A 71026-nucleotide genomic window follows, 5' to 3' on the forward strand; every position below is an offset into this window, starting at 1 on the left:
GTGTATTTACATTACCCCTTGTGTACTTACAGTGATGCATATCACCACATCCCCCCTTTTTTGTGTTACATATTTTCTATACAGTGTTTAAGAAAATTGAACAAAAACAGGTAGATAAGTGATGCTATGCACAAGTTATGATGACAGTGATCATTAAACAATAAGTCCAAATCATATGCATGAGTCCAAAATTCATGAATTATTATGGTCGAGTGTCTTTCTTGTTTGGTTGGTGAGGTGGTGATGTTGATGGTGGCAGTGCGTAAGGAACCAAGAAGTGGTCAAATCACTTTGTTGTCTGATTTGGAGTCTTTCTTTCTTTCGATGCTTGTGGTAGCAATGCATGCAATCTGTGTCATCCTGCCATGTTATGTCATTGTACTTGTAATGAACTCCAATTGGCTTTATTGGTTGGCCAATTGGAGGCTGAGCTCCCTCAATGATAGCTCATTGAGGGGGCCCATATAATCACCTGTGTAGGCTTTGTGAGCAGTCTTAAGTTGACTGGGCTGCTAGCAGCACTGTTTGTAGCTGCTCCTGTAATATCGTTATTGTAAATAAATATTGGTGTGGTGTCGGAACTCCTGCCTCCCGTGGATTACTACAGCACTGAGCTGAGCAGTGACAGTGTCCCTCATTTGCAGAGTGATACCATGTTGTACCAGTCGTAGTTCCAGTGGTGTTGTGTTTGTCGTGCTTGTTGTCAACGCTGTTGCCTTTGGTACGCTTCTTGTTATTGTCTTTGATGTGGTTGTTGTGTTGGTTGGTTTTGTTGTTGTGTTTGCTGCGCTCAAAGACCACACTCTGTGATAATACGAGTCCTTCACACAGTTACTCATGTCAGCGTGCTTTGTGGCATCGTCTGTTTCCTTGAGCATGCCGTCACTGACACCGTGGCGCTCCCCGTCTGGAGTCATGTCCGGCTTACTTGTATCAGCTTTGGCTTGTCAATGCTCCCCGTCTGGAGCCCTTTCTGGTTCACCTGAATCAGCTTTGGTTACTTGCCGCTCCCCATCTGGAGTCATTGCAGGTTCACTTGAGTCAGCTGAGGTTTCTTGATTCTCCCCGTCCCTAGTCAAAACGGTCAGGAATTAATTTGCTTGTGGAGAGGCTTGAGCGGATGAGGATTGAATTAACGTAGTGTCACCGGAGTCGCCAGTAGTCTCACTGTGATTGTCGAGTGCCTCTGTACATCCTAGCTGAGGTCTGTCACGTTGCACATCTTGTATGGGAAGTGGGATGCCGTCATCACTTGTCGCACATACAGTGGGTAGAGCCTCGGTGTCTTCTTGTCATTCACTTGAGCTGGGTAGACTGTCAGAGTCTTCTTGGTCACTTGAGCATGATAGACTTGCATCGTCTGCTGCTGGTTGCTCAGAGGAGGTTGCTAGATCTTTATGGTCTTGTTCATGCAAGGACTGCGCTTTGGAGTCTTGCGTTACTTCTATCGTGGAGGCTGTCCATGAGCTCGCTGTGGAGGTTTGTGTCACTCCCTCTGTGGAGTCTTGCAGCGTTCCCTGTGTGGAATCGTGCATTGGTCTCGCAGTGGAGTCTTTCATCGCTTTCTGTGTGGAGGCCGGGGCCCTTCGTGGTGAGTGGACCACTCTCTGTGTGGCAGCAGGCCACTCTCTGTGTGGAGTCGGGGACTCTTCGCGGTGCGTGGACCATTCTCTGTGTGGAGTCAGGGACTCTTCGCAGTGCGTAGACCACTCTCTGTGTGGCAGCAGGCCACTCTCTGTGGACTTGTACCAATCTCTGTCTCGTGGTGTCAGGCCGCAGTATAATCCTGCACTCATGAGTCGGGATGTCATATATGCTGGGCTAAAAATTCCCCAATCAGAAGAACTCATTGTCGGGGTCTTCAATGTACAACACGTCTAGTTGCGGTTCGGATTTGGTACTGGGGTAGCCACCTTCCAAGGTGAAATCTTTGTCTGAGTCATTGTCTTCCAAGACCATATCATCACGTTTTGTGTCAGAGCTGGCATTGGGCTTGCAATGTCCAAATAAGAATTCAAGCTCTGAATCATAGTCTTCAAGGACTGTATCATCTCTTTGGGCGGTGCTAACTGCTTGTTGCAGGGTTCTGCGGAGGTTACTTCCAGCTACTGGTCGAATTTCAGGCATTGTGCTGTTGTTCCCGGTGAAAGAATCGGGTTTTACGGCTTTAAAACTTTTTTTGTGTTTTGGGACATTTCCCCTTTAAGTGGGCGTGGTCCGGGGCCTCTGATGTCATGACGCGTGTGACGTAGGTTGTAGGAAGCGATTGCGCATGGACATATCGCTGTTCCTTTACTTGGGGCCTTTTTCGCATTTGCGCATACGCGGCTTCTCGCGAATGCGCAAACGGACCTTCCCGTTCTGTGCGCTTTTCGCGCAACTGCGCATGTGCAGCTCCTTTTCCAAGATGGCCGCCAATCAAAACTGCAGATTTCTTCAATGGAAATCCCACCTTCGCCTCATGGTGGGTTTTGGCTCCACTTTTACTGTTTTTTCTTGTATGTTCCTCGCAGAATTCTTGGAATTTGTCCAGGACTGCCTGGAAATCGCTCTTGTTTTGCCCCTTTGAGTATTTGACAGTCTGGAAGATTTCAGCTGCTTCTGGACCTGCGATGGTGAGTAGAAGCTTTATTCTCTGCACCCGCCATGCCATCTAAGTCGGATGCTACCAGGTAGATCTCGAATCTCTGCCTGAACGCACGCCAGTTTTCACTGAGATTGTCATGGTACCTGTGCTGCTGTGGAACCGGAATCTTGAACGTCATCTTGCCTGGGTGTTGTTGCTGGTTGTCACTGTTTGCTGAGCTGTAACTATATGGATTTAAACAGGTCACTCCTGGGTACCATGTTTAGTTATGCTCTTGACGTAGCAGAAGCTGCTTCCCTGATGTGCACTCTGACAAAGGAAGGTTCAGACTTGGAGATAGCTTTAACACATTTATTAAACTGTTAACGATTCTCCTACTTGAATTCGACTCTCCTGTTAATCCTCCTATAGCTGTTTCAAATCAACCTTGTGTACTCACTGAGTGTCTCCACTGGAAAGAGGAAGATCATGTGTGCTGTGTCCTTACATATGGGTTGGTGTAATGCCCCCCCTGTGGTAGCGTCACCTCTGTGTGTGTCTTGAATGCCCATTGGTCGTGTCCTATCTTACTGACCTATTGGTTGAATGTTTGTGTGTCATGTCTCTGGTGCTCCCTCTAGTGTCTAGCTAGTCTACGTGTATTTACATTAACCCCTTGTGTATTTACAGTGATGCATATCACCACAACAATGATGTCCGGGAGGGGGGGTCAGGAGGATGAGGTTGTAGTGGCGATGGACGCCGAGAAGGCTTTCACTCGGGTGGAGTGGCCGTATTGGTTTGAGGTGTTGGGGAGGTTTGGGTTCAGGCAGGGATTTGGGTCCGGTTGCTGTACAAGGCCCAGGTGGCGAGTGTGCGGATGAATCAAATGAGTTTGGAGTACTTTGGGTTGCAGCGTGGGATGAGCAGGGGTGTCCACTTTCCTGTTGCTTTTCGCCTTGGTGATAGAGCCACTGGTAATGATGCTTAGGGCATCGTGGGATTGGATAGGGAATGAGCAGGGGAGTGTGGAGTGAGGGGGGGGGGGGTGGAGCAGAGGGTTTTGCTGTAAGCAATTGATCTGCTGTTATGTATTTCGGACCTGTTGGGCTGCGTTGGGGGGGATTTTGGGGGAATTTAGCCGGTTTTCGGGGTACAAATTGAATAAGGGAAAGAGTGAGGTGTTCCAGATCGATGCTAGGGGGCAGGAGAGGAGGTTAGGGGAGCTGCCATTTAGGGTGGTGAAGATGAGCTCCACTTTAAAAAAAATAAATTTAGAGTACCCATTTTTTTCCCAATTAAGGGCAATTTAGACGTGGTGAATCCACGTGCCCTGCACATCTTTGGGTTATGGGGGCGAGATCCACACAGACATGGGGAGAATGTGCAAACTCCACACGGACAGTGACCTAGGGCCGGGATTGAACACGGGTCCTTGGCGCCATGAGGCAGCAGGGCTAACCATTGCGCCGCCCCATGTGTAAGAGACTCGAGAGGGGGGCTGAATGGGCCTCCTCCTGTTCCTGTGTACCAGGCTTGAGAGGGGCTGAATTGCTCCTCCTGTGCCTGTGTAACAGGTTCGAGAGGGGCTGAATGAGCCACCTCCTGTTCCTGTGTACCAGGCTTGAGAGGGGGGCTGAATGGGCCTGTTGCCTTTCTTTTCTATACTCTTTTCTCTGTCCTTTCTGTGGCTATGTTCAAATTAGGGTTTGCCTTCTTTCTATGTTATCTATGTCCGAATGCTTAGAGTCGCCAGGTATCGAATGATACCACCACAAGTTTCAACCAGATATCGATCAAAGAGCGAAACACCGGTTAGTTAGTTCAATGGGCCTCCTAATGTTCAATGTGTACTGTTCCAGCGACGATCATGATGCCGATCATCAGGGTCGTCTTCATCTTGTGACTCCCTCATTTTTTTTTAAAACAACCATTTGCGGAGACATCTGAAAAAAATTCTGTGTCACAGTGCGAGCACTCTTGCAGCCTGTGGTCGATGGTCTGAGTGGGCGGACAGTTTCTCCGCCCTCTGCAAACTTGTTTTTCCAACCAAGTGTTTCTGACATGTAAATAGTATGTAGGTGATAGCAACCGAAGGGTTGCCAGAAAAGGCAAAAGTTGTGGCATAAAGCATTCTTTAAACCACAGGACTAGAAAAGAACAGAAAAAGAGTTTAGAAAACAATTATGGTGGTGTGTATGATCCGCGGCAGGGCAAGAATGGGTGGGATCCCCGGGTAGGGCGGTGATCAGTGCCGTTGCTCCACTACCCGAGCTTGGCTGACCAAATGTATGGGGGGTCCTCAGGCAGGGCGGGTTAAGTGCCGTTACTCCACTACCTGAGTGACCTTCCAAGAGCGGCAAGAATTTGTAAATATATGGGCTCCAGACAAACTTGTTTCTCTAACTGCAATGTGGCGTCAGGAGAGTAACTATGACTGCATCAAGAAAGCGTACGTGAGGACGACACACAAAATCATACAAGAGAGAACAAACAATATTTAAACACAAGGGTTTTGGTTTCCTGGATAATTGGGGCTCATTCTGGGGTAGGTGGGACCTCTACAAACAGGATGGTCTTCACCTGAAACAGAGGGGTACCAATATCCTGGGGGGGGAGATTTGCTAGTGCTCTTCAGGGGGGGGGGGGGGTTTAAACTAATTCAGCAGGGGGATGGGAACCTAAATTGTAGTCCCAGTGTACAGGATGTTGAGAGTAGTGAGGTCAGGGATAGGGTTAAAAGTTCGAAAGAGGGCACCGGCAAGCAGGACGCTGGTTTGAAGTGTGTCTACTTCAACGCCAGGAGCATCCGGAATAAGGTGGGTGAGCTTGCAGCATGGGTTGGTACCTGGGATCTCGATGTTGTGGTGATTTCGGAGACATGGGTAGAGCAGGGACAGGAATGGTTGTTGCAGGTTCCAGGATTTAGATGTTACTGTAAGAACAGAGAAGATGGTAAAAGAGTGGGGGTGGGGGTGTGGCATTGTTAATCAAGGAAAGTATTACGGCGGTAGAAAGGACGTTTGAGGACTCGTCTACTGGGGTAGTATGGGCCGAGGTTAGGAACAGGAGAGGAGAGGTCACCCTGTTGGGAGTTGTCTATAGACTTCCGAATAGTTCCAGAGATGTAGAGGGAAGGATTGCAAAGATGATTCTCGACAGGAGCGAGAGTAACAGGGTAGTTGTTATGGGGGACTTTAACTTTCCAAATATTGACTGGAAATACTATAGTTTGAGTACTATAGATGGGTCAGTTTTTGTGCAGTGTGTGCAGGAGGGTTTTCTGACACAGTATGTAGACAGGCCAACAAGGGGCGAGGCCACATTGGATTTGGTACTGGGTAATGAACCCGGCCAGGTGTTAGATTTAGATGTAGGTGAGCACTTTGGTGATAGTGATCACAATTCGGTTATGTTTACTTTAGCAATGGGCAGGGATAGGTATATACCGCAAGGCAAGAATTATAGCTGGGGGAAAGGCAATTATGATGCTATTTGGCAAGATTTAGGATGTATAGGATGGGGAAGGAAACTGCAGGGGATGGGTACAATCCATGTGTCGCCATGTGGAGCTTTTTCAAGGAACAGCTACTGCGTGTCCTTGATAAGTATGTACCTGTCAGGCAGGGAGGAAGTTGTCGAGCAAGGGAACCGTGGTTTACTAAGGAAGTTGAAGCACTTGTCAAGAGGAAGAAGAGGGCTTATGTTAGGATGAGAAATGAAGGCTCAGTTAGGGCACTTGAGAGTTACAAGTTAGCCAGGAAGGACCTAAAGGGAGAGTTAAGAAGAGTGAGGAGAGGACACGAAAAGTCGTTGGCGGATAGGATTAAGGAAAACCCTAAGGCTTTCTATAGGTATATCAGGAACAAAAGAATGACTAGAGTAAGATTAGGGCCAATCAAGGATAGTAGTGGAAAGTTGTGTGTGGAATCAGAGGAGATAAGGGAAGCGTTAAATTCATATTTTTCGTCAGTGTTTACACTGGAGAAAGACAATGTTGTCAAGGAGAATACTCAGGTTCAGTCGACCAGGCTACATGGAATTGAGGTTCACAAGGAGGAGGTGTTAGCAATTTTGGAAAGTGTAAAAATAGATAAGACCCCTGGGCCAGATTGGATTTATCCTAGGATTCTCTGGGAAGCCAGGGAGGAGATTGCAGAGCCTTTGTCCTTGATCTTTATGTCGTCTTTGTCGACAGGAATAGTGCCGGAAGACTGGAGGATAGCAAAAGTTGTCCCCTTGTTCAAGAAGGGGAGTAGAGACAACCCTGGTAATTATAGACCTGTGAGCCTTACTTCGGTTGTGGGTAAAATGTTGGAAAAGGTTATAAGAGATAGGGTTTATAATCATCTTGAAAAGAACAAGTTGATTCGCGATTGTCAACACGGTTTTGTGAAGGGTAGGTCATGTCTCACAAACCTTATTGAGTTTTTTGAGACGGTGACCAAACAGGTGGATCAGGGTAAAGCGGTTGATGTGGTGTATATGGATTTCAGTAAGGCATTTGATAAGGTTCCCCACGGTAGGCTATTGCAGAAAATAAGGAAGTATGGGATTGAAGGTGATTTAGCGGTTTGGATCAGTAATTGGCTAGCTGAAAGAAGACAGAGGTGGTGGTTGATGGCAAATGTTCATCCTGGAGTTCAGTTACTAGTGGTGTACCGCAAGGATCTGTTTGGGGCCACTGCTGTTTGTCATTTTTATAAATGACCTGGAAGAGGGTGTAGAAGGATGGGTTAGTAAATTTGCAGATGACACAAAGGTCGGTGGAGTTGTGGATAGTGCTGAAGGATGTTATAGGATACAGAGGGACATAGATAAGCTGCAGAGCTGGGCTGAGAGGTGGCAGATGGAGTTTAATGCGGAAAAGTGTGAGGTGGTTCACTTTGGAAGGAGTAACAGGAATGCAGAGTACTGGGCTAATGGCAAGATTCTTGGTAGTGTAGATGAACAGAGAGATCTCGGCATCCAGGTACATAAATCTCTGAAAGTTGCCACCCAGATTAATAGGGCTGTTAAGAAGGCATATGGTGTGCTAGCCTTTATCAGTAGGGGATTGAGTTTCGGAGCCACAAGGTCATGCTGCAGCTGTACATAACTCTGGTGCGGCCGCTCCTGGAGTACTGCGTGCAGTTCTGGTCACCACATTATAGGAAGGATGTGGAAGCTTTGGAAAGGGTTCAGAGGAGATTTACTAGGATGTTGCCTGGTATGGAGGGAAGGTCTTACGAGGAAAGGCTCAGGGACTTGAGGTTGTTTTCGTTAGAGAGGAGAAGGCTGAGAGGTGACTTAATAGAGACATATAAGATAGTCAGAGGGTTAGATAGGGTGGACAGTGAGAGTCTTTTTCCTCGGATGGTGATGACCAACACGAGGGGACATAGCTTTAAATTGAGGGGTGGTAGATATAGGACAGATGTCAGAGGCAGTTTCTTTACTCAGAGTAGTAGGGGTGTGGAACGCCCTGCCTGCAACAGTAGTAGACTCGCCAACTTTAAGGGCATTTAAGTGGTCACTGGATAGACATATGGATGAAAATGGAATAGTGTAGGTCAGATAGGCTTCAGATGGTTTCACAGGTCGGCGCAACATCGAGGGCCGAAGGGCCCGTACTGCGCTGTAATGTTCTCTGTTCTATGTTCTATAAACATAAAAACGGGCAGGTTCCATCAGAGTACAGGACACCGTAAATCTCAATCGGTTCCTGACTCTCATCGTGTGGACACCTCAAGGTTCCATTTCAAAAAGATTTGCAAAGGCGTTACCATGGTGGGAGTCAGACTTGGAGTTATCACCATCTCCCGGGGGCCAAGCTCATTCATGAAGTTTGCGTGCTAACGCGGCATGTGCCAATGTGGGGTCTATTTCATCATTCCTTGTCAACGACAGGAATTATCACGGTGCCTGTGTTTCATGTTCTGCAGGGAGGTTGCAAGGGGGCTGTCGCTATCGTTGGGTGACGGGTCAGGTTCCGGTGTGGGCAAATAAATTGTCTCAAAGAGGCTGAGCGTATCCTGGTCGGGGTCCCTGGGCCTGTAGTGATTGGGGCCTGGTTCGTGGGAGCTTTGTTGGGGTCTCTCAGGGGCTTCAGTTGTGCTGTCGCTGTCTCTGTCGCTCGCAGCCGAATCAAACGTCGGGGTGAAATTTGATTCTGAGGCCGTGGTCAAGGTTGTGTCTGTGGACGTGCTGCTGCTGCTGGGGGAGGGGGAACTTGGGTTGTCAGTGGGCGGGTCCTCATTGTCTGCCATCGCCAATGAGAGGTGGTGCGAGTGGCGGCACTGCGTTCCATAAACCAGTGTTCTTGATGCACGATCAATTGCACGGAGACGAGAGTTGAATACAACTGAGGCTTTATTACACTAAGATGTGTGGCCTCCTACAGCAGCTAGTGAAATGGCTGCTGTACAGGGAGCACACATATTTATACTCCGCCTACTGCCGGAGCCAGCAGGCAGGGACTACCCCCGTACCTGTAGTACAGGGGCCTTACCACACCTCTCCTAATATATACAACAGTGGTGATTACCACATTCACCCCCTGTTAAAATTGAGTCTGGCGGGGGTGGCGGAGAACTATATACAGAACAAGTTTAATATACAGAGGCAAAAAAATTTTTTGAAGTCCAGTACAAGGTGCTTTAACAGTCCCAAACCAATGACAGGTTTAGCCGGTCCGGGGCCTTGATCTGACATTGGGAGCGACGCAGTGGTGGTGGCGATTCCGGTGGTGGTCTGATCCTCGGTGACTCCGGGAGCGTGCCGAAATCCTCTTCATCCTCGGGCGTGGGCAGGGGCAGATGGATGGTCCTGGGGGGGGTTGCGGCTGGGTGCGCCGGGGGAGGGGAGGGTGGCGCCGGGCCGGAGGGATGTGTGTGTGTGGAACCTGCTGGTGCCAGGTCCCTGAGGGAGACAGTATCCTGGCGGCCGTCGGGGTACGCCACGTAGGTGTACTGGGGGTTAGCGAGGAGTAACTGCACCCTTTCAACCAATGGGTCTGCCTTGTGGAGTCGCACGTGCTTACGGAGGAGTACGGGTCCTGGAGCTGCGAGCCAAGTCGGGAGCGACACCTCGGATGTGGACTTCCTGGGGAAGGCAAAGAGACGTTCATGGGGTGTGTCGTTAGTCGCAGTGCACAGGAACGACCGAATGGAGTGCAGTGCATCGGGGAGGACCTCCTGCCAGCGGGAGGCCGGGAGATTTCTGGACTGCAGGGCCAGCTGGACAGCCCTCCCGACCGTCCCGTTCTCCCTCTCCACCTGCCCGTTTCCCCGGGGGTTATAGCTGGTCGTCCTGCTGGAGGCGATACCTCTGCTGAACAGGAACTGACGCAGCTCATCGCTCATGAATGAGGATCCCTGTCACTGTGGATGTAGGCGGGGAAGTCGAACAGTGCGAAGATGGTATTGAGGGCGTTGATGACGTTGGCAGACGTCATGTCGTGGCACAGGATGGAAAAGGGGAATCTGGAGTACTCATCGACCACACTGAGGAAATACGCGTTACGGTAGGTGGAGGGGAGGCGTCCTTTGAAGTCCACGCTGAGGCGTTCAAAGGGGCGGGAGGCCTTCACCAGGCGCGCGGTCCGGCTAGTAGAAGTGCGGTTTGCACTCCGCACAGACCTGGCAGTCCCTGGTGATTGTCCTGACTTCCTCGACGGAGTAGGGCAGATTACGGGCCTTGATAAAGTGTTACAACTGTATAACTCCCGGGTGACAAAGATTGTCGTGCAGGGTACGGAGTCTGTCTACTTGTGCGCTGGCACATGTACCTCGGGATAGGGCATCTGGGGGCTCGTTGAGCTTACCGGGGGCAATACAAAATCTCGTAATTGTAAGTGGAGAGCTCGATCCTCCGCCTCAAGATTTTATCGTTCTTGATCTTGCCCCATTGTGTGTTGTTAAACATGAAGGCTACCGACCGTTGGTCAGTGAGGAGAGTGAATCTCCTGCCGGCCTTGTAATGCCTCCAATGCGACACAGCTTCAACGATAGTTTGGGCCTCTCTTTCAACGGAGTAATGCCGAAATTCGGAGGCATGAAGGGTGCGGGTAAAGAATGCCACGGGCCGGCCTGCCTGATTGAGGGTGGCAGCTAGAGCGACGTCTGATGCATCGCTCTCCACTTAAAAGAGCAACGTCTCGTCGACTGCGTGCATCGCAGCCTTGGCGATGTCGGCCTGTTGAACCTCGGCTGTCAGGGGAAAAAGGGTGCACTGGATGAGTGGGTGGGCCTTGTCCGCATAGTTTGGGACCCACTGGGCGTAGTAAGAAAAGAAACCCAGGCAACTCTTGAGGGCCTTGGGGCAGTGGGGAAGGGGGAGCTCCGTGAGGGGATGCATGCGGTCGGGATCGGGTCCCAGAACTCCATTCTGGACCACATAGCTGAGGATGGCTAAGTGGTTCGTGCTGAATACGCACTTCTCCTTGTTGTAGGTGAGGTTTAGGAGAGAGGCGGTGTGGAGAAATTTGGCAAGATTGACATTGTGGTCCTGCTGATCGTGGCCGCAGATGGTGTCATTATCTAGGTACGGGAAAGTGGCCACAGCCCGTACCGGTCAAGGTGGCCATCTGGCTCGAAGGCAGTGTATGGGCGGTCCACCTTACAGATGGGGAGCTAGTGATCAGCAGATTTCAGGTCCACAGTTGAGAAGACCCGGTACTGTGCAATCTGATTGACCATATCAGATATGCGTGGAAGGGGGTACGCATCGAGCTGCTTGTACCGATTGATGGTCTGGCTGTAGTCCACGCCTATCCTGTGTTTCTCCCCAGTTTTCACCACTACCACTTGGGCTCTCCAGGGGCTGTTGCTGGTCTCGATGATGCCTTCCCAAAGCAGCCGCTGGACTTCGGACCTGTTGAAGGTCCTGTCCTGGGCGCTGTACCGTCTGCTCCTGGTGGCGACGGGTTTGCAATCCAGAGTTAAGTTTGCAAATAGGGAAGGTGGGTCGACCTTTAGGACCGCGAGGCTGCACACAGTAAGCGGTAGTAGGGGCCGGCCAAAATTCTGTGTTAGGCTCTGGAGGTTACACTGGAAGTCCAGGCCACGTAGCAGGGCAGCACAGAGGTTGGGGAGGATGTAGAGGCGGAAGCCGCTGAATTCTACGCCCTGGACCGTGAGCTTGGCTATACAGTAACCCCGGATCGCCACAGAGTGGGACCGGGAGGCCAGAGAGATTCTCTGACTGGCGGCGTGTATCGCGAGGGAGCAGAGCCTTCCCGTATCTGGATGGATGAAGCTTTCGGTGTTCCTGGAGTCCAGCAGACAAGAGGTCTCGTGCCCATCGATCTTCACACTTGTCGAGGTGGTGGCTAGATTGTGCGGGCGAGACTGGTCAATCATGACTTGGCGAGTCGTGGCTGGTCGTCGCTGGTGTCGAACGATGAGGTGTCTCAGGACCACGGGTCCTGGTACGATTGTGGTGCCCATGTCCCGTATGGGAGACAAGATGGCGGCGCCTGATGATCTTGGGGTGGACAAGATGGCGGCGCCCATAGGCCGCACGTATTGGGGGTTGAAAGTCAGAGAGATCCACAGGTCACTGAAAGGGGCAACACAGGTGGAGAAGGTAGTCAAGAAGGCATACGGCATGCTTGCCTTCATTGGCCGGGGCATTGAGTATAAGAATTGGAAAGTCATGTTGCAGCTGTATAGAACCTTAGTTAGGCCACACTTGGTGTATAGGTTGAGGGGCGACCTGATAGAGGTCTACAAAATTATGAGGGGCATAGACAGAGTGGATCGTCAGAGGCTTTTCCCCAGGGAAGAGGGGTCAATTACTCGGGGCCATAGGTTTAAGGTGCGAGGGGCAAGGTTTAGAGTAGATGTACGAGGCAAGTTTTTTACACAGAGGGTAGTGGGTGTCTGATAGTGACATTTAAGGGGCATCTTGACAAATACATGAATAGGATGGGAATAGAGAGACACGGACCCAGGAAGTGTAGAAGATTGTAGTTTAGTCGGGCAGCATGGTCGGCACGGGCTTGGAGGGCCGAAGGGCCTGTTCCTGTGCTGTACTTTTCTTTGTTCTTTTTGTTCTTTGTTCTAGCCCCCCTGACTCCTTGCTTCAGTTCCTTCCCACTTTCCTTATATTCCACACAGCCTTTGTCTGTTCTGAGCCTCCTAGCCCTGACAAATGCCTCCTTTTTCCTTTTGACAATGCCCACAATATCTCTCGTTATCCAAGATTCCCAAAATTTTCCGTATTTATCCTTGTTCCGCACAGGAACATGCCGGTCCTGAATTCCTTTCAACTGACATTTGAAAGCCTCCCACATGTCAGATGTTGATTTACCCTCAAAACATCCGACCCCAATCCAGGTTCTTCAGTTCCCGCCTAATATTATTATTCAGTGTCCGATTCATGGACTCCGCAATGCTGCTGGACTGCGGGTGATAGGCATTGTGGAACTTTTGCTTCATACCAAATGTCGTCATCACATTTTTCATGACCCTTCCCGTAAAGTGGGAACCTTGGTCCGGCTCAATACTACGGGGGGGGGGGTCCCCAACTCGTACAAATTTGCCCTGTTAAGATCTTCGCCGTGGACTTGGCTGTGTTTGTTCTCGAGGGGAATGCTTCGACCCATTTTGTAAATGTGTCTATCATCACTAACACATACTTATATCCATTTCTGCAGCGGGGAGAGGGGACCAATATAATCCAATTGAAGGTTTGTCCCATTTATAGGGCGGGTGTGTCGTAGCTGGGCTTTTTTCACACACCTATCAGGGTGCGAAAATTAAACAGTTTTTGACGTAATGGGACGCGTCAGTTTTCAAATCAGGCCATTAGCAGAGCGGTCTGAGGTGGGCAAGGGTGGATTCAATCCCTTGGTCTCCATGTCCATCATGGAACTTACAAATTATCTCATTCCTGTCCTGGGTGGGGACTACGTAAACTCCATCTTTTAAAACGATTCCTTCATGGGCCGTCAAAGAATTCCGAAACTTTTTGTAGGAAGCTGGGAAGTTTCCTTTTAAAATTTCATTTAATGCCTCGTCTTCCTTTTGTACCTGGGGTAGGTCTTGGATGTTGGTCTGTGAGACCTGAACTGCATGTACTGGGGACTCTCAGGGCGGGAGGGTGGGGTTGCCAAAAGTGGCCATGTCATGAGCCTCCCTTCGCAAGGGCGTCTGCTTTCACGTTACTGGGTGGGGAGGAACGATGGTGACTTCTTACTTTAACGATGCCATATTTCCTGCCTTTAGCTGTCTGAAGGATATGTTGGAGCAGTGGGGCTGAGGGTAGAGGTTTTCCGTCAGCGGAAATGAATCCTCTTGATTCCCACAGGGGTTGGAATTCTGTTAGGCTGTTGCAGATGTACAAACTGTCTGAATATATGACTGCAGGGGTCGGGAATGAATCGGAGTGCTGGACAATGTAAGCAATGGCTGCTAACTCGGCTGCCGGCAAACCTAAGTGTCCAGGCAACTTTAAAGCTATCTCTTCTAAAGCGCGTCCCTGCGCGTCCTCTATATAAATACCAGGACACGATTGCCATCGCTTTATGAACCTTAGTCAAACTTTTCTTGTGGATCTCGGTCAGGCTGTCCCACCAAGTCTGTCTAATGCTGCCAGGACTTGTCTCTTCATTGGCGCAAAATTCCGACCATAGGGACCATCCTTTCCCCTTTAGGTATCTCCCAATTTCCTCTTCCGATACGGGACACTGTTCTCATCTAATAGTCACTGCTCCCTCGGGCCCTTGTGGATGCATGAGCCGTTCCATTGCCTTCGTGGCCATCCCTACAAATACTTCTGGCTCCCGGAAATTTGGGACAAGGGGAAATAAAACGGTGGTGCATACACGGGTATGGCTCAAGCTATTTTCTGATTTACGCAACTCCCAAAAGTTTCATGCAACAAAATCTATCGAGTTTACCTTATATACCTTTGTTAGTATGCATGCAAATTACACACTTCCGAATACTAGAGGTTTGATTGATACTGCTTTCGCTTGTGGTTTCTTTTACTTTGCCAAATTGGATCCTAATTCAAATGCTTTTGTGGGTTCTATCAGAATGACACGGTCACTTCTGGGTCGAATCCCACCAGAGTCGCCAATAACTGTTGCCTTTCTTTTCTATACTCTTTTCTCTGTCCTTTCTGTGACTCTGTTCCAATTATGCGAATCAGTGAATTTGTCCTTCTTTCTATGTTATCTATATCCGAATGCTTAGAGTCGCCAGGTATCAGATTATACCACCACAAGTTTCAACCAGATATCGATCAAAGGGCCAAACACCAGTTAGTTAGCTCAAGGACAAGGGTACTTTATTAACACTCAATTAATCATGCAACATAAACACTACTAGTTAACTACGAAAGGGAAAATGTTGGAAAATCTCAGCAAGTCTGGCAGCATCTGTAGGGAGAGAAAAGAGCTAACGTTTCGTGTCCGATGATTCTTTGTCAAAGCTACTAGACAGAGAAAGTGGGAAATATTTATACTGTGGAGTGAGAATGAAAGATGAGTCATAGCCACAGAAACCCAGGGAAACCGGGTGCTAATGGCCACAGATACCAAGGGGAAAGAGTGCTAATGGCAGTCCCCAGAGACGACAAAAGATGTGAAAGGTTACTAATTATAGTTAACTACTAGTTTACTACACCTCTTGACTAAGACAACCTGTACTTAACTTCGGGCACCCGGCTTAGGTCAGAGCAACAGTGGCCGCTGTTCGATTCTGATCTTCTCAGGTCCAGAGGAGCAACTGCTGTTCAGCTGGGCTCATCCGTCTGGCAGTGAGCGTTGAACTTGGACTTGCTTCTGGTGTTGCTGCACTTGGAAATGGCCGTGGCCGGAGTGCCAGGTCCAAACGTGGGCGAGCACATGGCGGACTCTCTTCTTATGCTTGGGGGATTTTGCGCTCTTTTGGGCGGTCCTTTGATTTGGGCCTTTCTAATTGGGTGATCCCTGATCACTCTGTTCGATTCCTTAACCAATAAGTGGGCGGGGATCTGGATGACTGAGCGTGTCTCAAGTGGTCACTGACCCCATTGATTGTGTTTCCCTTGAACAGATAGTGGCGCCGGAATGTCTGGGAATGTCCCGGTTGCTAGAGTACCAGTCCTTTGTCTGGCGGAGATGGGCCATCAAATGCTAATCGGCCCATCAAAATGCTAATTGGACGGAGTTTCGATACCGTCTGGACTTCTTGCTTGCAAATATACATTTCAGGCTCTGAGCCTGCTTGAGTCTTGGCTTGTCCATTTTACACGCAAGGCTTTGCGGGTTTCTCTGTACCTCGTTGGAAGTGGCCATCCCAGATGGCAACAGGCCTCCTCCTGTGTAACAGGCTTGAGAGGGGCTGAATGGCTCCTCTTGTTCCTGTGTAACAGGTTTGAGAGGGGCTGAATGAGCCACCTCCTGTTCCTGTGTAACAGGCTTGAGAGGGGCTGAATGGGCCTCCTGCTGTTCCTGTGTAACAGGCTCGAGAGGGTCTGAATGTGCCTCCTCCTGTTCATGTGTTACAGCCTCGAGAAGGGCTGAATGGGCCTCCTCCTGATCATGTGTTATAGCCTCAAGAAGGGCTGAATGGGCCTCCTCCTGTTCATGTGTAATAGGCTTGAGAGGGTCTGAATAGGCTTCCTGCTGTTCCTGTGTAACAGGCTCGAGAGGGTCTGAATGTGCCTCCTCCTGTTGCTGTGTAACAGGTTCAAGAGGGGCTGAATGGGCCTCTGCCTGTCCATGCATAACAGGCTCAAGAGGGTCGAGAGGGGCTTTATGGACTTCTCCTTTTCCTGGTAACAGGCTCGAGAGGGATTGAGTGGGCCTTCTGTTATTGTGCTACAGACTCGAGAGGGGCTGAATGTGCTTCTTCCTGTTCTTATGTAACAGGCTCGAGAGGGGTTGAATGTGCTTCTTCCTGTTCTTATGTAACAGGCTCGAGAGGTGGTGAATGGGTCTCCTGTTCCTGTGCAAGAGGCATCAGAGGGGCTGAAGAGGCCTCCTCCTGTTTCTGTGTAACAAGTAGTTTAAAGGATGGTTCTTGTCCGGAACAGGACCATTCTGTCCGCCATGACTGAACTGGCTTTCCGAATACATTTAATCCCATTACATCCACCTTCTCTTGTGACCTCAGCATATTCCTCCTCTCCAGATAATCGCCTAATTTCCCCGTCGAATCGCTCAATTGAACTGGCCTCATCTGGACTCAGTCGGCTCATCCGCACCCTAACTGTTCTCCTTGTGAAAAGGTTTCTCCGTGTCTCCCCATTGCACTTTTCACCGATCCCCTTAAATCTGTGAGTGTGTGTGAGTTAAACTCAATCCCCCTGTTAATGAAAGCCAACACACCATATGCCTTCTTAACAACTCTATCAACCTGGGTGGCAACTTTGAGGGATCTATGTACGTGGACCCCAAGATTCCTCTGTTCCTCCACACTTCCAAGAATCCTGCCTTTAATCCTGTGTTCAGCATTCAAATTCGACCTTCCAAAATGAATCACTTCACATTTATCAAGGTTGAACTCCATCTGCAACTTCTCAGCCCAGCTCTGCATCCTGCCAATGTCCTGTTATAACCTGCAACAACCCTCAACACTATCTACAACTCCCCAACCTTTGTGTCATCGGCAAACTTACTAACTCGCCCTTCCACTTCCTCATCCAAGTCATTTATAAAAATCACAAAGAGCAGAGGTCCCAGAACAGATCCTTGCGGGACACCACTGGTCACCGACCACCAGGCGGAATACTTTCCATTCACTACCACTCGCTGTCTTCTTTCGGCCAGCCAATTCTGTATCCAGACAGCCAAATATCCCTACATCCCATGCCCCCTAACTTTCTGAATGAGCCTACCATGGGGAACCTTATCAAATGCCTTACTGAAATCTATATACACCACATCCACTGCCCGACCTTTATCAATGTGTCTTGTCACATCCCCAAAGAATTCAATGAGGCTTGTGAGGCATGACCTGCCCATCACAAAGCCATGCTGGCTATCTTTAATCAAACTATGTTTTTCTAAATAATCATAAATCCTATCTCCCAGAATCCTTTCCAATGTTTTGTTTAATCATTTAGATGATGTGGGCGTCACTGGCGGGCTTCCTAGACTTCATCGCACCATCTCTAATTGCCCTTTGAGAAGGTGGTGGGTGAGCCTCCATCTTGAAACCGCTGCAGTCTCTGTTTGGGGTTGTTAGGGAGGGAGTCACAGCGCTGTGAGGGAGGGAGTTCCAGGATTCTGATCCAGTGACAGTCAAGGAACGGCCGATATATTGACCAGTCGGGATAGTTTATGGGGCTCGGAGAGGAACTGATAGGTGGTGGGCGTTCCCCACGTGTCTTCTGCCCCCCCCCCCCCCACCCCACCGCTGTCCTTCTAGATGGTAGAGGAGGTGCGGGTTAGGAAGGTGCTCTAGAAGGAGCCTTGGCGCGTTCCTGCAGTACATCTTGCAGACGATGCACACGGCTGCTACTGTGTGTCGGTGGTGGAGAAATAGAAATAGAGAAATACAGCACAGAACAGGCCCTTCGGCCCACGATGTTGTGCCGAACTTTTGTCCTAGGTTAATCATAGAATTTTGGACACTAAGGGCAATTTATCATGGCCAATCCATCCAACCTGCATATCTTTGGACTGTGGGAGGAAACCGGAGCACCCGGAGGAAACCCACGCACACACGGGGAGGATGTGCAGACTCCACACAGACAGTGAACCAAGTCGAAATCGAATCTGGGACCCTGGAGCTGTGAAGCAATTGTGCTATCCCCAATGCTACCTTGCTGAGAGAGTGAATGTTTGTGGTTAGCACGGCGATCGAGCGGGGCTGCTTTGTTCTGGATGGCGTCGAGCCTCTTGAGTGTTTTTGGGAGCCGCAGCCAGCCAGGCAAGTGGGAGAGTTTCCCATCACACTCCTGACTTGTGCCTTGTAGATGGTAGACAGGCTTTGGGGAGTCACAAAGTGTGTTACCCTCCGCAGGATTGCCAGCCCTTGACCTGCTCTGGTAGCCACAGTCATGGCTGGTCCCAATTTAGTTTCTGGTCAATGTTACCCCCAGGATGTTGATAGTGGGGGATTCAGCAATGGTAATGCCATTGAATGTCAAAGCGGGAGATGGTTCGATTATCTCTTGTTGGAAGTGGTTACAGGCTGCTTGAGGTCAGCCGAGACCAAAACTGTTGGCTAACCTCACAGGAATTGACCTTCCATTGGTCATCATCCGCCCCCGGTGGTGTTATCTCAGTTGGTGGTGAACTATCTCCCTGTATCACAGTTCAGGGAAGGTCACTGATAAGAGGCGGTTGCTTTGCAACCAGACAGGTAGGCATGGACATGCAGGGGGTGGGTGGAGGAACGTCAGTGGCTGACTCGGCAAAGCATCAGTGGATGGAAAGTTACCAGGCTTCAACAGGCTCTTTATAAGGCGGTTCCGTACAGCTAGTGAGCGTGGTCAGGCGTAGATACAAACAACCTGAGCTCCGAGCTCATCCCAAAGCCAACCTCCTCCTCCAAGCAGAACTCCAGATTCTCCAGTGGCTCCAAGAGAGAGGACTGTCAACCATGTGGTGAGCAGATCAAACTAACAGGGATGATATTTACTCTGTATCTAACCCTGTGCTGTACCTGTCCTGGGAGTGTTTGATGGGGACAGTGTAGAGGGAGCTTTACTCTGTTTCTAACCCAAGCTGTACCTGTCCTGGGAGTGTTTGATGGGGACAGTGCAGAGGGAGATTTACTCTGTATCTAACCCCGTGCTGTACCTGTCCTGGGAGTGTTTGATGGGGACAGTGTAGAGGGAGCTTTACTCTGTTTCTAACCCAAGCTGTACCTGTCCTGGGAGTGTTTGATGGGGACAGTGCAGAGGGAGATTTACTCTGTATCTCACCCCATGCTGTACCTGTCCTGGGAGTGTTTGATGGGAAGTATTTGGTTCATATTTGGAAGGAAGACAATGTGGAGAGTAGACGTTGCGTAACTGCTGTCTCACGGCGCCGAGGACGCGGGTTCGATCCCGGCTCTGGGTCACTGTCCGTCTGGCGTTTGCACATTCTCCCTGTGTCTGTGTGGGTCTCACCCCCACAACCCAAAGATGTGCAGGGTAGGTAAATTGGCCAGGCTAAATTGCCCCCAATTGGAAAAAAATTTAATTGGGCACTCTAAATTTATAAAAAAAAGACATTGTGTAACTGTTGTGATTGAGAGATTGTGTATCTTTGAGTGATAGATCTGTTTTGTCCTTTATCTCTGCAGCGGTGTGATACTTCGCTCAATGTTGCTCTGCTGGCTGCTCGCCGCATCAATGCAGGACCACCATGAACGTAAGTCTGTGTTTGCAATCGAGAACTCCTCGTTGGCTACCTCTGAGACAGAGGGGAAATATGTTTGAGAGTCGGTAATGAGAGAGCTCCACAATGTAGGACGATCACTATTGAGAGAGCGCCTCACTGTCCGAGGGTCAATACTGAGGGAGTGCCACAGTGTCAGAGGGTCAGTACTGAGGGAGTGCCGCACTGTCAGAGGGTCAGTACTGAGAGAGCGCCGCACTGTCAGAGGGTCAGTACTGAGGGAGTGCCACAGTGTCAGAGAGTCAGTATCGAGGGAGTGCCACACTGTCAGAGGGTCAGTACTGAGGGAGTGCCACAGTGTCAGAGAGTCAGTATCGAGGGAGTGCCACACTGTCAGAGAATCAGTACCGAGGCAGTGCCGCACTGTCAGAGGGTCAGTACTGAGGGTGCGCCGCACTGTCAGAGGGTCAGTATTGAGGGAGTGCCGCACTGTCAGAGGGTCAGTACCGAGGGAGTGCCACACTGTCAGAGGGTCAGTACTGAGGGAGTGCCGCACTGTCAGAGGGTCAGTTCTGAGGGAGTGCTGCACTGTCCGAGGGTCAGTACTGCGGGAGTGCAGGGCAGCATGGTGGCCTAGTGGTTAGCACAACCGCCTCACGGCGCTGAGGTCCCAGGTTCGATCCCGGCTCTGGGTCACTGTCCGTGTGGAGTTTGCACATTCTCCCCGTGTCTGCGTGGGTTTCGCCCCCACAACCCAAAAATGTGCAGAGTAGGTGGATTGGCCACGCTAAATTGCCCCTTAACAGAAAAAATAATTGGGTAATCTAAATTTATTTTAAAAAAGTACTGAGGGAGTGCCGCACTGTCAGAGGGTCAGTACTGAGGGAGTGCTGCACTGTCAGAGGGTCAGTACTGAGGGAGTGCTGCACTGTCAGAGGGTCAGTACTGAGGGAGTGCTGCACTGTCAGAGGGTCAGTACTGAGGGAGTGCTGCACTGTCAGAGGGTCAGTACTGAGGGAGTGCCGCACTGTCAGAGGGTCAGTACTGAGGGAGTGCTGCACTGTCAGAGGGTCAGTACTGAGGGAGTACTGCACTGTCAGAGGGTCAGTACTGAGGGAGTGCTGCACTGTCAGACGGTCAGTACTGAGGGAGTGCTGCACTGTCGGAGGGTCAGTACTGAGGGAGTGCCGCACTGTCCGAGGGTCAGTACTGAGGGAGTGCCGCACTTTTGGAGGAAACATAGTTGGATATAAAAGCTTGCACACTCTGTTTTACTATATTTCTCTTTGTCCATCTCTTCTAGCCGAACATCCTGTGGTTGAGAAGACACATAACGATACAGGCAAGTCTATTAATTACGAATGTCAGTCATTTCTCTGAACAGAGTTCCCTGTGGCTAACCTTTGAGTGACTTGGGGAGAGGGTCTGTGCTGACGGAGCGCTGCATATCAGAGAGTCAGTACTGAGGGAGCGCTGCACTGTTGGAGGTTCAGTACTGAGGCAGTGCTCCATTGTCGGAGTCAGTACTGAGGGGGACTGTGGGAGGGTCAGGACTAAGGGAAAACCGCACTGTTGTAGGGTCAGTCCTGAGGGAGCACTGCACTGTGGGCGGGTCAGTACTGAGGGAGCACTGCACTGTGGGAGGGTCAGTACTGAGGGAGCACTGCACTGTGGGAGGGTCAGTACTGAGGGAGCACTGCACTGTGGGAGGGTCAGTCCTGAGGGAGCACTGCACTGTGGGAGGGTCAGTACTGAGGGAGCGCTGCACCGTGGCAGGGCCAGGACTGAGGGAGCGCTGCACTGTGGGAGGGTCAGTGCTGAGGGAGCGCTGCACTGTGGGAGGGTCAGTACTGAGGGAGTGCTGCACTGTGGGAGGGTCAGTACTGAGGGAGCACTGCACTGTGGGAGGGTCAGTACTGAGGGAGCACTGCACTGTGGGAGGGTCAGTACTGAGGAAACGCTGCACTGTGGGAGGGTCAGTACAGAGGGAGCGCCACACTGGCGGAGGGTCGGTACAGAAGGAGCGCCACACTGCCGGATGGTCAGTACATAGGGAGTGTCGGACAGAGAGTCAGTATTAAGAGCTTAATGCACTGTAGCAGGGTCAGTACAGAGGGAGCGCCACACTGCCGTATGGTCAGTACATAGGGAGTGTCGGACAGAGAGTCAGTATTAAGAGCGTGCCACACTGTAGGAGGGTCAGTACTGACACAGCGCTGCACTCGGATGGTCGGCACTGAGGGAGCACCGCAGTGTCGGATAGTCAGTCCTGAGAGAGTGTCACACAGCCAGAGTCAGCACTGAGAGTGTTCCGCACTGTTGGAGGGTCATGACAGATGGAGTGCTGCACTGTCAGAGGGTCAGTACTGAGGGAGTGCTGCACTGTCAGAGGATCAGTACTGAGAGCGTGCCGCACTGTGGGAGGGTCAGTACTGAGGGAGCGCCGCACTGTCAGAGGGTCAGTACTGAGGGAGTGTCGCACAGTCAGAGAGTCAGTACTGAGTGTGTGCTGTACTGTAGGAGGGTCAGTACTGAGGGAGTGTCGCACTGTCACAGGGTCAGTACTGAGGGAGCGTCGCACTGTTGGAGGCTCAGTACTGAGGGAGAGTCGTAAGTTGAAGGGTCAGTACTGAAGGATGGCCGCATTGTCGGAGAATCTATAATGCAGGAGAGCCATGATGTCAGTACTGAGGGAGTTCGTACTGTCGGAGGTTCAGCACTTAGGTAATGCCATACTGCCAGGCGGTCAGTACTGAGGGAGTGACGGACTGTCAGAGGGTCCGTACTGATGGACTGCGGCACTGTTGGAGGTTCAGCACTGAGGGAGCGCCGCACTGTCGGAGGGTCAGTACTGAGGGAGCACTGCACTGTTGGAGGTTCAGTACTGAGGGAGACCCGCGCTGTTAGAAGGTCAATGCTGAACAGATGAGCAGGATATTGTTGACCAAGGGCAGCACGGTAGCATTGTGGATAGCACAATCGCTTCACAGCTCCAGGGTCCCAGGTTCGATTCCAGCTTGGGTCACTGTCTGTGTGGAGTCTGCACATCCTCCCCGTGTGTGCGTGGGTTTCCTCCGGGTGCTCCGGTTTCCTCCCACAGTCCAAAGATGTGCAGGTTGGGTGGATTGGCCATGATAAATTGCCCTTAGTGTCCCTTAATGCTGGGTGGGGTTACTGGGTTATGGGGATAGGGTGGAGGTGTTAACCTTGGGTAGGGTGCTCTTTCCAGGAGCCGGTGCAGACTCGATGGGCCGAATGGCCTCCTTCTGTACTGTAAATACTGTGAAATCTATGACCCTGGAATACATTCTAATTTTATCTTCCTTTAATCATTGTTCCAACCAGTGGATCACCATGTCGAGGATGCTTCTCACAAAGATGGTGAGTGTTTTTACAATCGTTGTCACCCTCAGCCATGTGGAGAGCTATGAAGTGAAAGTAATGAACAGTGGTATTTTGGTGAGGGTCAGTACTGAGAGTGTGACGCACTTCGGAGGGTCAGTACTGAGGGAGCGCTGCACTGTCAGAGGGTCAGTACTGAGGGAGTGCCGAACTGTCAGAGGGTCAGTACTGAGGGAGCGCCGCACTGTCAGAGGGTCAATACTGAGTGTGTGCTGCACTGTCAGAGGGTCAGTACTGAGGGAGTGCTTCACTGTCAGAGGATCAGTACTGAGGGAGTGCCGCACTGTCAGAGGGTCAGGACTGAGGGAGTGCTGCACTGTCAGAGGGTCAGTACTGGGGGAGTGCCGCACTGTCAGAGGGTCAGTACTGAAGGGCTGCCGCACTGTCAGAGGGTCAGTACTGAAGGAGTGCCGCACTGTCGGAGGGTCCGTACTGAGGGAGTGTCGGACTGTCAGAGGGACAGTACTGAAGGACTGCCGCACTGTCAGATGATCAGTACTGAGGGAGTGCTGGACTGTCGGAGTGTCAGTACTGAGGGAGTGCTGCACTGTCAGAGGTTCAGTACTGAAGGAGTGCCGCACTGTCGGAGGGTCAGTACTGTTGGAGTGCCGGATTGTCAGAGGGTCAGTACTGAGGGAGTGCTGCACTGTCAGAGGGTCAGTACTGAGGGAGTGCTGCACTGTCAGAGGTTAAGTACTGTTGGAGTGCCGGACAGTCAGAGGGTCAGTACTGAGGGAGTGCTGCACTGTCAGAGGTTCAGTACTGAAGGAGTGCCGCACTGTCGGAGGGTCAGTACTGTTGGAGTGCCAGACTGTCAGAGGGTCAGTACTGAGGGAGCGCCGCACTGTCAGAGGGTCAGTACCGAGGGAGTGCCGCACTGTCGTAGTGTCAGTACTGAAGGAGTGCCGCACTGACGGAGGGTTAGTACTGAAGGAATGCCGCACTGTCGGAGGGTCCGCACTGAAGGAGTGCTGCACTGCCAGACAATCAGTACTGAGAGAGCGCTGTACTGTCAGAGGGTCAGTACTGAGAGAGCACTGTACTGTCAGAGGGTCAGTACTGAGGGTGCGTTGCACTGCCGGAAGATCATTACTGAGGGAATGCTGCATAGTTGGAAGGTCAGTACTGAGAGAGCGTTGCACTGTCGGAGGGTCAGTACTGATCTGGATGAAGGTATAGGCGGTCTGATTAGCAAGTTAGCAGATGATACTAAGATTGGTGGAGTTGCAGATAGCGAGGGGACTGTCAGAGAATACAGCAAAATATAGATATATTGCAGAGTTGGGCAGAGAAATGGCAAATGGAGTTCAATCCAGGCAAATGCGAGGTGATGCATTCTGGAAGATCCAATTCAAGAGCAGGCTATACAGTCAATGGAAGAGTCCTGGCGAAAATTGATGTACAGAGAGATCTCGGAGTTCAGGTCCATTGTGTCCTGAAGGTGGCAACGCAGGTTGATAGAGTGGTCAAGAAGGCATACAGCATGCTTGCCTTCCTCGGACGGGGTATTGAGTACAAGAGTCAGCAGGTCATGTTACAGTTGTATCGGACTTTGGTTTGGCCACGTTTGGAATACTACGTGCAGTTCTGGTCGCCACATTACCAGAAGGATGTGGATGCCTTGGAGAGGGTGCAGAGGAGGTTCACCAGGATGTTGCCTGGTATGGAGGGTGCTAGCTATGAATAAAGGTTGAGTAGATCAGGAATATTTTTTGTTGCAAAGACGGAGGTTGAGGGGGGACCTGATTGAGGTCCACAAAATTATGAGAGGTATGGACAGGGTGGATAGCAACAAGCTTTTTCCAAGAGTGGGGGTGTCAATTACATGGGGTCATGATTTCAAGGTGAGAGGGGGAAAGTTTAAGGGAGATGTGCGTGGGAAGTTTTTTACGCAGAGGGTGGCGGGTGCCTGGAACGCTTTGCCAGCGGAGGTGGTAGAGGCGGGTACAATAGCATCATTTAAGATGCATCTAGACAGATACATGAACGGGCGGGGAACAGAGGGAAGTAGATCCTTGTAAAATAGGCGACAGGTTTAGATAAAGGATCTGGATCGGCGCAGGATGGGGGGGCCGAAGGGCCTGTTCCTGTGCTGTAATTTTTTTAATTCTTTGTTCTTTGTACTCTCCGATTTGTGACTGTCAGAGGGCCAGTACTGAGGGACTGCTGCATTGTTGGATGGTCAGTACTAAGGGTCAGTACTTACACTCCAATTTGCAACGCCTTCTCAGTACTGGCCTTCCAACTGTGTGGTATGCCCAGTTCGGAGATTCAGCACTGAGGGAGCGCCGTACTGTGAGAGGGTCAGTACTGAGGGAGCGCTGCACTGTCAGGGTATCAGTACTGAGGGAGTGCCGCACTGTCAGAGGAATAGCATTGAGGGAACGCCACACTATCAGAGGGTCAGTACTGAGGGAGAGCTGCACTGTCAGAGGGTCAGTACTGAGGGAGAGCTGCACTGTCAGAGGGTCAGTACTGAGGGAGAGCTGCACTGTCAGGGAGTCAGTACTGAGGGAATGCCACACTGTCAGAGGGTCAGTACTGAGGGAGTGCTGCACTGTCAGAGGTTCAGTACTGAAGGAGTGCCGCACTGTCGGAGGGTCAGTACTGTTGGAGTGCCGGATTGTCAGAGGGTCAGTACTGAGGGAGTGCTGCACTGTCAGAGGGTCAGTACTGAGGGAGTGCTGCACTGTCAGAGGTTAAGTACTGTTGGAGTGCCGGACAGTCAGAGGGTCAGTACTGAGGGAGTGCTGCACTGTCAGAGGTTCAGTACTGAAGGAGTGCCGCACTGTCGGAGGGTCAGTACTGTTGGAGTGCCAGACTGTCAGAGGGTCAGTACTGAGGGAGCGCCGCACTGTCAGAGGGTCAGTACCGAGGGAGTGCCGCACTGTCGTAGTGTCAGTACTGAAGGAGTGCCGCACTGACGGAGGGTTAGTACTGAAGGAATGCCGCACTGTCGGAGGGTCCGCACTGAAGGAGTGCTGCACTGCCAGACAATCAGTACTGAGAGAGCGCTGTACTGTCAGAGGGTCAGTACTGAGGGAGCACCGCACTGAGGGTCAGTACTGAAGGAGTGCCGCACTGTCAGAGGGTCAGTACTGAGGGAGCGCCGCACTGTCAGAGGGTCAGTACTGAAGGAGTGCTGCACTGTCAGAGGGTCAGTACTGAGGGAGTGCTGCACTGTCAGAGGGTCAGTACTGAGGGAGTGCTGCACTGTCAGAGGGTCAGTACTGAGGGAGTGCTGCACTGTCAGAGGGTCAGTACTGAGGGAGCGCTGCACTGTCAGAGGGTCAGTACTGAGAGAGAGCTGCACTGTCAGAGGGTCAGTACTGAGAGAGCTGCACTGTCAGAGGGTCAGTACTGAGGGAGTGCCGCACTGTCACAGGGTCAGTACGGAGGGAGTGCCGCACTGTCGGAGGGTCAGTACTGAGGGAGCGCCACACTGTCAGAGGGTCAGTACTGAGGGAGTGCCAAAGTGTCAGAGGGTCAGTACTGACGGAATGCCGCATTGTCAGAGGGTCAGTACTGAGGGAGTGCCGCAGTGTCAGAGGGTCAGTACTGAGGGAATGCCGCACTGTCAGAGTTTCAGTACTGAGGGAGTGCCGCACTGTTGGAGGGTCAGTGCTGAACAGATGAGCAGGATATTGTTGACCCTGGTATACATTCTAATTTTATCTTTTTCTAATCATTGTTCCAACCAGAGGATCACCATGTCGAGGATGCTTCTCACAAAGATGGTGAGTGTTTTTACAATCGTTGTCACCCTCAGCCATGTGGAGAGCTATGAAGTGAAAGTAATGAACAGTGGTATTTTGGTGAGGGTCAGGACTGAGAGTGTGACGCACTTCGGAGGGTCAGTACTGAGGGAGCGCTGCACTATCAGAGGGTCAGTACTGAGGGAGTGCCGCACTGTCAGAGGGTCAGTACTGAGCGAGCGGCGCACTGTCAGAGGGTCAGTACTGAGGGAGTGCCGCAGTGTCAGAGGGTCAGTACTGAGGGAGCGCCACACTGTCAGAGGGTCAGTACTGAGGGACTGCCGCATTGTCAGAGGGTCAGTACTGAGGGACTGCCGCAGTGTCAGAGTCAGTGCTGAGGGAGTTCCGCCGTGTCAGAGGGTCAGTACTGACGGAATGCCGCACTGTTAGAGGGTCAGTACCGAGGGAGTGCCGCACTGTGGGAGGGTCAGTACTGAGGGAGTGCCGCACTGTCAGAGAGTCAGTACTGAGGGAGTGCCGCACTGTTGGAGGGTCAGTGCTGAACAGATGAGCAGGATATTGTTGACCCTGGAATACATTCTAATTTTATCTTTTTCTAATCATTGTTCCAACCAGAGGATCACCATGTCGAGGATGCTTCTCACAAAGATGGTGAGTGTTTTTACAATCGTTGTCACCCTCAGCCATGAGGAGAGCTATGAAGTGAAAGTAATGAACAGTGGTATTTTGGTGAGGGTCAGTACTGAGAGTGTGCCGCAGTGTCAGAGTGTCAGTACTGAAGGAGTGCTGCACTATCAGAGGGTCAGTACTGAGGGAAGGCTGCACTGTCAGAGGGTCAGTACTGAGGGAGTGCCGCACTGTTGGAGTGTCAGTACTGAGGGATGCCACTGTCGGAGGGTCAATACTGAATGGGTGCTGCACTGTCAGAGGGAGCTTTGAGGAATTCCGTCCAGTTATGGTCTCAGTCTCATCCAATGCTCTTTCTCATCTTCCCAATATAGTTCACTGTGGTGTTCCTGCAAACATAAGTCATGGGCACTTTGAATACTTGTCCCATCACGATGAAGACACCTATCTCTCCGTTATCAAGTATGTTTGCGATGCCCCAGTCTACCACATCGATGATCCTGAGGAAGGTAGGTTCTGCTGTAGTGCAGTGCAAAGGATCAAAAGTGAATGAAAATGAGAAATTTTCAAAATAAAATTGGTTCTCCCATTGTTAATGTTGCGCCAAATAGGTTGAGGGCAGGTGGTCGCCTGAAGTTGGAGGACGTTGGTGACCCAGCTTATATCAGGGACAGCGAATCCGCAAAGCGGTCGCCGAAATTTGAATGAATTCTGGGGATTTAAAAAAAAATCAGTTCCTGCCCAAGAGATGGTTGCAAGGTGACCAAGTGTCAGACCAAAATATTTGCCGGGTTTGCCTAGGAGGGAGTGGCTGGTGAGGTGGGGGACTTTGACTTTTAGGCAGCAGCGGATAAGGGGGGGGGGGTTTACGGGGCAAGAAGCTGCAATGTATGCCCTGATAAAAAGGTTATGATACTGCATATACAACACTCGCGCAGGAAAAGGAGCTTCATGTAGAATGGGCAAGCCAAATTTCAGGGGTTGCATGTCAGTCACACTATTCAAATTAAGGAAAAGATAGATTTCTGTTCCATACTATTGAGGGTCCAACCAGGGAACAGAATACTTTGAGTCTAGTGTTATTCCTTGAGTATGGGTTGATGAATAAACTTGCTGTGTTGGGAAAGAGTGGTTATTTTCACACTGGGTTTGGGAGTGATTTGCTTCAAGTTTAGGGTTGTAATTCCCAGGCTGTGGGTCCTATCCTCCCTACCCGCTACCTGACTGTCACTCTATCTCTCCCTTATTCCCATCCCTCCTCTCACTTTCACCATTCCCTCTCCCTCCCGCATTACCACAATTCCCATCCTCCCCCTCACTCCCATCATCTTCCTCCACCCCAACTTTCCATCTTTTACCAATATCCCTCACTCCCATCGTCTCCCTTATCGCTCACTCTTACCATCTCCCCGTATCCCTCACTCCCACTATCTCCATGTATCTCTCACTTCAACTATCTCCTTAATCTCTCAGTGCCACAATCTGTCTTTGACTCTCCACCTTTCCTCCAGATTCCTCACTCCCCACATGCTCTCCGTATTCCTCAACCCCCACCGTCTCCCTGAATCCCTCACTCTCCACCATCTCCAGTTTCTCTCACTCCCACTATCTCCTTGTATCCCCCACCATCTTCCCATATTCCGCACTCCCACTATAACAGTGCTGCCTCACAGCACCAAGGATCCAGGTACAATTCCAATTTTGGATAACTGTGTGGAGTTTGCACTTTCTCCCCGTGTCTGCATTGGTTTCCTCCAGGTGCTCTTGGTTTCCACCCATAAACCATTAATGTGCAGGTTAGGTGGATTGGCCATGCTAAATTGCCCCCCAGTGTCCAAAGATGAACTGGTTAGATTGGGTTACATGGATAGGGTGGGAGAGTGGGCCTTGGCAGGGCGCTCTTTCAGAGGGTCGGCGCAGACTTGATGAGCTGAATGACCTCCTTTGGCACTGTACGAATTGTATTCTATCCCTCACTCACTACCCTCTCCCCTATCCCTCACTTCCCACTGTATCCCTCACTCCCACCGTCTCCCCGTATTTCCCACACTCCGCCGTCTCTCTGTATCCCTCACTCCCCACCGTCTCCCCAAATCCCTCACTCCCCACCATCTCCCCAAATCCCTCACTCCCCACCGTCTCCCCGTATCCCTCACCCCCACCATCTCCCCAAATCCCTCACTTTCCACCGTCTCCCCAGATCCCTCACTCCCCACCATCTCCCCAAATCCCTCATTCTCCACCATCTCCCCAAATCCCTCACTCCCCACCATCTCCCCAAATCCCTCACTCCCCAAATCCCTCACTCCCCACCATGTCCCCAATTCCCTCACTCCCCACCATCTCCCCAAATCCCTCACTCTCCACTGTCTCCCCAAATCCCTCACTCCCCACCATCTCCCCATATCCCTCACTCCCCACCATCTCCCCAAATCCCTCACTCTCCACTGTCTCCCCAAATCCCTCACTCCCCACCATCTCCCCAAATCCCTCACTCCCCACCATGTCCCCAATTCCCTCACTCCCCACCATCTCCCCATATCCCTCACTCCCCACCATCTCCCCATATCCCTCACTCTCCACTGTCTCCCCGTATCCCTCACCCCCACCATCTCTCAAGAAATGCCCCCTCAGCAGTCCTGTCTGGGGAGGAGATGAAGGCAGGCATGTGAGGGCCTCCGTTGCCGATCAACCAAGTCCAATCCACTTGTCATGAGGCACTGGGGGGTGACCGATGTGCTGGGGAGGTGCACTAGAGATGGAAGGGGCATTTTGGAAAGCTGGGGTAATGGAGGTGTTGTGGGGTGTGAGAGGGGTTGATCTGACTGTGTGGGATTGTGTCTCAACACTGCTCTCTCCCCCTCTGGCTCCAGCTGTTTACATCTGCACAGAACATAACAAGTGGAAAAATGCAAAACTGAAATATGCGCTTCCAGCGTGTCATAAAGGTAAGTGATGAACCAACCTCCTAACGCACAGTTCCAACTTCCATATCCCTCTGTTATACCACACATGTAGCTCTGCGCACAGTTCTGGTCTCCCTATCCCTCCGTTAGACCACACTCGGAGCACCGTGCACAGTTCTGCTCTCAGTATCCCTCGGTTCGACCACATTTGGAGCACCATGCACAGCTTTGGTCTCCTATCACTCGGTTAGACCACACTCGGAGCACTGTGCACAGTTCTGGTCTCCATATCCTCGGTTAGAACACTCTCAGAGCACCTTGCACAGTTCTGGTCTCCATATTCCTCAGTTAGACCACACCCAGAGCACTGTGCACAGTTCTGGTCTCCGTATCCTCAGTTAAACCACACACGGAGCACTGTGCACCATCCTGGTCTCCCAGTCCCTTCTTTAGACCACACTCGGAAAACTGCACAATTCCGGTCTCTGTACCCCTCAAGTAGAACACACTTGGAGCACCGTGCACAGTTCCGGTCTCTGTATCCCTCCATTGAACCCCAGTCGGAACACTGTGCACCATTCCGGTCTCCCTGTCCCTTGGTTAGATTACACTCGGAGCACTGTGCACAATTCCGGTCTCTGTGTCTCTCAATTAGAACATACTCGGAGCACCGTGCACAGTTCGAGTTCCTGTATCCCTCGGTTAGACCACACTCGTAGCAGCACACACAGTTCTGGTCTCCATATCCCTCAGTGGGACCTCATTCGAAGCACCATGCAGTTGTGGTCTCCATATCCTCAGTTAGACCACGCACGGAGCACTGTGCACAGTTCTGGTAGAGACTACCAGTTATATCCCTCAGTTATACCATGCACAGTTATGGTCTCCTGATCCCTCGGTTGGGCCACAATTAGAGCACTGTATATAGTTCTGGGCCGGGATTCTGCAATAATGCCGCAGAGTAAGAGCCCATAGTGTTAAGGGTAAGATCCTGGCATGGATAGAGGATTGGCTGACTGGCAGAAGGCAGAGAGTGGTGACAAAGGGGTCTTTTTCAGGATGTTGCTGGTGACTAGTGGTGTGCCTCAGGGGTCTGTGCTCAGACCACAACTTTTCACAATGTACATTAATGATCTGGAGGAAGGAACTGAAGGCACTGTTGCTAAGTTTGCAGATGACACAAAGATCTGTAGAGGGGCAGGTAGTATTAAGGAAGCAAGGGGGCTGCAGAAGGATTTGGACAGGCTGAGAGGGTGGGCAATGAAGTGGCAAATGAAATACAATGTGGAAAAGTGTGAGGTTATGCACTTTGGAAGGAGGAATTTAGGCAGAGACTATTTTCTAAATGGGGTAATGCTCAGGAAATCAAAAGCACAAAGGGACTTGGAAATACTTGGGCGGTATTCTCCGACCCCCGCAGGATCGAAGAATCGCCCGGGCCAGCGTAAATCACGCCCCCCACTGTGGCCAGAATTCTCCACCACCCGGGAATCGGCGGGGGAGGGAATCACGCCGCGCCGGTCCCCCCGCGGCGATTCTCCGGCCCGCGATGGGCCGAAGTCCCGCCGCTGACAGGCCGTTTCCGCCGGCGGGAATCAGAGCACCTCTGGTGCCGGCGGGAGCAGGCGGCGGGAGCGGGACCCGGGGGGGGGGGGGGGGGGGACGCGGGCCGATTTGACCCCGGGGGGTTGCCCCCACGGTGGCTTGGCCCGCGATGGGGCCCACCGATCGGCGGGCGGGCCTGTGCCGTGGGGGCATTCTTCTTCTTCCGCCGTCGCCATGGCCTCCACCATGGCGGAGGCGGAAGAGACCCCCTCCCCCGCAGATGCGCCGGGGTGATGTCAGCGGCCGCTGACGCTCCGGGGCATGCGCGGAAGGCCTTTCGGCCAGCCGTTCGCGCCGGCTGGCAGGGCGCCAAAGGCCGTTCGCGCTGGCTGGCGGGGCGCCAACCACTCCGGCGCGGGCATAGCCCCTAAAGGTGCGGAGAATTCCGCACCTTTGGGGAGGCCCGACGCCGGAGTGGTTCTCGCCACTCCGGTACGCCAGAACCCCCGCCCCGCCGGGTAGGGGAGAATCCCGGCCCTTGTTCACAATTCTCTTAAGGTTAATGTGCAGGTTCAGTCGGCAGTTAAGCAGACAAATGCAATCTTAGCGATCCTGTCAAGAGGGAGAGAAAGAAGAGCAGGGATGTACTTCTGAGGCTGAATAAGGCTCTGGTCAGACCCCATTTGGAGTATTGTGAGCAGTTTTGGGCCCTGTATCTAAGGAAGGATCTGCTGGTCTTGGAAAGGGTCCAGAGGAGGTTCACAAGAATGATCCCTGGAATGAAGAACTTGTCATATGCGGAATGTTTGAGGACTCTGGGTCTGTACTCGTTGGAGTTTAGAAGGATGAGAGGGGATCTTATTGAACTTACAAGATACTGCGTGGCCTCGATAGAGTGGGCGTGAAGAGGATGTTTCCACTTGTAGGAAAAACTAGAACCAGAGGACACCATCTCAGACTAAAGGGACGATCCTTTAAAACAGAGATGAGGAGAAATTTCTTCAGCCAGAGGGTGGTGAATCTGTGGAACTCTTTGCCGCAGAAGGCTGTGGAGGCCAAATCACTGAGTGTTCTTCAAGACAGAGATAGATAGGTTCATGATTAATAAGGGTTCAGGGGTTATGGGGAAAAGGTAGGAGAATGGGGATGAGAAAATATCAGCCATGATTGAATGGTGGAGTAGACTCGATGGGCCGAGTGGCCTAATTCTGCTCCTATGTCTGATGGTCTTATGGCTATGTCCCCAGGCCCACCAGAAAAGGGGCGCGAATCACTCTGGACTTTTTTCTAAAAAGTCCAGCATAATACTCCGTTTTTATGGAGGCTTGCAGGGCTCCGGCGTGCGCCACGCAGCCCCCGCTGCCGATACGGGGACCTGCACATTCGGCCGTGGGTCCATGCATGAATGTGGTGGCTGCCTGTGACACCGGCCCCGCGAAACATGGCGGACCCACACGGCGGGCCGCCGCAGTAGGTAGGGTCCGCCCCAGAGATCGATCGCAGATCTGGCCGTCATGGAGGCCCCCCCCCCCCCCCCCCCCCCCCGGAGACTGAACCCCATGCCGCCCACCAGGACGGCCACTGCAGCCGCGACGCTGACCTCCTGCCGGGTGGAACCATATGAGAACCACGCCAGTGGGAACTCAGCCTGTCGACCGTGGAGAATCACCGCAGGGGCCTCTTTCAACGTTCCTGACTGGCGGCGCGTCGGCCGCGCACACGCGGAGAATCTCGCAAAGAGGTTGCGGGTCCGACGCCCCGTTCTCCGCCCTGCGCTGAGCGCGATTTCAGCGCGGGGGCCCGGAGAATCACGGCCCTGGTCTCCCTGTCCCTTGGTTAGACCACATCTTGAAGTATTATGCCCAGTTCTGGCCTCCTTAATTAAGGAATGAAGTAAATGTGTCGTGAAGCAGTTCAGAGAAGGTTTACGGGATTAACACCAGGAATGGGTGAGTTGTCTGATGAAGAGTTAAGATTTGTTTCACGGCAATGTCATTGCAGTGTTAATGTAAGCCTACTTGTGACACTAATAAAGATTATTATTATGTATCGCTGGAGCTTAGAAGGGTAAGACTGTAAGATACACGATCCTGAGAGGGTGTGTCCTCTTGTGAAGAATCTAGAATTTGGGGGTCACTGTTTAAAAGTAAGAGGTCGTCCATGTAAGCTGAAGATGTGGAGAAGTTCTCTGAGAGGGTTCCGAGTCTTCGGGATTCTGTGGCAGAATCTGTGGCAGAATCGGGCAGAATCTGTGAATATATTTAAGGCAGAGCTGCTCTACAAGGGAGGGAGTGGGGGGTGGAAGGTTATCCGGTGGAGGGGGGGGGGGGGGGGGCGAGTTGGAAGGTTATCGGTTATCGGTGGGGGGGGGAGGGGTGGTGGAAGGTTATTGGGTATCCGGTGGGGGGGATGGAAGGTTATCGAGTGGGGCGGGTGGAAGGTTATTGGGTGGGGGGGATGGAAGGTTATTGGGTGGGGGGGTGGAAGGTTATTGGGTGGGGGGGATGGAAGGTTATTGGGTGGGGGGGTGGAAGGTTATTGGGTGGGGGAGTGGAAGGTTATTGGGTGGGGGGGATGGAAGGTTATCAGGTGGGGGGGATGGAAGGTTATTGGGTGGTGTCGGAGGAAACGCGAGGTTGAGGTTACAATCAGATCAGACACGGTCTTATTGAATGGGTGAGCAGAGCTCGAGGGGTGGAGCGGCCTTACCCGTGCTCCTGACTCGCGTGTCAGAAGGCCCTTCTAATCAGATAACAATTCTGTCTCTCAGTTTCCTGTCCAGTTCCGAAGCATGTAGACCATGGACACTTTGAATATGTAACAACACACGGGACAACCTCATACCTGTCTGCGATCAAATATACCTGTGACGCTAACTATCACGAGAGAGACTTCAGCGATGAAGGTGCGTTTTCAAATCAGTGTTCAAGCGGTGCTGCGGGGCGGACGGCGGGGGGGGGGGGGGGGGGGGGGGGGGGGAAGGGTCAGTACTGAGGGAGCCCGTGCTGTCTGAGGGTCCGGACTGATGGAGTGCTGCACTGCTGGAGGGTCAGTTCTCAGGGGGTGTTGCACTACTACAGGGTCTGTACTGAGGGGGCGCCACACTATTGGAGGGTCAGTACTGAGGTAGTGCCGCACTGTCGGAGGGTCAGTACTGAGGGAGTGCTGCACTGTCGGAGGGTCAGTACTAAGGGAGCGCCGCACTGTCAGAGGGTCAGTACTGAGGGAGCGCCGCACTGTCAGAGGGTCAGTACTGAGGGAGTGCTGCACTGCTGGAGGGTCAGTACTGAGGGAGCGCTGCACTGTCAGAGGGTCAGTACTGAGGGAGTGCCGCTCTGTCGGAGGGTCCGTACTGAGGGAGTGCCGCACTGTTGGAGCGTCAGTATTGAGGGAATGCCGTACTCAGAGGGTCCTTACTAAGGGAGAACCACACTGTCGGAGGGAGCGTCACGCTGTTGGAGGGTCAGTACTGAGGGAGTGCCGCACTGTCAGAGGGTCAGTACTGAGGGAGCGCCGCACCGTCAGAGGGTCAGTACTGAGGGAGTGCCGCACTGTCAGAGGGTCAGTACTGAGGGACCACTGGACTGTCAGAGGGTCAGTACTGAGGGAACGCCGCACTGTCGGAGGGTCAGTACTGAGGGAGTGCTGCACTGTCAGAGGGTCAGTACCGAGGGAGTGCTGCACTGTCAGAGGGTCAGTACTGAGGGAGTGCCGCACTGTCAGAGGGTCAGTACTGAGGGAGTGCTGCACTGTCAGAGGGTCAGTACTGAGGGAGTGCTGCACTGTCGGGGGGTCAGTACTGAGGAAGTGCTGCACTGTCAGAGAGTCAGTACTGAGGGAGTGTGACACTGTCAGAGGGTCAGTACTGAGGGAGTGCCGCACTGTCAGAGGGTCAGCACTGAGCGAGCACCGCACTGTCAGAGGGTCAGTACTGAGGGAGTGCTGCACTGTCAGAGGGTCAGCACTGAGCGAGCACCGCACTGTCAGAGGGTCAGTACTGAGGGAGTGCCGCACTGTCAGAGGGTCAGTACTGAGTGTAAGTGGGTGGTGAGCTCTGGAAGGAATCTGTGGAAATGGGACAGGGGTATGAAAGTTTGCAGTGCTGTGTTCTAACCTATATTTGATATGTTCTGCAGGAGTGTATGTGTGCACCATCGATGGGAAATGGAGAAATACAGACCTTGATTATGAAGTTCCTACATGTGAGCCAGGTAATGGTGCAAATTTTATCAAATCCTGTTGAGTGAGGACAGAGAAGTTGTCTCCCTCCATTAGGAACCCCTATTAAAGAGGGAGTCTCTCTCTCTCTCCGTCAGCAACCCCTGTTAAAGAGGGAGATTCACTCTCTGTCAGTCAGGGACTCCTGTTAAAGAGAGAATCACTCTCTCTGTCAGGGACCCCTGTTAAAGAGGGAGTCTCTCTCTCTCTCCGTCAGCAACCCCTGTTAAAGAGGGAGTTTCACTCTCTGTCAGGGACTCCTGTTAAAGAGAGAGTCACTCCCTCTCTCTCTCTCTCTCTGTGTCAGGGACCCCTATTAAAGAGGGAGTCTCTCTTTCTCTCTGTCAGGGACCCCTGTTACAGAGGGAGTCTCTCTCTCTCTCTCTGTGTCAGGGACCCCTAGAACATAGAACATAGAACAGTACAGCACAGAACAGGCCCTTCAGCCCTCAATGTTGTGCCGAGCCATGATCACCCTACTCAAACCCACGTATCCACCCTATACCCGTAACCCAACAACCCCCCCTTAACCTTACTTTTATTAGGACACTACGGGCAATTTAGCATGGCCAATCCACCTAACCCGCACATCTTTGGACTGTGGGAGGAAACCAGAGCACCCGGAGGAAACCCACGCACACAGGGGAGGACGTGCAGACTCCACACAGACAGTGACCCAGCCGGGAATCGAACCTGGGACCCTGGAGCTGTGAAGCATTTATGCTAACCACCATGCTACCCTGCTGCCCTGAGTCTCTCTCTATTTCTCTCTCCGTCAGGGAGTCTTGTTACAGAGGGAGTCTCTCTCTCTCTCTCTCTGTCAGGGACTCTTGTTAAAGAGGTAGTCTCTCTCTCTCTGTGTCAGGGACCCCTGTTAGAGAGGGTGTCTCTCTCTCTCTCTCTCTCTCTCTCCGTCAGGGACTCTTGTTAAAGAGGGAGTCTCTCTCTCTCTCTCTCTCTCTCTCTGTGTCAGGGACCCCTGTTAAAGAGGGAGTCTCTCTCTCTCTCTCTCCGTCAGTGACCCCTGTTACAGAGGGAGTCTCTCTCTCTCTCTCCGTCAGTGACCCCTGTTACAGAGGGTGTCTCTCTCTCTCTGTCTGTCAGGGGCTCTTGTTAAAGAGGGAGTCTTTCTCTCTGTCAGGGACTTGTTAAAGAGGGAGTCTCTCTCTCTCTCTCTCTCTATCAGGGACTTGTTAAAGAGGGAGTCTCTCTCTCTCTCTGTCAGGGACTTGTTAAAGAGGGAGTCTCTCTCTCTCTGTCAGGGATTCTTGTTAAAGCGGGAGTCTCTCTCACTCTCTCTGTCAGGGACTCATGTTAAAGAGGGAGTCTCTCTATTTCTCTCTCCGTCAGGGAGTCTTGTTAAAGAGGGAGTCTCTCTCTCTCTCTCTCTCTGTCAGGGACTTGTTAAAGAGGGAGCCTCTCTCTCTCCGTCAGGGACTCCTGTTAAAGAGGGAGTGTCTCTCTCTCTCTGTCAGGGACCCCTGTTAAGAGGGAGTCTCTCTCTCTCTCCGTCAGGGACCCCTGTTAAAGAGGGAGTCTCTCTCTCTCTCTCTCTCTGTCAGGGACTCTTGTTGAAGAGGGAGTCTATCTCTCTCTGTCTGTCAGGGGCTCTTGTTACAGAGGGAGTCTCTCTCTCTCTCTCTCTCTGTCAGGGACCCCTGTTAAAGAGGGAGTCTCTCTCTCTCCGTCAGGAACCCCTGTTAAAGAGGGAGTCTCTCTCTCTCTCTCTCTCTCAGGGACTCTTGTTAAAGACATAGACATAGAACAGTACAGCACAGAACAGGCCCTTCGGCCCTCGATGTTGTGCCAAGCAAATGATCACCCTACTCAAACCCACGTATCCACCCTATACCCGTAACCCAACAACGCCCCCCTAACCTTACTTTTTAGGACACTACGGGCAATTTAGCATGGCCAATCCACCTAACCCGCACATCTTTGGACTGTGGGAGGAAACCGGAGCACCCGGAGGAAACCCACGCACACACGGGGAGGACGTGCAGACTCCGCACAGACAGTGACCTTGAAGGAGTCTCTCTCTCTCTCTCCGTCAGGGACTCTTGTTAAAGAGGGAGTCTCTTTCTTTCTCTCCGTCAGGGACTCTTGTTAAAGAGGGAGTCTCTCTCTGTCTCCGTCAGGGACTCTTGTGAAAGAGGGAGTCTCTCTCTCTCTGTCAGGGATTCTTGTTAAAGAGGGAGTCTCTCTCTCTCTCTGTCAGGGACTCTTGTTAAAGAAGGAGTCTCTCTCTCTCTCTCTCCGTCAGGGACTCTTGTTAAAGAGGGAGTCTCTCTCTCTCTCCGCCAGGGACTCTTGTTAAAGAGGGAGTCTCTCTCTCTCTCTCTCTCTCCCTTAGGGACTATTGTTAAAGAGGGAGTCTCTCTCTCTCTCCGTCAGGGACTCTTGTTAAAGAGGGAGTCACTCTTTCTCTCCGTCAGGGACTCTTGTTAAAGAGGGAGTCTCTCTCTCTCCGTCAGGGACTCTTGTTAAAGAGGGAGTCTCTCTCTCTCTGTCAGGGACTCTTGTTAAAGAGGAAGTCTCTCTCTCTCTCTGTGTGTCAGGGACCCCTGTTAAAGAGGGAGTCTCTCTCTATTTCTCTCTCCGTCAGGGACTATTGTTAAAGAGGGAGTCTCTCTCTCTCTGTCAGGGACTCTTGTTAAAGAGGAAGTCTCTCTCTCTCTCTGTGTGTCAGGGACCCCTGTTAAAGAGGGAGTCTCTCTCTATTTCTCTCTCCGTCAGGGATCCCTGTTAAAGAGGGAGTCTCTCTCTCTCTCGTCAGGGATCCCTGTTAAAGAGGGAGTCTCTCTCTCTCTCTCTCTGTGTGTGTCAGGGACCCCTGTTAAAGAGGGAGCCTCTCTCTCTCTCTCTCCGTCAGGGATCCCTGTTAAAGAGGGAGTCTCTCTCTCTCTCAGGGACCAATGTCATGCTGTTAATTGTTTTATTCTCTCTTTCTCCAGTCGAATGTGGCAAACCAGTCTTCCACTTGGAGACACACCAGCGAATCGTAGGTGGGAGGATGGTGATCAATGGTGCCTCACCCTGGAGTATGCTGCTGAAGGGTCCTGATAGCGAGATCATCGATGGCGCGTTGATTGACCACCAGTGGGTGCTGACCAGCGCCCACGCCCTGCAGGCCCACAACCGGACCATCGAGGACATCAAAGCTGGCATCAAAGCTTACATCGGCATCGAGGATGTCCGGGAGGTCGACAGCAGCCACGAGGTGCACGTGGAGGAGGTGATCTACCACCACAGAGTCAGGGATGCTGTGGAATACCGCAACGATCTTGCGCTGGTCAAGCTCAAGGAGAATGTCAGATTCTCCAACCACATCATGCCTGTCTGCCTGCCGCAGCATGATCTGGCTGTGGAGGGTAAGGTGGGCCACCTGGCGGGCTGGGGGGCAGGTGTGGATTTCGTTCCCACCTCCCACCTTCTTTACGTCAACCTGCATGTGGCCAACAGCACCGCCTGCCACGAGCACTTTGAGAAGATTCACCCTGGACTCATCGCCGCTGACAGCCACGACCAATTCTGTACCGAACGCTCACCGCTGGCTGAGAATGTCTGCCGGGGTGACCATGGTGCTGCCTTTGTGGTGGAGGAGAATGGCGTCAGCTACGCGGCAGGCATCCTCTCTTACGATGAGGCGTGCCGGGCGTCCAGCTACGCCGTCTATACCGATGTCTTTGATTACGTGAACTGGATCAAGGAAACCATGGCCGCACATTGAGTGAAGTGGTGGTTGGGGGGGGGGCTCCACCCAGTTCCTCCCCTGCTAACCCTCCTCCTTAATCCATTTCCAGCGATCTCTGAATATCCAGAGACTCCTCGCACCAAACCACCCCTCCAAAACTGTGGGACTCCTCTCCCCGCACAGTGGGGACCCCATCGCTCACCAACTGTGCAATTCCTTGACCCCTCCCTGACCTGAGGGACCCCCCCCCATTGACCTGAGGGACCTCCCCCCCCCCCATTGATCTGAGGGACCTCCTCCCCCACCCTACCTCCAAACTGTGGGAACCCTTTCCCAAAGATCCAGAGACTCCATTTGTGTGTTCGACTTCCTGCTTTCTGACTGTGGGGCTTTTCCATCTGCCACAGATCTCATCGGGGTTGGTGGGTGTGGGGGCGGGTGGGGGGGGTTGGGTGCTTTACCTGAGGAAATGAATTTAACAAACACAATGTTTGGGGTTGTGTTCGGGGATTCAATCGGTTTTCATGCAGAAGGAGAGAACATTGTACAATCTGGTTTGACCAACTCCATGATGTTCCCAATTGATCAATAAAAGTCATTGATTAAAATCATTGTCTCTCTCTGAAGATTCTTATTCAGAATCCACACCTTGCGCTCCGGACCTTGGCCATGTTTGTAAACAGTGATGTGTCCTGTATTACGATCCCAGATTAGACCCCAACCTCAGACACAGGACAGAAACCCCAATATTTAATTTTAATTTTGTAAGACGGTGAGGAAAGGATACTCTGCTCCAGAGTGGTTTCATGAAAAATAGGTATATGGTATTCAAAACAAACTTTATGACAAACACAATATTAAAATATCTTTAACATCACACCAGAAAATAGCTTACAATTACCCCTTAAACAATACTTAACAATCACATGAAACTATTGTACCTTCTAAACCACAGTGTGTATTTAACCCGTATACGATGGACAAATGACCACAAGTTGCTTAATACAATAATATTTTATTCCACACACATAAAATTAATATTAGACAATCACACACACATACAGTAATAAACTAGAAAGACCGTGGGCGGGATTCTCCCCTACCCGGTGGGTCAGGTTGTCCTGCCGCTGAGGAGTGGCGTGAACCACTCCAGCGTCGGGCCGCCAGGAAGGTGCGGAATCCTCCGCAGCGTCAGGGGCTAGGCCGGCGACGGCGGGGTTGGTGCCCCACCAGCCGGTGCCGAAGGGCTTGGCGCCGTGCCAACCGGCAGCAAAGGCCTCTGCTGGCCGGTGTGAGTTGGCGCATGCGCAGGAGGGTTCTTCTCCGCGCCGGCCATGGTGGACCATTACACCAGCCGGCGCGGAGGGAAAGAGAGCACCCACGGCACAGGCTGGCATGTGGATCGGTGGGCCTCGATCACAGGCCAGGCCACCGCGGGGGCCCCCCCCCCCCCTCGGTGTTATGTGATTCTGCTTCGGATAACACAGGCTGCTACTTGATGCAGTCTTAACTAAAGGATGCTCCAGACTCTGAAATGAGTTCAACGTGTTTATTGAACTATTAACACAGACCTCAAATGAGTTCGACTCTCTGCTAATCTAACTGTAGTAACTCAGTCTAACTGTACCAGCTTGCTCTAAGCCACGTGCTGGGGTGTGATGCTGCTGATCAACCCTGTCTAACTCTCTAGATGTCTGTCTGTGGAAAGAGGCAGGGTCTGAGTGCCTCATCCCTTTTATAGTGTTTATGTCATGCCCCCTTGTGGTGACGCCACCTCTGAGTGTCCTCACTGCAGATTGGCTGTGTCCTATTCTGAGTGTTCATTGGTTGCATGTTTGCATATCATGCATCCGGGGCTAGATCCCCCCCCCCCCCCCCCCGCCCCCCTGAGGACCCCGCAAGGCGCCGCAGAGCCAGGTCCCGCTGGTACGGACCTGCTGTCTTTTACGCCGGCGGGACCCGCCGAAAATGGGCGGCCACTCGGCCCTTCGCGGGCCGGAGAATCGGCGGGCGTGCCGCTGCCAACGGCCCCCGACCAGCGCGCCGCGATTCCCGCCCCCGCCAAAAAACTGGCGCAGGAGAATCCGGCAGCCGGCATCGGGGTGGGATTCACGTCGTCCCCCCCCCCCCCCCCCCCTCAGCGATTCTCCGGCCCGGTGGGGGGCGTCGGAGAAAACCCGTCCCTTAACTTAAATTTCCAGGTGACTGGCAAATGCAGAGCAGATATGTCCTTATCTGAGATCTGGTAGTCTGGCAGTGCTGGATATCTGTCGCTGGTCGTCTGTGTCCTCGGCTCTGGTCCCTCTGTGGATGGCGTGGATGGTCTTCCTCTTGGCTGGTGAAGGGTTCACCGTTGTTGTTGGCTGTCGAAAGCTGCAGTAAGAGAGCAAATGGTGGGCTGCGCAGCATCATTTATCCTTTGGGAATTTTGCGTATTTTTGGGCGGTCCCAGGTGAATGTCCAATGGATCGGTCAGGGATCGATCACCCTGATTGATCGCGACCAATTTAGGGTCGCCACCTTGATGGCTGGGCGGGTCTCAGTCAGCCACGGCCGTTAGTGTCCGAGGTACGTAGGCCTTCCCAAATAAGGAAAACAGGTGCCACCAAGTCTGCCACATTGTCAGTTTCTCCCTGCAGCCCATTGTCCCAGGATGGCCTTTTTTTTCAGGAAACATTTTATTGACGCATTTATAATTTTAACATTGGCCTTGACAAAAACCTTTGGATCCTCACTGTCTTCAGGTGATGTCCCAGAGGACTGGAGAATAGCCAATGTTGTTCCTTTCTTTAAGAAGGGTAGCAAGGATAATCCAGGGATCTACAGGCCGGTGAGCCTTACGTCAGTGGTAGGGAAATTACTGCAGAGAATTCTTCGAGACAGGATCTACTCCAATTTGGAAGCAAATGGACGTATTAGCGAGAGGCAGCATGGTTTTGTGAAGGGGAGATCGTGTCTCACTAACTTGATACAGTTTTTTGAAGAGGTCACAAAGATGATTGATGCAGGTAGGGCAGTGGATGTTGTCTATATGGACTTCAATAAGGCCTTTGACAAGGTCCCTGATTGTAGACTGGTACAAAAGGTGAAGTCACATGGGATCAGGGGTGAGCTGGCAAGGTGGATACAGAACTGGCTAAGTCACAGAAGGCAAAGAGTAGCAATGGAAGGGTGCTTTTCTGATTGGAGGGCTGTGACTAGTGGTGTTCCACAGGGATCAGTGCTGGGACCTTTGCTGTTTGTAGTATATATAAATGATTTGGAGGAAAATATAACTGGTCTGATTAGTAAGTTTGCAGATGACAAAAAGTTTGGTGGAATTGCGGATCGCGATGAGGACTGTCAGAGGATACAGCAGGATTTAGATTGTTTGGAGACTTGGGCGGAGAGATGGCAGATGGAGTTTAATCCGGACAAATGTGAGGTAATGCATTTTGGAAGGTCTAATGCAGGTAGGGAATATACAGTGAATGGTAGAACCCTCAAGAGTATTGAAAGTCAGAGAGATCTAGGTGTACAGGTCCACAGGTCACTGAAAGGGGCAACACAGGTGGAGAAGGTAGTCAAGAAGGCATACGGCATGCTTGCCTTCATTGGCCGGGGCATTGAGTATAAGAATTGGCAAGTCATGTTGCAGCTGTATAGAACCTTAGTTTTCACAAATTGTCAACAATAAAAAAATACACAAAGAAATAACAACAAATCCCCCCCCCCCTCCCATATACACAAAGAATAAATTAACAAAGATAAACGGTATGAAAGCAAATATACACACCCAATCAAAAAAAACCAAACAAGCTCTCATGAACCCCCACCCACCCCGAGCTCACCCCATCCCCCCACCCCGGGTTGCTGCTGTTGCTGACCATCGCTTACCGCTCCGCCAGAAAGTCTAGGAACGGTTGCCACCGCCTGAAGAACCCTTGTACCGATCCCCTTAAGGAAAACTTGACCCTCTCCAATTTAATAAATCCTGCCATGTCGTTAATCCAGGACTCCACGCTTGGGGGTCTCGCATCCTTCCACTGAAGAAGAATCCTCCGCCGGGCTACCAGGGATGCAAAGGCTAGAGTACCGGCCTCTTTCGCCTCCTGCACTCCCGGCTCCTCTGCCTACCCAAATATTGCGAGCCCCTAGCTCGGCTCAACCCTGGATCCAACCACCCTTGACATTGTCTCTGCTTCGCCCCACCAGAAGACCTCCAGCGCTGGATAGGCCCAGAACATTAGGGTATTGTTTGCTGGGCTCCCTGAGCATCTAGCACATCTGTCCTCTCTCCCAAAGAACCGGCTCAACTTTGCCCCGGTCATATGCGCCCAGTGCAGCACCTTGAATTGTATTAAGCTGAGCCTCGCGCAAGAGGAGGAGGAATTCACCCTCCCCAGGGCATCCACCCACGTCCCCTCGTCGATCTCCTCACCCAAATCCTCCTCCCACTTACCCTTCAGCTCCTCCACCGAGGCCTCCTCCTGCATCACCTGATACTTTGCCGAGATCCTCCCCTCTCCAACCCATGTCCCCGAAAGCACCCTGTCCTGGACCCCTTGTGGCGGCAGCAGTGGGAACTCCACCACCTGGCGCCTAACAAACGCCCTTACCTGCATATATCTGAAGGTGTTCCCCTGGGGGGAGGCCGAAGCTCCCCTCCAGCTCACCCAGACTCGCGAATTTCCCGTCCACAAACAGGTCCCCCACCCTTTTAATGCCTGCCATGTGCCAACTCAGGAACCCTCCATCCATTCTCCCCGGGATAAACCGGTGGTTCCCCCATATCAGGGACCACACCAAGGCCCCCACCTCCCTCCTGTGCCGTCTCCATTGCCCCCAAATTTTGAGGGTAGCTGCCACCACCGGACTCGTGGTATACCTCGTTGGAGAAAGCGGCAGCGGCGCCGTCACCAGCGCCTCCAGGCTCGTGCCCACACAGGACGCCATCTCCAACCTCTTCCATGCCGCCCCCTCCCCCTCCATTACCCACTTGCATATCATCACCACGTTGGCGGCCCAATAATACCCACAGAGTTTAGGCAGCGCCAACCCTCCCCTATCCCTGCTCTGCTCCAGGAACACCCTTCTCACCCTCGGGGTCTTCTGCACCCACACGAACCCCATAACGCTCCTGTTGACCCGCCTGAAAAAGGTCTTGGGGATCAGGATCGGGAGGCATTGGAACAAGAACAAAAACCTCGGGAGCACCGTCATTTTGACTGACTGCACCCTACCAGCCAGGGAGAGTGGCAGCACGTCCCACCTCTTAAACTCTTCCTCCATCTGCTCCACCAGCCTCGTGAAGTTAAGCTTATGTAAGGCCCCCCAGCTCCTAGCTACCTGTGCCCCCAGGTACCTAAATCTCCTCTCCGCCTTTTTCAACGGGAGCGCACCAATCCCCCTCTCCTGGTCCCCTGGGTGCACTACGAACAGCTCGCTCTTCCCCATATCGAGCTTGTACCCGGAGAAATCCCCATACTCCCTAAGGATCCTCATCACCTCCGGTATTCCCCCCACCGGCTCCGCCACATACACCAGCAGGTCATCCGCATATAGCGGACAGCCGATGCCCCCTCCCCGCACTATCCCCCTCCAGTTCCTCGACTCCCTCAGCGCCATGGCCAGGGGTTCAATCACCAGCGCAAAGAGCCTCGTCCCCCGGTGCAATCGGAAATACTCTGACCTCCTTCTGTTCATAGCCACACTCGCCACCGGGGCCTCATATAACAGCCTCAACCACCTGACGAACCCCTCCCCAAACCTGAACCTTTCCAGCACCTCCCACAAGTACCCCCACTTAACCCAATCAAAGGCCTTCTCCGCATCCATCGCCGCCACTATCTCCGCCTCCCCTTCCACTGCCGGCATCATTATAACATTCAAAAGCCTCCGTTTCACAAACCCTGTCTGATCTTCATGTATGACCTGTGGCACACAGTCCTCTATCCTCGTGGCCAAAATCTTTGCCAGCAACTTTGCATCTACGTTTAGGAGTGAGATCGGCCTATACGACCCACACTGTAGGGGATCCTTGTCCCGCTTCAGGATCAAGGAGATCAGCGCCCTAGACATCAACGGGGGCAGAGCCCCCCCTTCCCTTGCCTCATTGAAGGTCCTTACCAACAGCGGGCCCAGCAGGTCCAAATACTTCTTGTAAAATTCAACCGGGAACCCATCTGGCCCAGTGCCTTCCCCGTCTGCATGTTCCCTATCCCTTTGACCAGCTCCTCCAGTCCAATCAGCGCCCCCCAACCCCGCCACCTGCTCCTCCTCCACTCTCGGGAACCTCAGCCGGTCTAGGAAGCGACCCAGCCCTCCCTCCTCCACTGGGGGCTCAGACCGGTACAGTTCCTCATAAAAGCTCCTAAAGACCCCATTGATAGCCACCGCACTTCGTACCGTGCTCCCTCCTCCATCCCTAACTCCACCGATCTCCCTAGCTGCCTCCCGCTTCCGAAGCTGGTGCGCCAGCATCCAGCTCGCCTTTTCTCCGTATTCATATACCTCCCCCTGCGCCCTCCTCCACCGCGCCTCCGCCTTTCTGGTGGTCAGTAAATCAAACTCAGCCTGGAGGCAACGCCGCTTCCTCAGCAATCCCTCCTCCAGGGCCTCCAAATACCTCCTGTCCACCCTCACCATCTACCCTCTTCCCTCTCTCTCTTCTCCCCACTCTCCTTGTGTGCCCTAATGGAGATTAGCTCTCCTCTGACCACCGCCTTCAGCGCCTCCCAGACCACCCCTACTTGCACCTCCCCATTATCATTAGTCTCTAGGTACCTCTCTATACACTTCCGGACCCGCCTGCTCACCTCCTCGTCCGCTAACAACCCCACCTCCAGACGCCACAGTGGACGTTGGTCCCTCTCCTCCCCCAACTCGAGGTCCACCCAATGTGGAGCGTGATCAGAGATGGCTATCGCCGAATATTCCGTGTCCTCCATCCTCGGAATCAGCGCCCTGCTCATGACAGAAAAGTCAATCCGGGAGTAGGCCTTGTGGACATGGGAGAAGAATGAAAATTCCCTGGCCCCCGGCCTCGTAAACCTCCATGGGTCCACCACTCCCATCTGGTCCATAAACCCCCTCAGCACCTTGGCCGCTGCCGGCCTCCTGACCGTCCTGGACCTGGTGCGATCAAGTGCCGAGTCCAGTACCGTGTTGAAATCCCCCCCCCCCCCCCCCCCCCCTCCTGTCTCAATAACCGGAATCCGGCCCAACATGCGCCGCATGAACCCCCCATCGTCCCAATTCGGGGCGTATACATTGACCAGCACCACCCGCTCCCCCTGCAGCCTGCCACTTACCATCACATACCTACCGCCATTGTCCACCACAATGCTCGACGCCGCGAACGACACTCTCTTCCCCACCAAAATCGCCACCCCCCCGGTTTTTTGCATCTACGCCTGAATGAAACACCTGCCCCACCCACCCCTTTCTTAACCTTACCTGATCCCCCACCCTCAGGTGCGTCTCCTGGAGCATGGCCACATCTGCCTTCAGCCCCTCCAGGTGCCGAACACCTGGGCCTACTTGATCTGCCCATTCAGTCCCCTTACAGTCCAGGTTATCAGCTGGAACAGGGGGCTACTCGCCCCCCTCCCCTCCGATTCGCCATAGCCCTTCCTAGGCCAGCCATGTGGCCGTATCCCCCACACGGCCCGTTCCCCACAGCGGCAGACCCCTGCCCCGACCTCCTCCACCACCTCCAGCTCCCCCCTTGGCCATTCCAGCAGCAACCCGGTACCCCCCTCCCCCCCCCCCCCCCCCCCAGCTGCGTTGCTCCCCCCATTGTACTACTGTGAGTCAGCTGACTCCTGCTGACCCCGGCCACTCCCGCCGCACCGTCGACCCCCCCACCCCAGTGTAAAGCTTCCCCTCCCCTCCCTTGCCCACAAGCAGCCTCTAGTTCTACCCATTCCACTCCCAGCGCGGGAAAAAGCCCGCGATTCCCAGCTCCGGCCCCGCCCCCTTCAACCCTTAGCCCGGGGAAAAGCCCACTTAGGCCGGCCCCGCCTCCTCTCTGGCACAGCTCCCTTTTCAGGCCCAGTCACACTAGCCCCATCTCAGGCCACCCCCCCCCCCCCCCCCCCCCCCCCCCCCCCCAGGTGAGGCCCCATCAACCCCTACCGACCATCAACCCCCAAGCTCTTTGTCTGGAACCTCAGTTAGACCACACGGAGTATAGTGTTCAATTCTGGTCACCACACTACTAGAAGGATGTGGAGGCTTTAGAGAGGGTGCAGAAGAGATTTACCAGGATGATGCCTGGTATGGAGGGCATTAGCTATGAGGAGCGGTTAAATAAACTCGGTTTGTTCCCACTGGAATGACGGAGGTTGAGGGGCGACCTGATAGAGGTCTACAAATTTATGAGGGGCATAGACAGAGTGGATAGTCAGAGGCTTTTCCCCAGGGTACTGGGGTCAATTACTAGGGGGCATAGGTTTAAGGTGTGAGGGGCAAGGTTTAGAGGAGATGTACGAGGCAAGTTTTTTTACACAGAGGGTAGTGGGTGTCTGGAACTCGCTGCCAGAGGAGATGGTGGAAGCAGGGATGATAGTGACATTTAAGGGGCATCTTGAAAAATACATGAATAGGATGGGAATAGAAAAACGGACCCAGGAAGTGTAGAAGATTGTAGTTTAGTCGGGCAGCATGGTCGGCACGGGCTTGGAGGGCTGAAGGGCCTGTTCCTGTGCTGTACTTTCTTTGTTCTTTGTTCTTTGTATATCAACATTCTAAATAGCAGAGCGGTCTGACACATGCAAAAACCCACAATAACATACTCAACGTCCCCCCCACCCTAACTCCTAGCTACCCATATATTAGATTCCCTTCACTTATTCTCCACTTCTATGCCTCCCCTCTCCACCTCCCTGCCGCTCCCCCCCCCCCCCCCGCCCTCCCCACCTGCTGACGGTCAATTCTCCTTGAAGAAGTCGATGAACGGCTGCCATCTCCGAGAGAACCCCTGTAATGAATCCCTAAAGGCGAACTTAATCTTCTCCAGACTGAGAAACCCTGCCATGTCACTGACCCACACCCCCGACTTTGGAGGCTCCGAGTTCCTCCATCCCAGCAAAATCCATCTCCGGGCCACCAGGGAGGAGAAGGCCAAAACGTCGGCCTTTCTCCCCCGCTGGGCTCCCAGATCTTCCGACACTCCAAATATTACCACCTTTGGACTCAGAGTCACCCTCCCTTCCAGGACCCCTGACATGACATCTGCAAATCCCTGCCAAAATCCCCTCAGCTTCGGACACTCCCAAAACATATGTACATGATTCACCGGACTTCCCCCACACTGCCCACACCTGTCCTCCACCTCCTCTAAAAATCTGCTCATCCGGGCCACATCCATGTGAACCCTGTGGATCACCTTGAACTAGATCAGGCTGAGCCTGGCACACGAAGAGGATGCATTGACTCTTTTCAGGGCCTTCTCCCATAACCTGACTTCCAATTTCCCCCCCCCTCTTCACCTCCCCGATTGGGACCCCTTCCCACTCCATCAATTCCTTATATATTTCCAACACCCTCCTTGATGGAACCATCAATTCACCAGACACGTGTTTCTGATGTGAATCTAGGCTTTAATCGACTTACTTCAGAGCCAGCCTGTTACCTGTCGATGAACTCGTGCTGACCCAGGCTGACTCTGGACACGGGTACTTATACAGCTGCACTAGGGGGAGGAGTCGTGGGCGGAACCAAGAGTGGAGCCCAGTACAAGTTCCTAAGTGCTCCCAGCGCTACTCCTCCTAGTGGTAGGACAGTGCTACTGCGCTTACAACAACAGTGTGAATTAACATATATATTAACATATATTACATTCACCACATTCACCCCCTTCAAAAAAATCAAGTCCGGCGGGGGTGGTGGTCTAGTCTATAAAGTCAGTCTGTACGGCGGTCGAATTGTCCGCTGAGATCTGTGGAGCACCGGGGTTGCAGCCTCTTGTGGTGGCTGGATGGGTATGGTGTGCTGGGGTACGATGGGGGACTCCAGGTAGGGTTGTATCCGACCCTCATACTCTCCTGGTTCGACCGGGGACTAGGGGCGCTGGGTCTGGCCGCCGCGGGGGCGCGGAACTGGTGGAGCGAGCACGTGGGCTCGGGAGCGCAAGGGGGCGGCAGCATGGGGTGTAGGGTGAGAGATCCTTCTGTGGGGGTAGGGAGGCGCTGGATCCGGCGGGTGCCAGATCCCGGAGGGATACTGTGTCCTGACGGCCGTCAGGGAACTCGACGAATCCGTACTGGGGGTCGGAGTGTAGCAGGCGCACCTTCTGAACAAGGGGTTCGGTTTTGTGCGCCCTGGCGTGTTTCCTTAGAAGTACGGGGCCCGGCGTCCTCAGCCATGCCGGAAGTGGGACCCCCGTGGTAGTGCCCCTGGAAAAAATGAAGAGCCTCTCGTGAGGGGTCTGGTTGGTCGCCGTACACAAAAGGGACCTAATAGCGTGGAGCGCGTCTGGGAGGACTTCCTGCCACTGGGGGACTTGGAGCTTTCTAGACCGGAGGGTCAGTAGGACGGTCTTCCAGACCGTCGCGTTCTCCCTTTCCACCTGCCTGTTCCCCTTGGGGTTGTAGCTGGTAGTCCTGCTCGAGGCAATGCCCTTTTCGAGTAGGTACTGACGCAGCTCGTCGCTCATAAAGGACGAACCCCGGTCGCTGTGTACGTAGCTGGGGAAACCAAACAGGGTGAAGATGCTATGCAGGGCCCTAATGACTGTGTGGGAGGTCATGTCGGGGCACGGGATAGCAAATGGGAAACGGGAGAACTCGTCTACGACGTTTAAGAAGTAAACGTTTTTGTTAGTTGAGGGGAGTGGCCCTTTGAAATCAATCGCAAGGCGTTCAAAGAGCCTAGAAGCCTTGACCAGGTGGGCCCTGTCTGGTCTATAGAATTGCGGTTTGCACTCCGCACAGATCGGGCAGTCCCTGGTGACCGCTTTTACCTCCTCGTTGGAGAAAGGCAGGTTTCGGGCTCTGATGTAGTGGGCGAGCCGGGTGACCCCTGGGTGGCAGAGGTCATTGTGGATGCTTTTTAATCGGTCGATCTGCGCGCTGGCGCATGTCCCGCGGGATAGGGCATCCGGAGGCTCGTTGATCTTCCCGGGTCGATATTTGATATCGTAATTGTAGGTGGAGAGTTCGATCCTCCACCTCAGAATTTAATCGTTTTTTATTTTGCCCCTTTGCGAGTTGTCGAATATGAAAGCAACCGATCGTTGGTCAGTGATGAGGGTGAACCTCCTACCTGCGAGGTAGCGCCTCCAGTGACGGATAGCCTCCACAATGGCTTGTGCTTCCTTATCGACTGAAGAGTGTCGGAGTTCTGAAGCGGACAGGGTACGGGAGAAAAATGCAACGGGTCTCCCTGTCTGATTTAACGTGGCTGCAAGAGCTACCTCTGAGGCGTCGCTCTCTACCTGAAATGGGGTGGATTCATCCACCGCCCGCATGGCCGCTTTGGCGATGTCCTCCTTGATGCCGTCGAGGGCCTGGCGTGCCTCGGCTGACAGGGGAAATCGTGTGGTCCTAAAGAGTGGGCGGGCTTTGTCCGCATATTGAGGGACCCACTGGGCGTAGTAAGAAAAAAATCCCAAGCACAGTTTGAGGGCCCTGGGACAATGAGGGGGAGGGAGTTGTAAGAAGTTCATACGGTCCGGGTCGGGACCCAGGACTCTGTTTTCCACGACATAGCCGAGGATGGCAGCACTGTAGCATGGTGGTTAGCATAAATGCTTCACAGCTCCAGGGTCCCAGGTTCGATTCCCGGCTGGGTCACTGTCTGTGCGGAGTCTGCACGTCCTCCCCGTGTGTGCGTGGGTTTCCTCCGGGTGCTCCGGTTTCCTCCCACAGTCCAAAGATGTGCGGGATAGGTGGATTGGCCATGCTAACATTGGCCATAGTGTCTGAAAAAATAAGATTAATGGGGGTTGTTGGGTTACTGGTATAGGTTGGATACGTGGGTTTGAGCAGGGTGATCATTGCTCGGCACAACATCGAGGGCCGAAGGGCCTGTTCTGTGCTGTACTGTTCTAAAAAAAAATGGCTAGTCTGGATGTGCGGAAAACGCATTTCTCCTTGTTGTACGTGAGATTCTGTTTCTGTGCCGTCTGGAGAAAACCGTGGAGGTTGGCGTCGTGGTCCTGCTGGTCATAGCCGCAGATGGTGACATTGTCCAAGTACGGAAACGTGGCCCGCAGCCTGTACTGGTCCACCTTTCGGTCCATTGCTCATTGGAACACCGAGACCCCATTGGTGACGCCGAAAGGGACCCGGAGGAAATGGAAGAGGCGGCCATCGGCCTCGAATGCCGTGTAGTGGCGGTCCTCCGGGCGGATTGGGAGCTGGTGGTATGCAGACTTCAGATCCACCGTGGAAAAGAGCCGATACTGGGCGATCTGATTTACCATGTCTGCAATCCTGGGGAGGGGATACGCGTCGAGGAGCGTAAATCTATTTATAGTCTGACTGTAGTCGACCACCATACGGAATTTTTCCCCGGTCTTAACGACCACCACCTGAGCTCTCCAGGGACTATTGCTGGCCTCTATAACCCCCTCACTGAGTAGCCTTCGGACCTCTGCTCTGACAAATACCCTATCCTGCAGGCTATACCGCCTGCTACGAGTGGCTACGGGTTTACAGTCCTTAGTGAGATTGGCAAAGAGAGGGGGGGGGGGGGGGATTCGCAGCGTAGCGAGGCTGCAGATAGTGAGTGGGGGCAGGGGCCCTCCGAAGCTGAGGGTGAGGCTCTTGAGGTTACATTGGAAGTCTAGGCCTAATAAGAGTGGAGCGCAGAGTTCGGGCAAAACGTAGAGTTTGAACTACGAGTAACTAGCGCCTCGGATTGTGAGTGTCGCGGCGGTGCGCCCCTGGATCTGGACCGAGTGGGAGCCTGAAGCGAGCGCGATAGTTTGCTGCGCGGGGAAAACGGGGAGCGAACAGTGTCTTACCAGGTCTGGATGTATGAAGCTCTCCGTGCTCCTGGAGTCGAAGAGGCATGGCGTTTTGTACCCGTTGATATAGACCTCTGCCATCGAGTTTCGTAGACTCTTTGGTCGGGATTGGTCTAGGGTGACCGCGCTGAGTTGCGGGTAGTCGGCGGCTCGATCAGCTGTGTGGAGTGGCCCCGTGATGACTGCCCTCTGAGTTCATAGTTTAGTTCGAATTCCTCCGCTGTGTTGTCTGAGCGCGGAGATGCCGATCGGGCCCGTGGATCGCACATGGTGGGCGGCGAGGAGGATGGCGCCCAAGATGGCGGCCCCCATGAGTTGCACGTGGCGGGCGGCGAGGAGGATGGCGCCCAAGATGGCGGCCCCCATGAGCTGCACGTGGCGGGCGGCGAGGAAGATGGCATCCAAGATGGCGGCCCCCATGAGTCGCACGTGGCCGGCCGCGTGGTGGAGGTTTTCCAAGATGGTGGCCCCCATCGATCGCACGTGGCTGAAGGGGGTGAAGTTGGGATAAGGCCGCAGCGTTTCGGGCCCCGCGGGGCTGCGAGTGAGGGGAGCGGTTACTGCGAGTCGCTGGGGAGTTGGAAGCTGGGGCCCTTTTAGCAAGGCACACTCTAGAGTAATGCCCTTTTCGCCTGCAGCTGCTGCAGGTCGCGTTGCGGGCCGGGCAGTGCTGCCGCGGGTGCTGGTTCTGGCCGCAGAAATGGCAGGCTGGAGCAGCATTGTGGCTGGCTGGGGCAGCATAGTGGCTGGCTGGGGCAGCATGGTGGCTGGGCGGCCACGTAGCACAGGCCTGGGGGAGTCGCTGGTCGGGGCCCATGATTGGGTCGCGGGGTCCGCGGGGAACGAGTTAAGGCTGCGGAAGGAGACCTCCATCGTGGTCGCAGCTTCCACAGTCGTTTCTAAGTCCTGGGCCCCCTTTTCTAGCAGTCGTTGGCGCACATAGTTAGACCTGAGGCCCGCTACAAAAACATCGCGTACCGCCAATTCCCTGTGTTCAGCCGCGGTAACCGCTTGGTAATTACAATCATTGGACAAATTGTTAAGTTTTCTTAGGAATTCGGTGAGTGATTCCGTAGGCCGCTGACGGCGAGTCGTAAACACATGGCGAACGTAAACTTAATTAATGGGCCTTACATACATTTTTTCGAGAACTGCTAGCGCAGCAGTATATGAACTGGCCCAGTTTAGTTGCGTCGAGATTCTATGGCTCACCCTCGCGTGCAGTAGACTTAGCTTCTGATCCTCTGTCGTTTCGGCTGTGCTCGCTTCTGCCAGGTAGGCCTTGAAGCACCAGATCCAGTGGGAGAAGATTTCTTTAGCCTCTGCATCCTGCGGGTTGAGTTCCAGGCATCCAGGCTTGAGGGCCGATTCCATAATCGATCTTTACTGTTCTTAAGTCGATTAAATTGATGGAACCATCAATTCACCAGACACGTGTTTCCGATGTGAATCTAGGCTTTAATCGACTTACTTCAGAGCCAGCCTGTTACCTGTCGATGAACTCGTAGTGACCCAGGCTGACTCTGGACACGGGTATTTATACAGTGAGAAGTCTTACAACACCAGGTTAAAGTCCAACAGGTTTGTTTCAAACACGAGCTTTCGGAGCGCAGCTCCTTGTTGTAAGATTTCTTACAGTGCTCACCCCAGTCCAACGCCGGCATCTCCACATCATGGTATTTATACATCTGCACTAGGGGGAGGAGTCGTGGGAGGAACCAAGGGTGGAGCCCAGTACAAGTTCCTAAGTATTCCCAGTGCTACCCCCTAGTGGTAGGACAGCGCTACTGCGCTTACAAAGACAGTGTGAATTAACATATATATTAACATATATTACATTCACCACACTCCCCAACCCCTATAGAACATAGAACGATACAGCGCAGTACAGGCCCTTCGGCCCTCGATGTTGCACCGACATGGAAAAAATCTAAAGGCCATCTAACCTACATTGTGCCCTTATCATCCATATGCCTATCCAATAAACTTTTAAATACCCTCAATGTTGGCGTGTTCACTACTGTTGCAGGTAGGGCATTCCACGGCCTCACCACTCTTTGCGTAAAAAACCCACCTCTGACCTCTGTCCTATATCTATTACCCCTCAATTTAAGGCTATGTCCCCTCGTGCTAGCCACCTCCATCCGCGGGAGAAGGCTCTCGCTGTCCACCCTATCTAACCCTCTGATCATTTTGTATGCCTCTATTAAGTCACCTCTTAACCTTCTTCTCTCTAACGAAAACAACCTCAAGTCCATCAGCCTTTCCTCATAAGATTTTCCCTCCATACCAGGCAACATCCTGGTAAATCTCCTCTGCACCCGTTCCAAAGCTTCCACGTCCTTCCTATAATGAGGCGACCAGAACTGTACGCAATACTCCAAATGCGGCCGTACTAGAGTTTTGTACAACTGCAACATGACCTCATGGCTCCGGAACTCAATCCCTCTACCAATAAAGGCCAACACACCATAGGCCTTCTTCACAACCCTATCAACCTGGGTGGCAACTTTCAGGGATCTATGTACATGGACACCGAGATCCCTCTGCTCATCCACACTACCAAGAATTTTACCATTAGCCAAATATTCCGCATTCCTGTTATTCTTTCCAAAGTGAATCACCTCACACTTCTCCACATTAAACTCCATTTGCCACTTCTCAGCCCAGCTCTGCAGCTTATCTATGTCCCTCTGTAACCTGCAACATCCTTCCGCACTGTCTACAACTCCACCGACTTTAGTGTCGTCTGCAAATTTACTCACCCATCCTTCTGCGCCCTCCTCTAGGTCATTTATAAAAATGACAAACAGCAACGGCCCCAGAACAGATCCTTGTGGTACGCCACTCGTAACTGAACTCCATTCTGAACATTTCCCATCAACTACCACTCTCTGTCTTCTTTCAACTAGCCAATTTCTGATCCACATCTCTAAATCACCCTCAATCCCCAGCCTCCGTATTTTCAACAATAGCCGACCATGGGGAACCTTATCAAACGCTTTACTGAAATCCATATACACCACATCAACTGCTCTACCCTCGTCTACCTGTTCAGTCACCTTCTCAAAGAACTCGATAAGGTTTGTGAGGCATGACCTACCCTTCACAAAACCATGCTGACTGTCCCTAATCATATTATTCCTATCTAGGTGATTATAAATCGTATCTTTTATAATCCTCTCCAAGACTTTACCCACCACAGACGTTAGGCTCACCGGCCTATAGTTACCGGGGTTATCTCTACTCCCCTTCTTGAACAAAGGGACCACATTTGCTATCCTCCAGTCCTCTGGCACTATTCCTGTAGCCAATGATGACCTAAAAATCAAAGCCAAAGGCTCAGCAATCTCTTCCCTGGCTTCCCAGAGAATCCTAGGATAAATCCCATCCGGCCCCGGGGACTTATCTATTTTCACCTTGTCCAGTATTGCCAACACTTCTTCCCTACGCACCTCAATGCCATCTATTCTAATAGCCTGGGTCTCAGCATTCTCCTCCACAATATTATCTTTTTCTTGAGTGAATACTGACGAAAAGTATTCATTTAGTATCTCGCTTATCTCCTCAGCCTCCACACACAACTTCCCACCACTGTCCTTGACTGGCCCTACTCTTACCCTAGTCATTCTTTTATTCCTGACATACCTATAGAAAGCTTTTGGGTTTTCCTTGATCCTACCTGCCAAAGACTTCTCATGTCCCCTCCTTGCTCGTCTCAGCTCTCTGTTTAGATCCTTCCTCGCTACCTTGTAACTATCAAGCGCCCCAACTGAAACTTCACGCCTCATCTTCACATAGGCCTCCTTCTTCCTCTTAACAAGAGATTCCACTTCTTTGGTAAACCACGGTTCCCTCGCTCGACCCCTTCCTCCTTGCCTGACTGGTACGTACTTATCAAGAACATGCAATAGCTGTTCCTTGAACAAGCTCCACATATCCAGTGTGCCCAACCCTTGCAGCCTACTTCTCCAACCAACACATCCTAAGTCATGTCTAATGGCATCATAATTGCCCTTCCCCCAGCTATAACTCTTGCCCTGCGGGGTATACTTATCCCTTTCCATCACTAACGTAAAGGTCACCGAATTGTGGTCACTGTTTCCAAAGTGCTCACCTACCTCCAGATCTAACACCTGGCCTGGTTCATTACCCAAAACCAAATCCAATGTGGCCTCGCCTCTTGTTGGCCTGTCAACATATTGTGTCAGGAAACCCTCCTGCACACATTGTACAAAGAACGACCCATCTAATGTACTCGAACTATATCTTTTCCAGTCAATATTTGGAAAGTTAAAGTCTCCCATAACAACTACCCTGTTACTTTCGCTCTTTTCCAGAATCATCTTCGCCATCCTTTCCTCTACATCCCTAGAACTATTAGGTGGCCTATAGAAAACTCCCAACAGGGTGACCTCTCCTTTCCTGTTTCTAACCTCAGCCCATACTACCTCAGAAGAAGAGTCCCCATCTAGCATCCTTTCCGCCACCGTAATACTGTCGTTGACTAGCAGCGCCACACCTCCCCCTCTTTTGCCCCCTTCTCTGAGCTTACTAAAGCACCTAAACCCCGGAACCTGCAACAACCATTCCTGTCCCTGCTCTATCCATGTCTCTGAAATGGCCACAACGTCGAAGTCCCAGGTACCAACCCATGCTGCCAGTTCCCCTACCTTATTTCGTATACTCCTGGCATTGAAGTAGACACACTTCAAACCACCTACCTGAACACTGGCACCCTCCTGCGAAGTCAAATCTGTGCTCCTGACCTCTATACTCTCAATCTCCCGTACCCCAAAACTACAATCCAGGTTCCCATGCCCCTGCTGAATTAGTTTAAACCCCCCCAAAGAGCACTAACAAATCTTCCCCCCAGGATATTGGTGCCCCTCAGGTTCAGATGTAGACCATCCTGTCTGTAGAGGTCCCACCTTCCCCAGAAAGAGCCCCAGTTATCCAGAATCCCTCCCGCCTGCACCATTCCTGTGATGTTTTTGACAACATCTTATCCTGTTAGTCCCCTTAGAGGGAGGCGTGGGAAGCTTGGAACCTGCCTCCGGACAAAGTCCCGTACCTGTAGGTACCGAAATCCTTCCCACCCGGCAACCCAACCTCCTTCTCTAGTTCCTCCAGGCTTGGGAAGCCCTCCTCAATGAAGAGATCACCAAATCTCTCAATCCCTGCCCGCTGCCACCTCCTAACGCCCCCGTCCAGACCCCCTTGAGCGAACCGGTGATTGTCACAGATCGCTGGCCACACTGACGCCTCCTCCAGTCTCATGTGTTGCCTCCATTGCTCCCACACACTCAGGGCTGCCACTACCACTGAGCTTGTGGAGTATTGAGCCGGCGAGAACAGCAGAGGTGCCTCCAGACTTGTGCCCTTACAAGATGCCGCCTCCACTCGCTCCCACACCGACCCCTCCCCCACTTCTTAATCATCGAAATATTAGCCGCTCAGTAGTAATTAATAAAGTTCGGAAGGGCCAAGCCTCCCTCCCCGCGCCCCCACTCAAGAAGGACCTTCTTCACCCTCAGGGCTTTCCCAGCCTATATAAAACCCAAGATCGCTGTGTTCCTTATATATATAGGATAGGGATAGAGGGATACGGACCCCGGAAGTGCAGAAGATTTTAGTTGAGACGGGCAGCATGGTCGGCACAGGCTTGGAGAGCCAAAGGGCCTGTTCCTGTGCTGTACTTTTCTTTGTTCTTTGTTCATTTTCCTAAAAAATGCCTTGAGGATGAAGACTGGGAGACACTGAAACACAAACAGCAATCTCGGGAGGACTGTCATTTTCACAGTCTGTACCCTCCTCGCCAATGCCAGCGGGAGAAAATCCCACCTGCGGAATTCCCCTTTCATTTGCTCAATCACCCTGACAAATGTAAGTTATGGAGCTGACGCCAGTCCTTTGCCACCTGAATCCCCAGGTACCTAAAACTCCTTCCCACCATTTTGAACGGCATCTTCCTCAGTCTCCTCTCCTGCCCCCTTGCCTGGATCGTGAAGACCTCGCTCTTGCTCATTTTAGTTTGTATCCTGAGAACGGCCAAATTCCTCCGGTATTCCATAATTCCTGCAATCTCCCCGAACGGGTTTGTTACATACAGGAACAAATCGTCCGCACAGAGCGAGACCCTGTGCTCCACCCCCCCCTCTCACTATCCTCCATCAAATATTCGATACACTCAGCGCCATAGCCAAAGGCTCTATGGCCAGGGCAAACAGTAGTGGGGAGAGTGGGCACCCCTGCCTTGTCCCCCTGCACAGACTAAAATACTTGGTAGTCACCACTGTTGTATTGTATTGTATTTACCGCAAATGAGGTGTATTACGGTAAGGCCCAGTAGTACAGGTGCAGGAATAGAGCCCTGCCTGCTGGCTCCGCCCAGTAGACGGAGTATAAATGTGTGGGCTCTCCGAGCTGCAGCCATTTCGGCAGCAGCTGCGGGAGGCTACACATCTCTGCGTAATAAAGCCTCGATTACTCTCTACTCTCGTCTCGTCGTCATTGATAGTGCATCAATACTCTGACCGGACCCGGTTGGTCCTTACATACGCCATCGGCGCCTGATATAGTAACTGGACCCAATCCACAAATCCCTGCCCAAACCTTCGCAGGACATCCCACAGGTTCCTCCACTCCACCAGATCAAAGGCCTTCTCTGCATCCATGGCCACCACCATCTCAACCTCACGCCCCTCCGCAGGCATCTGTATCACATTTAGGAGCCGTCTAATATTGGACGTCAGCTGTCGTCTCTTCACAAATCCTGTCTGGTCGTCCCCTATTACCTCTGGAACACAATCCTCTATGCGCATGGCCAAGATCTTTGCCAGCTATTTTGCATCCACATTTAACAGGGAAATCGATCTACACGACCCACACCTCTCCGGAACCTTATCCCACTTCAAAATAAGGACGATCAATGAGTGCTATAATGTTGGGGGGAGCACTCCCAGCTCCTTGGACTCATTAAAAGTCTTTACGAGGAGCGACCCGGAAAACTTTTTATAGAACTCAACCAGATATCCGTCAGGTCCCAGGGCCTTACCCGATTGCATCGCCCCCAACCGGTCTATAACCTCCCCCAGCCCAGTTGGGGCTCCCAGATCCTCCACCAACTCCTCATCTATCCTCAGGAACTCCAGCCCCCTCCCAGGAATCGCTTCATACCCTCCTCCCGGCCCGGGGTTCCAATTTATACAATCTACTGTAAAACTCCGGAAACACATCATTCACCCCCACCGGATCCAAAACCAACTTCCCCAGATATCCTTTACTTTCCCAATTTCTCTCGCCGCCTCCTGTTTCCTCAGCTGATGTGCCAGCATCCTGCTGGCTTTTCCCCCATACTCATTTACCACCCACTTTACCCTCCTCAGCTGTCCCAACCCCCAATCTGTGGACAGGAGCACAAATTCCAGCTGCAGTCTCTGACGCTCCTTCAAAAGCCCGTCATCCGAAGACTCCGCGTACCTCCTGTCCACCTGTAAAATTTCGCCTACCAGCCTGTCCAACTCCGCCCGCTCAAGTCTTCTCCTTATGTGCCCGGATTGAGATCAGTTCCCCCCAATAACCACCCTCAATGCCTCACACACCACTCCCACCGAAACCTCACCTGTGTCAGTTATCTTTATATATCCCCGAATGGCCTCCCTCACCCACTCACACACCTCCTTCTCCAATAACAGCCCCACATCCAACCTCCACCGCGGGCGCTGGGCCTTTCCTCTGTTGACTTGCAGGTCTATCTAGTGAGGGGCGTGGTCTGACACCGCAATGGCTGAATATCCGGGAATACACCTTGTGCACATGGGAGTAGAATGAAAACTTCTTACTCCTTGGCCTCCCAAATCTCCACCGATCCCCACCTTGAATGCAACCCATTTATTGACCAGGATTGCCACCTCCCCTCATTTTAGAGTCTAATCCCGAATGAAAAATCTGCCCAACCCATCCCTTCCTCAACCTAATCTGATCCCCCACCTTGAAATGTGTCTCCTGCAACATGGCCACGTCCGCTTTCAATTGCCTCAGGTACGGGAACACACGGGCCCTTTTGACTGGCCCATTCAGTCCTCTGACACACTCCTCTGGAGCTTCACCTCCAGCAGTCGATCAAACGCACCTTCCCCAAGCAGCTTCTCCAATATCTTCCCCACATACGCACCAGCATCCGATCCTTCGATTCCCTCCGGCAGACCCACGATCTGAATGTTTTGCCTCCGAGAACGATTTTCCAGCTCCTCTACTTTCTCCAGCAGCCTCTTCTGCTGGTCACGCAGCATCCCAATCTCTGCTGCCATCGAGGTGGATTGTTCCTCCTGCTCCCCCGCCAGCTCCTCCAACCTCTGGATCACCTGACCCTGGACAGTTAACCGTTGCCTTGATCGAGTCGACCGCCCGGGTCAGGTCCTCCGCACTCTCCTTCCGCTGTTGAGTGAACTTCTCATTTAAGAAGCTCACCAACTGGTCCATCGACTATTGAGCTGGAGTCCAACCCTGTTCATCTGCCATCTCCACGCGCGATGACCGCTCCTCACTCACCACCGCCACCTGGCAGCTCCATAAACTGGAGGTCCCTTTCATCTGTTCTTGCTTCTACACCCTTTCTCTACACATTTTCTGCAACAATCCAGCTTAAAAGCCACACAACGACCACCTTGAGCGGGAGCTGCCAAATGTGCGACCGTTCACTCCATGGTTGCCACCGGACGACACCCGGGATATCCAAGTATATTTATATCTAAATATCCAAGTAAAAAGTCTTACAACACTAGGTTAAAGTCCAACAGGTTTCTAAATATCCAAGGATATGTGTCCTAACGAACGTTCAGGCAGATTGGCAAAGGGGGTGGGGTTGCATTGTTAGTAAGGAATGAAGTTAAATCGATAGCAAGGAGCGATATAGGATCAGAAGGCATAGAAACTCTGTGGGGAGAGTTGAGGAATCGCAAAGGTAAAAAGACCCTGATGGGAGTTATGCACAGGCTCCCTAGCAGCAGTCAGGATGTGGGGCAGAAAATAAATCAGGAGATAGAAAAGGCATGTAAAAAAGGCAACATTACAATAATCATGGGAGACTTCAATATGCAGGTGGACTGGGAAATTCAGGTTGATAGTGGATCCCAAGAAAAGGAATTTGTGGAATGTCCAAGAGATGTTTTTTTGGAGCAGCTTGTGACAGAGCCTCTTAGGAACAGGCAATTTTGGATTTAGTGATGTGTAATGAGGAAGACTTGATTAGGGAACTTAAGGTGAAGGAACCCTGAGGGAGCAGTGAACACAATAGGAAAGAATTTACCCTGCAGTTTGAGAGGGAGAAGCTGCAATCAGATGTAATGGTCTTACATTTAAATAAGGGTATCTACAAAGGCATGAGGGAGGAGCTGGCCAGAGTTGATTGGAAAAGGAGCCCAGCAGGGAAGACAGTGGAACAGCAATGCAGGAGTTCTTGGGGGTGATTAAGGAGGCACAACAGAAATTCATCCCAAGAAGGAAACATGCTAAGGGGAAGGCAAGGCCTCCATGGCTGACGAGGGATGTCAAGGACAGCATAATGGCTAAAGAAAAAGCATACAAAGTGGCGGGGATTAGTGGGAAGCCAGAGGATTGGGAAGCCTTTAAAAGCGAGCAGAGGACAACTAAAAAAGCAATAAGGGTGGGGAAGATCATAGAATTTACAGTGCAGAAGGAGGCCATTCGGCCCATCGAGTCTGCACCGGCTCCTGGAAAGAGCACCCTACCCAAGGTTAACACCTCCACCCTATCCCCATAACCCAGTAACCCCACCCAACACTAAGGGCAATTTTGGACACGAAGGGCAATTTATCCTGTCCAAACTACCTAACTTGCACATCTTTGGACTGTGGGAGGAAACCGGAGCACCCGGAGGAAGCCCACGCACACACGGGGAGGAAGTGCAGACTCCGCACCAACAGTGACCCAAACCGGAATCGAACCTGGGACCCTGGAGCTGTGAAGCGATTGTGCTGTCCACAATGCTACCGTGAGGCCCAGATGAAGTATGACTGCAAGCTAGCTAGTAATATAAAGGAAGATAGGAAGTTTTTATCAATATATAATAGGTAAGAGAGAGACAAAAATAGACGTTGGACCACTGGAAAATGTGGCTGGAGAAATATTTTTACTCCGCCTAATGCTGGAGCCAGCAGACAGGGAACTACCCCCGTACCTGTAGTACAGGGGCCTTACCACACCTCTCCTAATATATACAACAGTGGTGATTACCACATTCACCCCCTATTAAAATTGAGTCTGGCGGGGGTGGCGGAGAACTATATACAGAACAAGTTTAATATACAGAGGCAAAAACATTTTTTTGAAGTCCAGTCCCGACCCAATGACAGGTTTAGCCGGTCCGGGGCCTTGATCTGACATTGGGAGCGACGCGGTGGTGGTGGCGATTCCGGTGGTGGTCTGATCCTCGGTGACTCCGGGAGCGTGCCGAAATCCTCTTCATCCTCGGGCGTGGGCAGGGGCAGACGGATGGTCCTGGGATGGTTGCGGCTGGGTGGGCCGGGGAAGGGGAGGGTGGCGCCGGGCCGGAGGGATGTGTGTGTGTGGAACCTGCTGGTGCCAGGTCCCTGAGGGAGACTGTATCCTGGCGGCCGTCGGGGTGCGCCACGTAGGTGTACTGGGGGTTAGCGAGGAGTAACTGCACCCTTTCAACCAATGGGTCTGCCTTGTGGAGTCGTACGTGCTTACGGAGGAGTACGGGTCCTGGAGCTGCGAGCCAAGTCGGGAGCGACACCTCGGATGTGGACTTCCTGGGAAGGCAAAGAGACGTTCTTGGGGTGTGTCGTTAATCGCAGTGCACAGGAACGACCGAATGGAGTGCAGTGCATCGAGGAGGACCTCCTGCCAGCGGGAGGCCGGGAGATTTCTGGACTGCAGGGCCAGTTGGACGGCCCTCCCGACCGTCCCGTTCTCCCTCTCCACCTGCCCGTTTCCCCGGGGGTTAGAGCTGGTCGTCCTGCTGGAGGCGATACCTCTGCTGAACAGGAACTGACGCAGCTCATCGCTCATGAATGAGGATCCCCTGTCACTGTGGATGTAGGCGGGGAAGTCGAACAGAGCGAAGATTGTGTTGAGGGCTTTGATGACGTTGGCAGACGTCATGTCGTGGCACAGGATGGAAAAGGGGAATCTGGAGTACTCATCGACCACACTGAGGAAATACGCGTTACGGTAGGTGGAGGGGAGGGGCCCTTTGAAGTCCACGCTGAGGCGTTCAAAGGGGCGGGAGGCCTTCACCAGGCGCGCGGTCCGGCTAGTAGAAGTGCGGTTTGCACTCCGCACAGACCTGGCAGTCCCTGGTGATTGTCCTGACTTCCTCGACAGAGTAGGGCAGATTACGGGCCTTTATGAAGTGTTCCAACCGTGTGACTCCCGGGTGACAAAGATTGTCGTGCAGGGTCCGGAGTCTGTCTACTTGTGCGCTGGCACATGTACCTCGGGATAGGGCATCTGGGGGCTCGTTGAGCTTACCGGGGGCGATACAAAATCTCGTAATTGTAAGTGGAGAGCTCGATCCTCCGCCTCAAGATTTTATCGTTCTTGATCTTGCCCCATTGTGTGTTGTTAAACATGAAGGCTACCGACCGTTGGTCAGTGAGGAGAGTGAATCTCCTGCCGGCCAGGTAATGCCTCCAATGCCACACAGCTTCAATAATGGCTTGGGACTCTTTTCGACGGAGGAGTGCCGAAATTCGGAGGCATGAAGGGTGCGGGTAAAGAATGCCACGGGCCGGCCTGCCTGATTGAGGGTGGCAGCTAGAGCGACGTCTGATGCATCGCTCTCCACTTAAAAGAGCAACGTCTCGTCGACTGCGTGCATCGCAGCCTTGGCGATGTCGGCCTGTTGAACCTCGGCTGTCAGGGGAAAAAGGGTGGACTGGATGAGTGGGCGGGCCGTGTCCGCATAGTTTGGGACCCACTGGGCGTAGTAAGAAAAGAACCCCAGGCAACTCTTGAGGGCCTTGGGGCAGTGGGGAAGGGGGAGCTCCGTGAGGGGACGCATGCGGTCGGGATCGGGTCCCAGAACTCCATTCTGGACCACATAGCTGAGGATGGCTAAGTGATTTGTGCTGAATACGCACTTCTCCTTGTTGCAGGTGAGGTTTAGGAGAGAGGCGGTGTGGAGAAATTTGGGAAGATTGACATCGTGGTCCTGCTGATCGTGGCCGCAGATGGTGTCATTATCTAGGTACGGGAAAGTGGGCCACAGCCTGTACCGGTCAAGGTGGCCATCTGCCTCGAAGGCAGTGTATGGGCGTCCACCTTACAGATGGAGAGCTGGTGGTCAGCGTATTTCAGGCCCACAGTTGAGAAGACCCAGTACTGTGCAATCTGATTGACCATATCAGATATGCGTGGGAGGGGGTACGCATCGAGCTGCTTGTACCGATTGATGGTCTGGCTGTAGTCCACGCCTATCCTGTGTTTCTCCCCAGTTTTCACCACTACCACTTGGGCTCTCCAGGGGCTGTTGCTGGCCTCGATGATGCCTTCCCAAAGCAGCCGCTGGACTTCGGACCTGTTGAAGGTCCTGTCCTGGGCGCTGTACCGTCTGCTCCTGGTGGCGACGGGTTTGCAATCCAGAGTTAAGTTTGCAAATAGGGAAGGTGGGTCGACCTTTAGGACCGCGAGGCTGCACACAGTAAGGGGTAGTAGGGGCCGGCCAAAATTCTGTGTTAGGCTCTGGAGGTTACACTGGAAGTCCAGGCCACGTAGCAGGGAAGCGCAGAGGTTGGGGAGGATGTAGAGGCGGAAGCCGCTGAATTCTACGCCCTGGACCGTGAGCTTGGCTATACAGTAACCCCGGATCGCCACGGAGTGGGACCGGGAGGCCAGGGAGATTCTCTGACTGGCGGCGTGTATCGCGAGGGAGCACGCCTTCCCGTATCTGGATGGATGAAGCTTTCGGTGTTCCTGGAGTCCAGCCGACATCGATCTTCACATTTGTCGAGGCGGTGGCGAGATTGTGCGAGCGAGACTGGTCAATCGTGACTTTGCGAGTCGTGGCTGGTCGTCGCTGGTGTCGAACGATGAGGTGCCTGAGGGGCACGGGTCCTGGTACGATTGTGGTGCCCATGTGCCGTATGGGAGACAAGATGGCGGCGCCTGATGATCTTGGGGTGGACAAGATGGCGGCGCCCATGGGCCGCACGTATCGGGGGTTGAAAGTCAGAGAGATCCACAGGTCACTGAAAGGGGCAACACAGGTGGAGAAGGTAGTCAAGAAGGCATACGGCATGCTTGCCTTCATTGGCCGGGGCATTGAGTATAAGAATTGGAAAGTCATGTTGCTGCTGTATAGAACCTTAGTTAGGCCACACTTGGAGTATAGTGTTCAATTCTGGTCGCCACACTACCAGAAGGATGTGGAGGCTTTAGAGAGGGTGCAGAAGAGATTTACCAGGATGTTGCCTGGTATGGAAGGCATTAGCTATGAGGAGCGGTTGAATAAACTCGGTTTGTTCTCACTGGAACGATGGAGGTTGAGGGGCGACCTGATAGAGGTCTACAAAATTATGAGGGGCATAGACAGAGTGGATAGTCAGAGGCTTTTCCCCAGGGAAGAGGGGTCAATTACTAGGGGTCATAGGTTTAAGGTGCAAGGGCAAGGTTTAGAGTAGATGTACGAGGCAAGTTTTTTACACAGAGGGTAGTGGGTGCCTGGAAGTCGCTACTGGAGGAGGTGGTGGAAGCAGGGACGATAGTGACATTTAAGGGGCATCTTGACAAATACATGAATAGGATGGGAATAGAGAGATACGGACCCAGGAAGTGTAGAAGATTGTAGTTTAGTCGGGCAGCATGGTCGGCACGGGCTTGGAGGGCCGAAGGGCCTGTTCCTGTGCTGTACTTTTCTTTGTTCTTTTTGTTCTTTGTTCTAGCCCTCCTGACTCCTTGCTTCAGTTCCTTCCCACTTTCCTTATATTCCACACAGCCTTTGTCTGTTCTGAGCCTCCTAGCCCTGACAAATGCCTCCTTTTTCCTTTTGACAATGCCCACAATATCTCTCGTTATCCAAGATTCCCAAAATTTTCCGTATTTATCCTTGTTCCGCACAGGAACATGCCGGTCCTGAATTCCTTTCAACTGACATTTGAAAGCCTCCCACATGTCAGATGTTGATTTACCCTCAAACATCCGACCCCAATCCAGGTTCTTCAGTTCCCGCCTAATATTATTATTCAGTGTCCGATTCATGCACTCCGCAATGCTGCTGGACTGCGGGTGATAGGCATTGTGGAACTTTTGCTTCATACCAAATGTCGTCATCACATTTTTCATGACCCTTCCCGTAAAGTGGGAACCTTGGTCCGGCTCAATACTACGGGGGGGGGGGGGGTCCACAACTCGTACAAATTTGCCCTGTTAAGATCTTCGCCGTGGACTTGGCTGTGTTTGTTCTCGAGGGGAATGCTTCGACCCATTTTGTAAATGTGTCTATCATCACTAACACATACTTCTTTCCATTTCTGCAGCGGGGAGAGGGGACCAATATAATCTAATTGAAGGTTTGTCCCATTTACAGGGCGGGTGTGTCGTAGCTGGGCTTCTTTCGCACACCTATTGGGGTTGTTTTAAGCACAAATTAAACAGTTTTTGACGTAATGGGACATGTCGGTTTTCAAATCAGGCCATTAGCAGAGGGATCTGAGGTGGGCAAGGGTGGATTCAATCCCTTGGTCTCCATGTCCGTCATGGAACTTACAAATTATCTCATTCCTGTCCTGGGTGGGGACTACATAAATTCCATCTTTTAAAACGATTCCTTCATGGACCATCAAAGAATTCCAAAACTTTTCGTAGGGAGCTGGGAAGTTTCCTTTTAAAATTTCCTTTAATGCCTCATCTTCCTTTTGTGCCTGGGGTAGGTCTTGGATGTTGGTCTGTGAGACCTGAACTGCATGTACTGGGGACTCTCAGGGCGGGAGGGTGGGGTTGCCAAAAGTGGCCATGTCGTGAGCCTCCCTTCACAAGGGCGTCTGCTTTCACGTTACTGGGTGGGGAGGAACGATGGTGACTTCTTACTTTAACGATGCCATATTTCCTGCCTTTAGCTGTCTGAAGGATATGTTGGAGCAGTGGGGCTGAGGGTAGAGGTTTTCCGTCAGCGGAAATGAATCCTCTTGATTCCCACAGGGGTTGGAATTCTGTTAGGCTGTTGCAGATGTACAAACTGTCTGAATATATGACTGCAGGGGTCGGGAATGAATCGGAGTGCTGGACAATGTAAGCAATGGCTGCTAACTCGGCTGCCGGCAAACCTAAGTGTCCAGGCAACTTTAAAGCTATCTCTTCTAAAGCGCGTCCCTGCGCGTCCTCTATATAAATACCAGGACACGATTGCCATCGCTTTATGAACCTTAGTCAAACTTTTCTTGTGGATCTCGGTCAGGTTGTCCCACCAAGTCTGTCTAATGCTGCCAGGACCTGTCTCTTCATTGGCGCAAAATTCCGACCATAGCGACCATCCTTTCCCCTATAGGTATCTCCCAATTTCCTCTTCCGATACGGGATACTGTTCTCATCTAATAGTCACTGCTCCCTCGGGCCCTTGTGGATGCATGAGCCGTTCCATTGCCTTCGTGGCCATTCCTACAAATACTTCTGGCTCCCGGAAATTTGGGACAAGGGGAAATAAAACGGTGGTGCATACACGGGTATGGCTCAAGCTATTTTCTGATTTACGCAACTCCCAAAAGTTTCATGCAACAAATCTATCGAGTTTATCCTATATACTCTTTGTTAGTACTGCATGCAAATTACACACTTCCGAATACTAGAGGTTTGATTGATACTGGCTTTCGCTTGTGGTTTCTTTTACTTTGCCAAATTGGATTCCTAATTCAAATGCTTTTGTGGGTTCTATCAGAATGACACGGTCACTTCTGGGTCGAATCCCACCAGAGTCGCCAATAACTGTTGCCTTTCTTTTCTATACTCTTTTCTCTGTCCTTTCTGTGACTCTGTTCCAATTATGCGAATCAGTGAATTTATCCTTCTTTCTATGTTATCTATATCCGAATGCTCAGAGTCGCCAGGTATCAGATTATACCTCCACAAGTTTCAACCAGATATCGATCAAAGGGCCAAACACCAGTTAGTTAGCTCAATGTACAAGGGTAATTTATTAACACTCAATTAATCATGCAACATAAACACTACTAGTTAACTACGAAAGGGAAAATGTTGGAAAATCTCAGCAAGTCTGGCAGCATCTGTAGGGAGAGAAAAGAGCTAATGTTTCGTGTCCGATGATTCTTTGTCAAAGCTACTAGACAGAGAAAGTGGGAAATATTTATACTGTGGAGTGAGAATGAAAGATGAGTCATAGCCACAGAAACCCAGGGAAACCGGGTGCTAATGGCCACAGATACCAAGGGGAAAGAGTGCTAATGGCAGTCCCCAGAGACGACAAAAGATGTGAAAGGTTACTAATTATAGTTAACTACTAGTTTACTACACCTCTTGACTAAGACAACCTGTACTTAACTTCAGGCACCCGGCTTAGGTCAGAGCAACAGTGGCCGCTGTTCGATTCTGGATCTTCTCAGGTCCAGAGGAGCAACTGCTGTTCAGCTGGGCTCATCCGTCTGGCAGTGAGCGTTGAACTTGGACTTGCTTCTGGTGTTGCTACACTTGGAAATGGCCGTGGCCGGAGTGCCAGGTCCAAAAGTGGGCGAGCACATGGCGGACTCTCTTCTTATGCTTGGGGGATTTTGCGCTCTTTTGGGAGGTCCTTTGATTTGGGCCTTACTAATTGGGTGATCCCTGATCACTCTGTTCGATTCCTTAACCAATAAGTGGGCGGGGATCTGGATGGATGAGCGTGTCTCAAGTGGTCACTGACCCCATTGATTGTGTTTCCCTTGAACAGATAGTGGCGCCGGAATGTCTGGGAATGTCCCGGTTGCTAGAGTACCAGTCCTTTGTCTGGCGGAGATGGGCCATCAAATGCTAATCGGCCCATCAAAATGCTAATTGGACGGAGTTTCGATACCGTCTGGACTTCTTGCTTGCAAATATACAATTCAGGCTCTGAGCCTGCTTGAGTCTTGGCTTGTCCATTTTACCCGCAAGGCTTTGCGGGTTTCTCTGTACCTAGTTGGAAGTGGCCATCATAGATGGCTACAGGCCTCCTCCTGTGTAACAGGCTTGAGAGGGGCTGAATGGCTCCTCTTGTTCCTGTGTAACAGGTTTGAGAGGGGCTGAATGAGCCACCTCCTGTTCCTGTGTAACAGGCTTGAGAGGGGCTGAATGGGCCTCCTGTTCCTGTGTAACAATCTCCAGGGGGAGGTTGAATGGGCCACCTCCTGTTCATGTGTTACAGCCTCAAGAAGGTCTGAATGGGCCTCCTCCTGTTCATGTGTAATAGGCTTGAGAGGGTCTGAATGTGCCTCCTCCTGTTGCTGTGTAACAGGTTCAAGAGGGGCTGAATGGGCCTCTGCCTGTCCATGCATAACAGGCTCAAGAGGGGTTGAATGGGCCCCCTCCTGTTAGTGCATAACAGGCTCAAGAGGGGTTGAATGTGCCTCCACCTATTACTGTGCAACAGGCTTGAGAGGAGCTGATTGGGCCTCTTCCTGTTCCTGTGTAACAGGCTTGAGGTGGGCTGAATGGCCCTCCTCCTGTTCATCCATAAAAGGCTCAAGAGGGTCGAGAGGGGCTTTATGGACTTCTCCTTTTCCTGGTAACAGGCTCGAGAGGGATTGAATGGGCCTTCTGTTATTGTGCTACAGTCTCGAGAGGGGCTGAATGTGCTTCTTCCTGTTCTTATGTAACAGGCTCGAGAGGGGTTGAATGGGTGTCCTCCTGTTCGCATGTAACAGGCTCGAGAGGTGGTGAATGGACTCCTCCTGTTCGCATGTAACAGGCTCGAGAGGTGGTGAATGGGTCTTCTCCTGTTCCTGTGCAAGAGGCATCAGAGGGGCTGAAGAGGCCTCCTCCTGTTTCTGTGTAACAAGTAGTTTAAAGGATGGTTCTTGTCCGGAACAGGACCATTCTGTCCGCCATGACTGAACTGGCTTTCCGAATACATTTAATCCCATTACATCCACCTTCTCTTGTGACCTGAGCATATTCCTCCTCTCCAGATAATCGCCTAA

The 71026-nt window shown here is 52.3% G+C and overlaps 1 protein-coding gene across 4 annotated transcripts; it reads left to right on the top strand.

Annotated features, from left to right (window-relative positions):
* Positions 1 to 18894: 18894 nt before the first annotated feature.
* Positions 18895 to 40533, top strand: LOC119979481 (haptoglobin-like). 4 transcript variants are annotated; one of them, XM_038821757.1, is made up of 11 exons: positions 18895 to 19094; positions 19780 to 19847; positions 21118 to 21156; positions 23160 to 23195; positions 26918 to 26953; positions 27548 to 27583; positions 27934 to 28068; positions 30433 to 30507; positions 34781 to 34915; positions 36147 to 36221; positions 39183 to 40533. In XM_038821757.1, the coding sequence occupies exons 1-11, from the start codon at positions 19090 to 19092 to the stop codon at positions 39956 to 39958; spliced, it is 1416 nt and encodes a 471-aa protein (XP_038677685.1). In that variant the 5' UTR covers positions 18895 to 19089; the 3' UTR covers positions 39959 to 40533. The 4 variants fall into 4 exon arrangements, with proteins under 4 accessions (XP_038677685.1, XP_038677687.1, XP_038677686.1 ...); XM_038821759.1 differs by lacking the exon at positions 26918 to 26953; XM_038821758.1 differs by lacking the exon at positions 23160 to 23195.
* The last annotated feature ends 30493 nt before the right edge of the window (positions 40534 to 71026 follow it).

The sequence above is a fragment of the Scyliorhinus canicula genome, chromosome 16, assembly GCF_902713615.1.
Source record: "Scyliorhinus canicula chromosome 16, sScyCan1.1, whole genome shotgun sequence".
NCBI lineage: Eukaryota > Metazoa > Chordata > Chondrichthyes > Carcharhiniformes > Scyliorhinidae > Scyliorhinus > Scyliorhinus canicula.

Excerpts from the sequence above, each read along its gene's own strand:
- LOC119979481 (XM_038821757.1), top strand. Across the intron at positions 28,069-30,432 it reads CATCGATGATCCTGAGGAAG|CTGTTTACATCTGCACAGAA; the intron begins GTAGGTTCTGCT and ends CTCTGGCTCCAG. Across the intron at positions 36,222-39,182 it reads AGTTCCTACATGTGAGCCAG|TCGAATGTGGCAAACCAGTC; the intron begins GTAATGGTGCAA and ends CTCTTTCTCCAG.